Below are 72,089 nucleotides of genomic sequence, written 5' to 3'. Positions count from 1 at the left end.
GGGTGTGTTTATATGAAGTCATGGAGGAGAATTAATGAAGTGGATGGTCCCTCTTCTCTGTGCCAGACGGCTGGAACTTGAACTGGAGGAGTGAACCATGTGCCTGTGAGGCTCCTGGGAGGCTAGATGTGTGTCCCAAATAGCACCCTATTCCCTATATAGTGCACTACCACAATGGGCCATGGACAAAAATAGTTCATAATTATAGGGAATAGGGTGCCATTTGGGATACCTCCTGGGCCTTTGAGTCCCCAGTCTGGGGCTGTACTGCAGGCCGGGCACCAGCGCTGCTGCTGCATTGTTGGTATACCCTCATTTGAATAGGCTTTTAGTGTTTCTGTGTGAGCAAGTCAGCACCATTTGCATTTGTTCCAGTCACAAAGGTTTACAGGTCAATAGGGACTGCCTGGAAGAAAACTAACATGCCCAGGAACTCGTTGGGACTCTTTATATACTTTTTTACCCTCTGTGGTGTGGTGGTCAGGCATGGCTCTTCTGCTCTTATTTTGTGTGTGTATTATTTTTGGGTGTGTGAGAAAATGAACATATTTAGTGCCATTTGCGATACGGTAGTCGGAAGGGGGCCCTTATGAGGATATGGTAATCCCTAAGCAGTATTTACAAAAGTTGAATTAACATACATAAGAAACATAGGAGCAAAGGAATGGTCTCTGTGCATGGACATGTATGTGTTGTGTAGATAAGCATCTTAATACGATTACCTACCACCCCCACACCCCCCCCCCAGCAACTATTGATGCTGTAAACCTAATTTCCTGAACCTGCGATTATTGTTTTATTACAATTTATATAATAACAGCGAACAACGGTGGGCAATTTGAGGTTACTAATTCTCCAAAATGGATTTGCTACAAACATGATGAATGTTATTATGCTTATTAAAGACTAGGAGGAAATTATTGCAAAATTATTAGCTCAAATATCACCACTGACATTTAGACTTAGTATTTTATAGCAATATCCCAGCAAAATATGTAGTGAGTACCTTTTATTTCTTGTCAATACCTAGCCTATCGTTGGTTTTGGAAGCACTATCTGTGAAATAGACGTTTTATCGTCATGGATATATTTTCTTTTCGAATATACAAGCCTTATGAGGATATTTTACTAGTTTGAATTAGGGTTAGAGTTATTACATTTTGAACCAGGAATACATAGCTTAATCCATATCCGTGAAAGCATTTCCTATGTGTTGTATGAGTGGCCACAGTAAGGAAGTATATGTCTGTCCTGTCCTTTGTGTGTGTGTATGTGTGTGTGAATCTCTGTTTCTCCAGTCAGAGGGGTCGACAGACAGACCCAGACCTGGCATGCATCCTATGCCGGACCTGCGTTATGTGAAACACAGCACACAAAGGATGCTCCTTTATCTGTATGCACCCAACATAGGGGACCATTTGTTGCTGGGGGCGTGCACATGACTGTTAGCATCTTAACCCCTTTGAGCCACCCCACCTCTTTGAAAAGACAGTGTAGACTGTGATGTGTATTCATGGGTGACAAGGGAAGTCAGGTTTCTCAAAAAAAAAATACCCAGGAAAAAAAGAGAAAAAAACATAGAAAATAATGAATCTTTCATCTCTCTGTGTTTCATACATTTTCTTCAATTCGGAAGAGACTGCATGCCTCACCGGAGAAAGCATCCAAGCGAACGAAACAGTGCCCCTCTGTCTCAGTATGTGTAGCAGATCTATTCAATTTCAATTTAAGGGGCTTTATTGGCATGGGAAACATATGTTAACATTGCCAAAGCAAGTGAGGTAGATAATATACAAAAGTGAAATAAACAATAAAAATTAACAGTAAACATTACACATACAGAAGTTACAAACAAATAAAGACATTACAAATGTCATTATGTGTATATATACAGTGTTGTAACAATGTAGAAATGGTTAATGTACAAAAGGGAAAATAAATAAGCATAAATATGGGTTGTATTTACAATGGTGTTTGTTCTTCACTGGTTGACCTTTTCTTGTGGAAACAGGTCACAAATCTTGCTGCGGTGATGGCACACTGTGGTATTTCACCCAGTAGATATGGGACTTTATCATAATCGGGTTTGTTTTTGAATTCTTTGTGGATCTGTGTAATCTGAGGGAAATATGTGTCTCTAATATGGTCATACATTGGGCAGGAGGTTAGGAAGTGCAGCTCAGTTTCTACCTCATTTTGTGGGCAGTGTGCACATAGCCTGTCTTCTCTTGAGAGCCATGTCTGCCTACAGCGGCCTTTCTCAATAGCAAGGCTATGCTCACTGAGTCTGTACATAGTCAAAGCTTTCCTTAAGTTTGGGTCAGTCACAGTGGTCAGGTATTCTGCCACTGTGTACTCTCTGTTTGGGGCCAAATAGCATTCTAGTTTGATCTGTTTTTTTTGTTAATTCTTTCCAATGTGTCAAGTAATTATCTTTTTGTTTTCTCATGATTTGGTTGGGTCTAATTGTGTTGCTGTCCTGGGGCTCTGTGGGGTGTGTTTGTGTTTGTGAACAGAGCCGCAGAACCAGCTTGCTTAGGGGACTCTTCTCCAGGTTCATCTCTCTGTACGTTATGGCTTTGTTATGGAAGGTTTGGGAATCGCTTCCTTTTAGGTGGTTGTAGAATTTAACGGCTCTTTTCTGGGTTTTGATAATTAGCGGGTATCGGCCTAATTCTTCTCTGCATGCATTATTTGGTGTTCTATGTTGTACACGGAGGATATTTTTGCAGAATTCTGCATGCAGAGATCTATCTGATGCTGTCTGGTCAGAAAGAGTATGACATTGTTGCCGCCCATAACATTGAATGCAAGGGAAGCCAGCGAGCATTTGGCCTCCCTTGATAAAAAGTATAAAATAATAGCCAATCAGCTAAACTTTTATTTTTTATTTATTTAACCTTTATACAGATAGGGATTTGGACTTGTGGTTTTACTTAATAGTATGGAAATAGTATGCTAATATTAACTAATGTTATGCTAAGGTTAACTAGCTGGGCTGGCATATCGTTGACCATGAAAGGAAGTTAGGCTAGCGAGCAAGTATTTTAGCCAGGTAGTATAGGACAACAAAAACTAATAGCGTGTACTGTTACATAGTCATAGACCGTTTAGACATGAAAGAGTAGGATGGCATTGGCATTTCTCTACAAGTAGGGTGAGTCAACATGTTTTTTCTACTTGTATGCTCACATGCACACACACATAAATCATTCCCACGGGCAGCCACATCATATTTAGCTTATGTTGATTGGACTAAATAGTTTTTGGTATCGTTTAGTTGTCACTGTACTAGACTAAGCATAGGTGATTAGATGATGTTGAAATGTTGAAGTTGAAATGGTGCTGGAATAGTGGATCCAGCTCCTGTTTTCTTTGCGACTTGCGTTATCTCTCCATGGTGCTACATCAATAGTTGTTTAGTAGTCCGAAAATGTCGGCAACATTACTTTGCTTGATTATGCTGTAGGACATGTAACTGTTTGTTACATGCAATATGTTTTGTGGACTTCACAGGAAAGATGTTGCTCTCCGGTTTCGAAATGAAACAAATGTGTTGTTGAATTTATTTGGCCACTGTCTTCTTATTGTCTCAGTCTTAGGCCTATATATCACGGTGTCAAGACACTAACAGGTTATAGAGCAAACAATGCAATTATCACAACGCATAGGTTGTGATATGGCATTTTTTTCTGGATTGGCTTTCCGGGTGATTTTACCAACGCACCGCTACTGGGTATAGACTACAGTTACATCATCAAAACAAATAATTTATGTAGAAAGTTCGTTAGGATACTAATTAAAAGCAAAAAGCAAGACCTTTTATATATTTTTAAGACTACGTAAAAACATTCTGAGCTACAATCATGACTCGAACAATATATATTTTTCTCAACAACAACAAAACATGCTATATCATTATGCACCACTTCAATAAGAAAAATGTACATTTGAACATATTAGCAAATTAACAACAAAACTAAAAACTATTAAAGGTAGGCTCTTGACTGTTTAATTTGGGGTTAAATTGGATTCGTATTGATTATGTTTAATCAGAAGAAATTAAACAAATACATTCAAATATATTTTAAATGCATATGAACGTATATGCATGTGCATTGTACATTACACATATACTGTAGAATAGGTAGAGAGGACCAAGTGGAATAGAAATAAAATCAGTTAATCCCATGTTTTAAAGTTTTAGTCATTCTAATTACAGTGTTAATTTGCCTCAAGCTACAGTAAAAATATAAGATTTAGAATATCTTATAGGCATTCATGAGATGCTTGATTTCCATAGGGTGATCCCTCACTAAAATCCAATTAAAGACAAATAACTAATATACTACAGAAAGACTAGATGCTGTCTAGAGACACTTTGACCTATTTGCACTGTTTAATTTTTCAATTTTAGGATATGCCCTTGACCAGCTAGGTAAGTCCTGATAAGAAATGGTGATGCTATTATGAGCAACACATTCATTGTGTTTAGTTGTCTTTTTCTTGTTAAACACATATCATCAACCAATTATATAGAAAGTGACAATATGTTGTAACAAAATATATGATTTTGTTACAACATATTGCTCTCTCAAATATGGTTTACCACAATCCCGTTTATTTATAATCTGTACTGTGGAAGAATACTTAGCTGGCTCTTCAACCCCATTTTAACAACCACATTTACGTAGAGTGTGTACACACAGTAAGTGTAAGCGTTTTGTGCTAATAAAACACTAAGTGGAAAATAATGTAATATGGTAGTCGCATGGTTAAATTCAAAGTATAGGCCGATTATTTCGCATCTTCTTTTAATTAGAAGAGTTCTAAGAAAAGATCTGCGAGGAGGCCAATAATAATGTTGTTTGGATCAGTCTGTCTGGTTAAAGTGTGGCGGTCCTGTCCTGGACACTTCCTGTATTTCCAGCTCAGAGCAGTTCAATTCTGTCCCAGCCTCTACCTTGTTAACATTAGCTCTGTTTAGCAGCCAAGTGAGCTCTCACAGAAGTAAAACTTCTGTTTTTGAAGGTGAGTTGTTTGATTATCAAAGAGAACAGACTGAATCACAAAGTTATACCTTTCACGTTTTGTACTTACCTTTTTTAGTATGTGGTTTTAGTCTCAAGCTATTGTTTTCTTTCAAGATAATTTATTTCTTATTGCTAAACTCTCCTTTAAGTTATTCACCATTTATTTATTTCACCAACATTCATTGTTTGATCTTCAAAGTGCAAAAAAATTAAACAATAGAAAGACACAACATTATTTACTTGAATTTGTAGTGAACAAAACATAATACAACTATTTGATATTAGAATTGTGTTGTTTAAAAGTGATAAAATAGTTACAAGTATTATAGAATACACGTATATTGTATTCCGACACCAGCAAAACTATTTTGGTCAGATTTCACAGATTTTCAATTTACTATAGAAATGTTCAGTAAAAAAAGAAGAGCAGAAGTTGACTCCTACATGTTTTTGAAAGTGACATAAAAAAAATTAAACAGCAGTTTAGAAGATTTTGAAACCAAAATTGAAAAGAATGTAATTAATAACTCTATGTAAAAGGCTATACCATTTTTCATTTTAGTTAATTTTGTAAAAACGGTCAAATATACTTTTTTATTTATGCTGTTTATTCTTCTTCATTTTAAATAGTGATAACAATTTTTATGAATTATACATTTTATTAAAACCATTTACACACGAATGCCATTTTTTTGTCTCCAACTACTTCCAACTTCTTCATATCCAGTGTGTATATCACATGTATGTGTTATAAAATACATGTCTAATCCTGAATAATTAAATACATTAAAATAATAAAGATGTATAATATGGTATACATTTTTGTTCCTAAATGGTAGTTTACGTAAGCTAGTGTCGAAAATTAGCCATTTAAGGTAATATTTGCCTCCAACATATTTGTATCTTTTTAATATCATGATCAGACTTAGAATTTCGTTTTTCCAAAACCAACAAATGTAAGACTTTGTTTTCCCACTTAGGAAAAGCAACATTAGTTCATTAAAAGTTAGCACTTCACTTCTGCTACAACAAAGGTCTGACTCTGTAATAGACAGTTCACTTCATATTACAGAATGTGTTAAGGAAAAACTTTTACCATTCACATTTCATGAAGATTTTTCTGATCTTTGATTTTGCTATCTAAATTAAACCAAAACATCTTAGGTTGTATCAACCAACATTTGAGTAAATACTACAGCATTTTGGATATTTTTAAGTACACAAATTCATTATTGATAAAAGCTTTTGGCAAATGAATATAAATATAAATATAATTCATATAATATCTTATTTCTTTATTTTTTATTTTCTAATCAATTGAACAAATAATGTTATTTCATTTGATAATGTATTTCTGTAGAACAGCATCTCTTCTTAGGCTATATTTCATCATATTTTTCTCTCTACATTAGCTCTAGCTTATCAGCCATCTAAATCCATAGGTGCCTATTTACTTGTCCATTCTGAATGAGTTATACAGTATGTTTATCCGTGAAATACTCTTATGTTAATCATTATTTGTATTTGATATGATTCACCAACATTAGGAGTGAAAATTCTTTCAAGCCTTCCTTATCACTCTTGAGACATAATAAAATTAATAATTTGACCTTTAAATCAATACATGTCTTCATTCATCATTAGCCACTTGAAAAAGCAATACTAAAGGCAAAAAAAAATATATATATATATATATATTACCATGGTCATATTCTAGTTTATTTTCTTTCATATATTGATGTAAAATATTTCCATTCATCCCCAGCCAAATGTTTTAAATTGATTGCAAATAATATAATTAATGTGTTAGTTAGAACTATTTGCCTTTTCCATCTGAATGGACAGAGTTAACCTTATCCCTACTCAAACATGAATAAACTGTAGAAAACTGGTGGTCAGAAATTACTTAACTTCGGGACCATGTCTTTGGTACATTTATTAAAAAAAAATATATCAGGATATACTTCTTTAGATATCTTATCTGAATATGTTTAGGTGAATCAGCAATCTGCAGTGTATTGCTACTTCATTAGTATCCATGTTGTCTCTGTCCTCCATTTTGAGTTTTCAGTTCTATGTTGTACCTGTTGATATTGAGGCTCTTTATGTCAATGCCTGAACACTTCATAATCATAACATTTTGGTTTTTAATTCCGTTTAATCTAATGCATTTACTTTATAGCATAAGATTTTCCATAAGATTTAAAAAAAAAAAATATTTCACCTTTATTTAACCAGGTAGGCAAGTTGAGAACAAGTTCTTATTTACAATTGCGACCTGGCCAAGATAAAGCAAAGCAGTTTGACACATATAACAACACAGAGTTACACATGGAGTAAGACAAAGATACAGTCAATAATACAGTAGAAAAATAAGTCTATATACAATGTGAGCAAATGAGGTGAGATAAGGGAGGTAAAGGCAAAAAAAGGCCATGGTGGCAAAGTACATACAATATTGCAAGTAAAACACTGGAATGGTAGGTTTGCAGTGGAAGAAAGTGCAAAGTAGAAATATAAATAATGGGGTGCAAAGGAGTAAAATAAATAAGTAAATAAATACAGTTGGGGAAGAGGTAGTTGTTTGGCCTAAATTATAGAGGGCTATGTACAGGTGCAGTAATCTGTGAGCTGCTCTGACAGCTGGTGCTTAAAGCTAGTGAGGGAGATAAGTGTTTCCAGTTTCAGAGATTTTTGTAGTTCGTTCCAGTCATTGGCAGCAGAGAACTGGAAGGAGAGGCGACCGAAGGAGGAATTGGCTTTGGGGGTGACCAGTGAGATATACCTGCTGGAGTGCGTGCTACAGGTGTGTGCTGCTATGGTGACCAGCGAGCTGAGATAAGGGGGGACTTTACCTAGCAGGGTCTTGTAGATGACCTGGAGCCAGTGGGTTTGGCGGCGAGTATGAAGCGAGGGCCAGCCAACGAGAGCGTACAGGTCGCAGTGGTGGGTAGTATATGGGGCTTTGGTGACAAAACGGATGGCACTGTGATAGACTGCATCCAATTTATTGAGTAGGGTATTGGAGGCTATTTTGTAAATGACATCGCCGAAGTTGAGGATCGGTAGGATGGTCAGTTTTACGAGGGTATGTTTGGCAGCATGAGTGAAGGATGCTTTGTTGCGAAATAGGAAGCCAATTCTAGATTTAACTTTGGATTGGAGATGTTTGATGTGAGTCTGGAAGGAGAGTTTACAGTCTAACCAGACACCTAGGTATTTGTAGTTGTCCACATATTCTAAGTCAGAACCGTCCAGAGTAGTGATGCTGGACAGAGCATGCATTTAGTTTTACTTGTATTTAAGAGAAGTTGGAGGCCACGGAAGGAGAGTTGTATGGCATTGAAGCTCACCTCACAGTGTCCAAAGAAGGGCCAGAAGTATACAGAATGGTGTCGTCTGCGTAGAGGTGGATCAGAGACTCACCAACAGCAAGAGCGACATCATTGATGTATACAGAGAAGAGAGTCGGCCCAAGAATTGAACCCTGTGGCACCCCCATAGAGACTGCCAGAGGCCCGGACAACAGGCCCTCCGATTTGACACACTGAACTATCAGAGAAGTAGTTGGTGAACCAGGCGAGGCAATCATTTGAGAAACCAAGACTATTAAGTCTGCCGATGAGGATGTGGTGATTGACAGAGTCGAAATCCTTGGCCAGGTCAATGAATACGGCTGCACAGTATTGTTTCTTATTGATGGCGGTTAAAATATCGTTTAGGACCTTGAGAATACTGTTTAATAGTTGTATACCTGCCAATATCGAGGCTGTATTCTCTGATGGCTTTCTGTTCTCTGAGGTATAACATTTTGGCATCTAATAATGTAAACTGTCAATCTGTTTTGTAAATTCAGAGGTTTTCTATAGAAATACAATTTAATTGATAAGGGAAACATGGCAATACACAAAACAATGCAATTGTTTAATTCGTGTTTTACAAATCTTGAATTTGCAAACAGTTGATAATATCAACCATATAGGATCAGCAGTTGCACAGGCAAAGCTCCGCTCTAGCCCCTAAATGGCAGACGGAGGTCAGCGAGGTTAACAGAAACTGATGTTACTAGTCCCCTGAGTGACATCCCTGAGGAGATGGGCCCCTTACGGCCCCTTAATCCCTATTAGGCCCCTGTGTTTGTGATCTTTACCTTCTCTGAGCAAACACCATGCTACCTTGTCAATGGGGCCCGGCCGGCTCCCGGCTTAACACTTCTGACCTCAGGGGTCATGCCCTTTGTTTCCGTAGCAACAGAGGATGACCCCAGGGGTCAGGGGTGTAATCAAGAAGTTGTCTGGACACGTGCGCTTGAGAGGCCCCACCATAGACCACCAAGTAGAGGTGGTGGTTGGCGGTCGGTACTTCTGTCTGGGTAGCAAAGAGAAAGTCTCTCTACATTGTATGAGGTAAAAAAAGGGACAGCACTCTAAGAAATACTCTTCAATAATTTCTTTATTCTCTTATAGAATACGCCAGAAGGTGCTGACTGCAGGTACCTGATTACGTTTGGACCTGGCGAAATGTGGAAGCTATACCATCCACTAGGGTCTAGTAGACTTGCGGCTTGCTAGGGCGCTGTGGATGGGGATGGTGGATGGACGTTTAAACCACAGCCACCGGCTCCGAAGGTTGTGTGTTTGGAATGAATGCCTAAACTTAAGTTTAACCTTATCCCCAACCTTAACCCTAACCATAACCATTCGGAATTAATGCCTAAACTTATTTAGTTTAACTTTTGCGGAGTTTGAGTGACAGTTAAGATACGGCACCACATGGTGTAATTAAAACATCAAGCCATGGCGTAATTCTGTTACTGCAGTTACGCAACAGGTTGGCATTTTATTTGGAGATTGGATTGGCGATTCAGCCTCAGTCTTCTTCAGCGTGCAGTGTCAATGAGATGAATACATGACATTTGTCATGAAAACGTATACAACACAGGGTATGGTCTTCTTTACCTTACAAATGAATTTGATATATATTATTATGTGACACAAAGCAGTGTACTATTTATTGACACTATTATTATTATTATAGGTATTAGGTAGCTTACATACGGTACCCTGCAGCATAACTCTCCCATTCTCCAACTGTTTGTAATTACGCTGCTTCAGTGTATTTATTTCATTGTTAACCAGACGCTACAGCTAATAAAAAGACTAAATTACCTCTGGGACCCCCCCGCCCCCAAAAGGGTTTTAGTACTTTGATGTCATTTAAGCTTTACAGCTCTGTTTTGCTCTTTGAAAATAATATGCACATTCTAGCTGTCAAGTACAGTAGGATAAGCTAAGCCAGATATTTTTGTTCTGGTAAAGTCAGTCCCCAATCACCATAATGCCATAATCTTTGAATGAAAATGTTTCTTTATTTGTTTGTTTCAATGTCATAGTTTTTTTTGTGAACTTTGGATATGGTACCCAAAACTGCTGTATTTGTCACTAAAAGTTTTTGTTTGATATATCAGGTATGTATTACTTACTTGTTAAGTAAAAATTCCAAACAGTCTATTTTGCATTAAGTAATTATTATGTTTTGAATCATTTTTGTTTTGTTCTCTTATGAGTGTCTGTGGTGATTGAGGTGGTGATTGAAGAAGCAGCCATTTTGTTTTGTGATTAAATATTTTCCCTTACGAGTTGCCAAGTCATACTCTCTGGAAAGTTGGGCATTTGTAGATGTGTGGAAAAAGAAAATATAGCCTTACTTGATTTGCATTTTTTTTTATTAACATGGAACTTTGGCAGATTTTAAAGCTCATCCGATAACATGTAACTCCATCAGAATGCTGAATTACATTACTGCCTCATCTCAGGCTAGTGTTCAGTCTGGTCGAAATTTAACAAAAAAACATGCACTGTTTAAAAACAACAAATATCATTGTTATACTAAATTGCTTTGAAAGTATGTGCATGATGGAACACACAATACAGCTTTGATTTAGAAATCTACAGCTAGATGAAGTGCATCAATAAAGTTCCGTGCTTCAGCTGACAGTTGTTCAACTCCTAAAGAAGGTGTCATAAAGAGGTTGTTAATATTGGAGTTTGATCAATGGCAGACTTACGCAGGCAGCTCAGAGCTCTCTGAGAGGGGTGAGGCCTTAGAGAGGCTCACAGTGTCAGGACTTGGCAGCCTACCCAAAACTGAACTGTATCCTCGAATGAACTTTCCACAACAGCCCTGCCAAATTTTTTGAATTTCTGCTACATCTAAAATTGTAAACAACAGTGGTCTCTATTCAGACTACAATAGTGAAATGGGCCTGATAGTCCGAATGGAAGAAAACTAATAAGTGACAAAGAGTATACTTTTGCTTATCTTAGTATTTGATCTATGTACTTTATATTTTGTGTAATGCGTTTTTTTAGTCATGAGGAGTAGCGATTGGCTATGTATTACGTTTAACCTCATGTTTATACTGTAGATGCACCATCAGCTTTTTTGATAAGAAAATATGAGAGAAATATAGTTTAATTTAGCATTTTCAACTGTACCAACATCATCTTTAATGTTTCTCGACAACTCCTATGTAAACTGGATTACACGTGTGTTTCTGAATATGGCAGTATTAATAATTTATTATATACTGGGTCATTGCAGAGAGAGGACATTGCAGAATGGGCAGAGTTAATGCTGAGAGTAGCCCAGATATTAGTGTTGGGCTGGAGTGTGTTCTGTCTCCGTCCCACCTCCATGGCATTCGCACACGTATGTACGTACCCCCACACCCACCATTTTAATGCATGCAGTCCTTAGTCTCATGCAGCTAATGTACCAAAAAGAGGAGAAATTAAACTGCTTAGCGCTCCACTTTTTCTCTCTCATTTGTGCTCCTGCTACTTCAGGGAGAAGGGAGAGCTTCTGGGAGCTCTTAGTTTTGAGGGAGCGAAAGGGGGACGGTAGCCTAAAGAGACAGGAAGTTGTTCTAAAATAGCCTATCTGTCACAAACTTCCAAAGACCCTTGCTGTGGTCGCAGGCAGCCAGGCCAGAGAAAGTAGCTGGGAAAAAGTTACGTGGGGGTGTAGTAGTAGTGTGTGTGTGTCCTAGTAGAGTTTAGTAGGGTTTGGGGAAACTGGCAATAATGTTACATATTTAGATGATATGTTACATGAATGATAGGCCACATATTTGTGTGCGACAACAAGGATTATCTCTTTACAAAGGGATTGAGAGATGGTTTGTATGATAGATACTTATGGTTCAGTGAGATGAGATGTGTGTGTATGTGCAAGTGTGTGTAGGACGTGATCGTCAGGAGAGTCCATTTTATCATTCCCCCCTAAATTGAAGATACCTCTCCCCCTCTTACCCTCCTAGGTACTGTAGATCATATTTACTAGTGCACTAAGCTTTGTGTGTGTGTGTGTGTATAAAATCACAGCCAATGCTTTACTGCTTCTCCAGCCTGCAGCCTCGGCGAAGCAGTCTCAACCCAGAGGCTTATCTGAGTTTCGACTCCCTGCCTAAATAGTTGGAAGGGTCGAGAGTTTTTTTAACTCGAAAAAGTTCTCAAGGTGGGGTGCATAGGGAGTCGAAAATCACTGTCCATCTCAACACTGCTTCAGTCACAGTCTAAGTTTCCTGTAAAGGTGTTAATAAAGTTTTTTTAATTGTGATCAGCCTCAAACCTCCCCCTGTTTTTATAAGAATGGATTTGTCCGTCTCAGAAAAGGCTTCCAAATGTGCCCTTTGTCAGAACTGTAGCTGCATGGTTGTGGAACAGATTTAGTATGAAGTTAACCATCTGAGGTTAAAGTAGCATTGTGCAAATGTGTTTTAATCACGCACTAGATGTGTGTAGGGCCCTGGAATGATGATTGGCGAATGTGTGTGTGTGTGCTACAGGAGATCATTGGTCATACTATTGATCGTCTCTCTCGCTCTCTCACACACACACATCGTGTCGAACCTGTGATAAAAGTGTGTCTTCCTTACTTCGGTACGTCCCTATATCATCTCTCTCTCTCTCTCTCTCTCTCTCTCTCTCTCTCTCTCTCTCTCTCTCTCTCTCTCTCTCTCTCTCTCTCTCTCTCTCTCGCTGCTGCTATTTCTCTCGCTGCTGCTGCTATTTCTAAAGCTAGATCCTCCCCTTCAGAGCGACTGTGCCAGGAGGAGGAGGGCTTTTACTACTCTGGGGAGTTTAACCCTCTGCCTCTGTCTCTCAGCGCTGCAAGCAATTCCAGCTACTAAATACCCTGCAACAAGTAGCTTTTGGGCCTCCGCCGTTTGACTTTCGGTTTGGTAGCCCTTTTGGAAATGTTCGTGGACTTTTTTACTGCAGCAGATTCCATCATTTTGTATATTATTTGGAGTTATTGCGCATTGCGTTTGTATAAGTGTTTTGGTAGCTACTGTTTTTAGCGTACTCCACGGCATGTTGCATTGGCTCTTCGCCATGTCGTCCCTCTTTAGAAGATCAGGATGTGTTTCTTCATGCTGAAGATGAAGATGGCTGTGTTTTCGGTGACCGCTGTGCGTCTGTGGTGGCAATAGCTCGCTTAGTATCTCGTCACGTCGCTTTTCTTTTACTGCCTCTTTTCTTTCTTGCTAAGAGACACACACACAAATACTCCTAGACTTTTTCACTCCTCTTACCATTTATTTCCCCCTCTCCCTTTCTCTCCCAATCCCTCTTTCTTTCTTCCTTTCTAACTTTCTCTCTCTAGCTGTCCCGCTCTCTTTCTCTCTCCCTCTCTTCCTCTTTCCTTCCTGTGTTAGGAGAGTAGGAGGGCGGTGCAGCAGTGGCAGAGGGTTTTTTGGGACAGGTGCCAATTTCAAACAAAAGACACAACAACGCAATGAGTGAGAGGCCTCCAAACGAAATAAAAATATATGTTGCATGTTGAAACACAAGAAGAGATTTGTAGTGATCGTGTATTGTATGCTTGTGTGTGTGTGTGTGTGTGTGTACGTGCATGTGGGTGTGTATGTGTGCAAAAATGAACTCTTGCAGGATTCTGAGCATACGAGTGAGTGAGCGAGCAGAGATTTAGAATTCTCTCTCTCTCTTTCACTGTCTTTGAAGGCATTTGAGTTTCGTACCCTGAGGGAGGGGTGGTGGGTGAAAAGGGAAGAGGTCCTCCTTTTTGGTTGCTGTTAAATTATTCACATTCCCGGTCCAACCAACCCAAAGCAGAGACGAAACTGGCTGACTGGCTGTAGCTGCTACCATTAGCATTCATCCGATATGCAATTTGTCTGTTTGCTAACATTCCTCATTCAAATACTTTTTAACTGCCAGATGGGGATGACCATGCGCATCCCAGGCACGACCATGGCCTCTTATTGTGGCGGGGCCCAGCCCAGTGATAGACCCAGACCCAGACAGACTAGGGGGTGACAGACAGAAAGACAACCCAGACATGATTCACTGAGCTGGGGGAAGGCAGCTCTCATCCCTCTCTGATTCTCACCGGGAGTCTGGATCTAACTAACTGGCTGACTGACTGTGGCTGCCCTCTGTCCCTCTCTACAGGATAACTACACTATGTTCTGGATCTACTACCCTGGTGGATAATAAGGCCTGTCTGGATTTCAACACCCTGGATTTTGCATCCATAGTTGGTGTGTGATGCGACTGTCTACCCATGTCCGATTTGAGGTAAGTGGTACATTTCAAAGTGTGCTTCATTGCGTGAATGTGTGTCAACTAGTCCGATTAGATCAGCTATCTGAATACGTTATTTAGTGATTAAACTACACATAGAAGTGCACATTCTTTTAATATAGTTTGTTTTAGTTTAAGGATCTCAGACTCATGCAATGCAGAGATTGAATTCGCGATAATACACTATACAGCTAAACATCAGGAAATAACATACCACTTCCCCAAACAATGTTGTCAATTTCTACTTCGCTGAAGAAACTGCCAATGTAGTTTCCGATGTAGGTATAGTTCCTGCTTCCCTCATCGCTGTGTTTGCGATGGTCAGTGGTTGGGGTCAAAAGAGGGGGAGAGTTTTTGAGGGACCAGAGCTGTGTGGTTGATGTAGTTTTGGGAGAGATGCCAGAGCATGGTAGCAGGGCTGTGTCTCTCTCCCAGAGTAGCTTTTCTGTTAACCACTACAGTTAAGAGAAAGCCATCAGAACGTGTCAATTCTTAATTCAAGCGCTTACAGATATTAGTCGTTTTTATTTTGTTTTTCATCCGTAAATGTGGAAGATAATCAAACAGTCACATAATTGTTTAATTATTGTTATCAATGTCTTTTTATACTGTGCAAGTCAATTTACATTTTCCAACAACTGTTTAATTTAACTTTCAAATTATTATTTTTAATATGTAGGCAGAACATATCTCTTGTCTTATTTCATGATCCACCGGTTCAAAACATTTAATCGACAAACAATATATTATTTACTCAAGTGGTCTGTCACGTTACACATGTAATATAGCTACATTTGTATATGTACAATTTGGTTTATATAATTTCTTACAAAATACGGCCCTTTCAATGTTTTATTCTATTAAATGAACGAGCAAATTATGCTATATCCATATAGGCTTCAAAAAATAATAGGCCCAAAAATCCATTGATAGTAGTTGTGGCATGTCCAGTGTTGACGCAGATTCTGATAGACCTTCACCAATAGCAGGAGGGTATTTTGATTTAACCAATAGCAGTTGAGTTAGAGGTAGCTGATTCATCACCAATAAAACCCACGAGAACCAACGTACATTAGATGTCCAATACTCTATTCTTCACCACATAACACTGGAACACTATAAGACGTAGAGAACATCGAAATAGATTATGTTTAGGCCTATAACATTTAGCTTTCTTTAACAAATATAAATTATCCTTCATACGGTAAGATACTAACTCTTATTTTATTATTGTAATGTAAAGTGTTGTTTCAATGCCATTAAAGGCAATCATACATTGTCTCGGAATACCGTATTAATAACTTTATCATAGGTGGTAACTATGGTAAGATGAGGGACAGTGTGTTGGACTAGAGAAGGGTGATGAAGATATGCACATGTAGACACAGGGCGCATCCCCTCTGTCTCAGGCTTTTAGAGGCCTAGTGGAAAGGAACGAGCCGAAACGTAGGATCAGAATGTGTTTCCAGAATGTTCTAGAATTTGGCATTCTAGAAGGTGTTATAGTTGTCATTGTACCTTCACCATTACATCTCATCCAACACCTAAATACAGAAAGACGATAGGAAATATCGTAAAAGAGGACACAGTGGATCGGCCCTACAAAGTTAGTGTGTGTGGGTATTTATAGTGGTATTGAAGGACATGTAAACATAAGATACATTTCAGACATACTGAGCCCATTCCTGGGTATGCCAAAGGGACTGCTTGTGTAAGCACACACACACACACACACACACACACACACACACACACACACACACACACACACACACACACACACACACACACAGTCATGTAGAGGCAGCAAACACCCAAACACACTCGATGCCATGTGATCCCCAATGGACCCTGGGTTAAATGATGAATGGAGTTCCCACGCCTCTGTAAAGGAGAGGAGGGCACAAACCTCTCCTTTTAGCATTCACATACACACACACACACAAAGCAAAATAAATTACATATTTACACGCAAACATACACGCTATTTACACACACACTTATACACATACATGCAATCACACTCAAACATAAACACATTCCAAACACTCAGAATGTGAAAAATGTGTAAGAAGAGACACTTAATTACCATATTATGATTTTCGACCCATATGTTTGTTAATACTCATATTGACAGAGAGAAGTGCGACACCACTGCATTTGTGTGAAAATTGATTGATGAGACAAACAGAGAACAGAAAGAAATGCAGACCAGGCTAAATTGCATTCAGACAATTTTTTAAGATTTGATTGCGAGGTTGTGTAAGTGTTTGCGCGCACTTGTGTGTGAGAGAGAGATGGAAGGAGGGACAGATAGAGGGAGGGAGAGCCAGAGGGAGGTAGTGAGGGACAGGGGGAGGGGGAGAGGGACAAATAAATGGTAATAAAGCTGGTTTTGTGGAGGGAATCTAAATGAAGCATTGAAACAAAATAACTGTATACACTTGGGTTTGTGGGAAAATCTAACAGCTTATAGAAGTCCAAAGACTGTGTGTGGGTGGGTGGGTGGGTGGGTGGGTGTGTGTGTGTGTGTGTGTGTGTGTGTGTGTGTGTGTGTGAGAGGAAGGAGCCAATAATAATAGGTAAGTCAATTTATGCATTATTTACATCAATATTTACATTATTCACAGTTATTTAATGGGGGTTTGCATGATAAAATATCTTATCAATTATAACAAAAAGTATTGCACTTACTTGGCCATTATTACATTGGCATAAACATGTCCGAACTTCAATTAGTACCTTAAAACACATTTACTTTTGCATGAAATTCTGGAAGTAAATATATTTTCTTCAATTGAGCAATAAAATTATGTTATAATTTTGAAGTGATAGCCTTTGCACATTCTTTATGTTTACTTACTCTCACATACTGTTGAAGTCGGAAGTTTACATACACTTAGGTTGAGGTCATTAAAACTAGGTTTTCAACCACTCCACAAATTTCTTGTTAACAAACTATAATTTTGGCAAGTCGGTTAGGACATCTACTTTGTGCATGACTCAAGTAATTTTTCCAACAATTGTTTACGGACAAATTATGTCACTTATAATTCACTGTATCGCAATTCCAGTTGGTCAGAAGTTTACATACACTAAGTTGACTGTGCCTATAAACAGCTTGGAAAATTACAGAAAATTATGTCATGGGTTTAGAAGCTTCTGATAGTCTAAATGACATCATTTGAGTCAATTGGAGGTGTACCTGTGGATATATTTCAAGGCCTACCTTCAAACTCAGTGCCTCTTTGCTTGACATCATGGGAAAATCAAAAGAAATCAGCCAAGACCTCAGAAAATAAAGTGTAGACTGGTTCATCCTTGGGAGCAATTTCCAAATGCCTGAAGGTACCGTGTTCATCTGTACAAACAATAGTACGCAAGTATAAACACTATGGGACCACTCAGCCATCACCACTCAGGAAGGAGACGCATTCTGCCTCCTAGAGATGAACATACTTTGGCGCGAAAAGTGCAAATCAATCCCAGGACAACAGCAAAGGACCTTGTGAAGATGCTGGAGGAAACAGATACTAAAGTATCTATATCCACAGTAAAACGAGTCATATATCGACCTAACCTGAAAGGCCGCTCAGCAAGGAAGAAGCCACTCTTCCAAAACCGCCATAAAAAAGCCAGACTATGGTTTGCAGCTGCACATGGGGACAAAGATCGTACTTTTTGGAGAAATGCCCTCTGGTCTGATGAAACAAAAATAGAACTGTTTGGCCATAAATACCATTGTTATGTTTGGAAGAAAAAGGGGGAGGATTGCAAGCCAAAGAACACCATCCCAACCATGAAGCATGTGGGTGGCAGCATCATGTTGTGGGTGTGCTTTGCTGCAGGAGGGACTGGTGCACAAAATAGATGGCATCATGAGGTAGGAAAAGTATGTGGATATATTGAAGCAACATCTCAAGACATCAGTTAGGAAGTTAAAGCTTGGTCGCAAATGGGTCTTCCAAATGGACAATGACCCCAAGCATACTTCCAAAGTTGTGGCAAAATGGCTTAAGTACAACAAAGTCAAGGTATTGGAGTGGCCATCACAAAGCCCTGACCTCAAACGTATAGAACATTTGTGGGCAGAACTAAAAAAGCGTGTGTGAGCCTACAAACCTGACTCAGTTACACCAGCTCTGTCAGGAGGAATGATACCCATGGAGCTGGGAGGGGCAGTGCGCAGGGAGACCGGAGGGGGTTCCAGCTTGTGCACCATCTGTGGCCGCAGAGGTCACACTGCCGGTCGGTGCCGGGTTGGTTCCTCTGGGTATCGAGGCAGCAGGCAGGGCACTCTGGTGTCACCCCAGGTGAGCCGGCACCATTCTCACCCAGAGCCCTCTGTCGCACATATGTTTGTGTATGTAACTTTTTCTGAGTTTTCCCCGCATTCCCAGCATAAGGCGCTCGTCGATTCAGGCGCGGCTGGGAATTTTATAGATAGATCGTTCGCCCATAGTTTAGGGATCCCCATTGTTCCCGTGGCTGTGCCTTTCCCCGTTCACACCTTAGATAGTCGACCATTAGGGTCAGGGTTGATCAGGGAGGCCACCGCTCCTCTGGGCATGGTGACGCAGGGAGGTCACAAGGAGAGAATTAGTCTCTTCCTTATTGACTCTCCTGCGTTTCCCGTGGTGCTAGGCCTACCCTGGTTAGTTTGTCATGACCCCACTGTTTCTTGGCAACATAGGGCTCTCACGGGGTGGTCACGAGGTGTTTAGGGGTTTCCGTTGGTGCTACTATGGTGGAGAGTCCAGACCAGGTCTCCACCATGAGCATTCCCCCTGAATATGCGGATTTGGCTCTCGCCTTCTCCAAAAAGAAGGCGACTCAATTACCATCCCATCGACAGGGCGGTTGCGGGATAAATCTCCTGGTAGACGTTGCACTTCCCAGGAGTCACGTGTATCCTCTCTCACAGGTGGAGACGGAGGCTATGGAAACATATGTCTCCGAATCCCTGCGTCAGGGGTACATTCGGTCATCCACTTCACCCGCCTCCTCAAGTTTATTTTTTGTGAAGAAGAAGGAGGAAGGTCAGCGCCCGTGTATTGACTATCAAGCCCTAAACCAGATCACTGTGAAGTACAGCTACCCGCTACCTCTCATAGCCACAGCGATTGAGTCAATGCACGGGGCGCGCTTCTTCACCAAACTAGATCTCAGGAGCGCTTACAACCTGGTGCATATCCAGGAGGGAGACGAGTGGAAGACGGCTTTCAGTATCACCTCAGTGCACGATGAGTACCTCGTCATGCCGTACGGGTTGATGAATGCGCCATCAGTCTTCCAGGCCTTTGTAGAAGAGATTTTCAGGGACCTGCACGGGCAGGGTGTAGTGGTGTATATTGATGACATTCTGATATACTCCGCTACACGCGCCGAGCATGTGTCCCTGGTGCGCAGGGTGCTTGGTCGCCTGTTGGAGCATGACCTGTACGTCAAGGCTGAGAAGTGCCTGTTCTTCCAGCAGTCCGTCTCCTTCCTAGGGTACCGCATTTCCACCTCAGGGGCGGAGATGGAGAGTGACCGCATTTCAACGGTGCGTAATTGGCCAACTCCCACCACGGTAAAGGAGGTGCAGCGGTTCTTAGGGTTTGCCAACTACTACCGGAGGTTAATCCAGGGTTTTGGTCAGGTAGCGGCTCCCATTACCTCACTGCTGAAGGGGGGCCCGGTGCATTTGCAGTGGTCGGCTGAGGCGGACAGGGCTTTTGGTCACCTGAGGTCTCTGTTTACCTCGGCTCCCGTGCTGGCCCAACCGGATCCCTCTTTGGCATTCATAGGGGAGGTGGACGCGTCCGAGGCTGGGATAGGAGCTGTGCTCTCTCAGCGCTCGGGTACGCCACCGAAGCTCCGCCCCTGTGCCTTCTTCTTGAATAAGCTCAGCCCGGCGGAGCAAAACTATGATGTGGGGGTCCGGGAGCTGTTGGCTGTCATCAAGGCTTTGAAGGCATGGAGACATTGGCTTGAGGGGGCTGAACACCCTTTCCTCATCTGGACTGACCACCGCAATCTGGAGTACATCCGGGCAGCGAGGAGATTGAACCCTCGCAAGGCAAGGTGGGCCATATTTTTCACCCGTTTTGTGTTTACCCTTTCCTACAGACCAGGCTCCCAGAACGTGAAGGCAGACACATTGTCCCGGCTGTATGACACAGAGGAGCGGCCCATGGATCCCACTCCCATACTCCCGCCACCTGCCTGGTGGCACCGGTAGTGTGGGAGCTGGACGCGGACATTGAGCAGGCGTTACGTGCAGAGCCCGCTCCCGTCCAGTGTCCCGCTGGGCGTCTGTACGTCCCGTCTGCTGTTCGTGACCGGTTGATCTATTGGGCCCACACGTCACCCTCCTCTGGTCATCCTGGGATTGGTCGGACAGTGTGCTGTTTGAGCGGGATGTACTTGTGGCCTACCTTGGCTAAGGACGTGAGGGTTTATGTTTCCTCCTGCTCGGTGTGCGCCCAGTGTAAGGCTCTTAGTCACCTGCCCAGAGGGAAGCTACACCCCTTACCCATTCCACAACGGCCTTGGTCGCACCTGTCTGTGGATTTTCTAACTGATGTCCCCCCCTCACAGGGTAACACCGCGATCCTGGTCGTTGTGGATCAGTTCTCGAAGTCCTGTCGTCTCCTCCCTCTGCCCGGTCTCCCTACGGCCCTACAGACTGCAGAGGCCTTGTTTACGCACGTCTTCCGGCACTACGGGGTGCCTGAGGATATAGTATCTGATTGAGGTCCCCAATTCACGTCTAGGGTCTGGAAGGCATTCATGGAACGTCTGGGGGTCTCGCTCCGCCTTACTCTCTGGGTGAAACCCTGAAGTAATGGGCAGGTGGAGAGAGTAAACCAGGATGTGGGCAGGTTTCTGCGGTCCTATTGCCAGGACTGGCCGGGGGAGTGGGCGGCGTTCGTGCCCTGGGCCGAGATGGCACAAAACTCGCTTCGACACTCCTCCACTAACCTCTCTCCCTTCCAGTGCATACTGGGGTACCAGCCGGTTCTGGCACCTTGGCACCTTGGAGTCAGACCGAGGCTCTTGCGGTGGACGACTGGTTCAGGCACGCGGAGGAGACATGGGAAGCTGTCTGTGTTCACTTTCACCGGCCGTGCTGCGCCAAAACGAGAATGCAGATCGCCACCACAGTGAGACCGGGTCTGGCTCTCGACCCGAAACCTTCCCCTCAGCTTACGCTGCCGGAAGCTGGGTCCGCGGTTTGTGGGGCCATTTAAAGTCCTGAGGAGAGTGAATGAGGTTTGTTATAGGTTACAGCTTTCCCCCAATTACCGTATTAACCCCTCGTTCCATGTGTCTCTCCTCAGGCCGGTGGTGGCTGGCCCGCTCCAGGAGTCTGAGGTGCGGGAGGTTCCTCCGCCCCTTCTGGACATCGAGTGGGCCCCGGGGTACTCTGTTCGCTCCATACTGGATTCGAGATGTCGGGCGAGGGGCCTTCAGTATCTCGTGGAGTGTGAGGGGTATGGTCTGGAGGAAAGGTGCTGGGTTCCGGTCGAGGAAGTGTTGGACCCTTTAATGCTGCAGGAGTTCCCCCGTGTTCGTCCGGATCACCCTATGCCTCGTGTCAAGGGGGGGGGTACTGTCACGATGAAGTCGGTCCCTCTCCTTGTTCGGGTGACGTTCGGCGGTTGACGTCACCGGTTTTCTAACCATTGCCGATCCACCTTTCATTTTCCATTTGTTTTGTCTTGTCTTCCCACACACCTGGTTTCAATTCAATCAATTACATGTTGTGTATTTAACCCTCTGTTCCCCCCATGTCCTTGTTCGGTATTGTTTATTGTAAGTGCTTGTGCACGTTATGTCTGGTGTGCGTCGGGTTTTGTACCCATTTATTGATTGTTCTGTTTTCCTGTGGGTTTTATTATTAAACTGCGCCACTGGAAACACAGTTTTTGCTCTCCTGTGTCTGACTTCTGTGCTGCCAGTACGCACCCCTTACAGTTTCTGGTTTGTTTAAAGATATTATGTTGACTTCTATTCATCTATATAGATTTGTTTTGTGTTTTACTGCTATAGTGAATTAATAAAAGTTTTGCCCTGTTATTTCAGTCATAATACATGACTCTTTATGATTAGAAATAACTTTAGTTATGAAGGTCATAGATAAGAAAATGAGGACATAAATCAGGATACACCCAGAGGAAAGACAGAATAACAGACATATTTTTATTCAAGTTTTAAATAGACATTTATAGTAATAACCCACACGATCTGCGAACTTCAGTATGTGGGCCAAAATAGCAATGCTCAATACAGAACGTTTTTTTCTGGACAGAGAGACGAGAGAGAGCGAGCGTTTACTTTGTGCAGCCACTCGGGCCAGTAACTGTCTTGATATACTGTAGTCCATTTTGGTACAGTATTCTGAGGCCTGATCACTTCAGCATATGGGAATTCAGTCCTAATTATATATTTCAGCAGAGGTTTGGGGAAAGCATAGGCCTGGGAGTGCTCCTGTACCAGTCAACATAAAGTGAACTTGCACTCGGCAGACAAACTATATACAAACTATATGCCAGTTTTTACTAAATCAAACAGCAATACATTTTCTCTGTATTTGACCTATGTTGCTCTTATTTAATTGAATTTCTGTGCCAAGTTCTATTTGCTACATTGCTGAAAGCATTTGTTTCTGTGTTTGTGGTTTGCTTGACAAGTGTTATTGTACTTTCAGACTTTTAGAAGACTGTAAGTCGTTTAAAGTTGTTGTTTTATTTTTGCAGGTTGATTGGATCTGGGGGTGACGTGTAGAGACGGAACAGCAGACCCTGGATTAAAGGTGAAATTATGTTTAATTTAAATAGCATTTTCTTGGTTCTTAAGCTTATTAATGTACAGTTTATAATTTGGTTTAGCTTATTAATGTACAGTTTATCATTTGGTTTGGTATTTAGTTTGCTTTTCATTGTATGATTTTCATTGTACACTAAGTAAAATCAATGGCACTTATGTAGCTCCTTGGTTTAGCCTGAAAAGAAAAGCATCTCATCTCGTTTTATCCGTAGCCTGCAGTTACACAAAGTTAGTCAAATGTTTATGGTGCAGTTGTTTGTTTTGAATGCACCCTCGCATTCACAGTATGAGAGAAAAAATCTCAGCTAGTAGACAGTGGTTACAGTAATGTTAGTGATCTGTACAGTACAGTAGAAGCGGCTCATACCCTGAATCTGCCAAATAAATCAGTGAAAGAGGTAAAGTAAATCCAGTACCTCAAAGGTCAGATGAAGATGAAGAGACAGCGGACTGCGGTTGGCTCCCTGAGAAACAGTAGACAGTGCACCACAGTGGGTTGGCACCCTAAACTACACAAAGTCCCAATTGTCAGTGGGGTGCACTGCAGACAGCACTCAATAGACCCACAAGGCCTACGGCTCCAGTAAAAGTGCCACCTGTTGGCCGTTTTGTAATATACAGCAGATTGACTTTGCTAGTTCTAGAATCATGCTTTTGTGATGAGTAACCTTGCCTGAGAGCTGTAGACTTGTGTTAGCTCCCTTAGTGAATGCCCAGACTTTACCTCAGTGGGCTAACACAGTCTTTTGGCATGCTGGAGACCCAGGTTCGAACTACAGCCATTCAATATTAGTGTCACATGTTCAAAACATTTCCACTAAAATGGCCTGCCCTTCTTCACCCCGAAGAATGATGTCTGTAAATGGAAATTGATGATGTGACATTAGAAATGGTACAATATTTGGGCTGTGAGTTTTGTGAGAGTATCCTTACCCTCAGGACACTCTCACAAGTCGTGAAGTTCAGCTCTTCTTCTCTACAATGGAGAATGAATCCTCTCCATCAATATAAATCAAAATGAAAGCCACAGTCTGTGGAGTGGCGGCCTCGTCTCGAGCCAGAGTATTGAATGTGTCGTCTCGAGCCAGAGTATTGAAAGTGTGACACCTAAAGTTGCACCTCTACATATTAGTATAATACGCAGTTTCCTGCACACAGACCAGACCTAGTCCTGAACTAAAAAGCATTCTCAATGGAGAATCTCTATTGAAAGCTTTTTTTAGTCCAGGAAACCGAACCAATATAACCTAATACAAATACATATTATAACCTATTAGTATAATAGTATAACCCTATTAGTTAATATGGTCTCACCCATCCAGGTTGGAATAGGAGGAGTAGCAATGGACTGACAGTGGATTGCTACAGAGGGATACACTGTAACTGTGCCAAAAAATGTTAGAAACAGTGGTTCAGTCTATTTACTTCATTTGCCATAGGGCTGTGTGTGTCCAAACATTAGATTGATCTCAGCTAAAGAGGGCATTTCAGGACACTGGCTGAGTGTGACAATGTGATTTCTCTTCTCAGTCAAAGCCTAGTTGTCAGTTACATTGATAACATATACACTGAGTGTACAACACATTAGGAACACCTTCCTAATAGTGAGTTGAGTTACACCCACATCCCCCCTTTTGCCTTTAGAACAGCCTCAATTCGTCGGACATGGACACTACAAGGTGTCGTCAGTGTTCCACAGGGATGCTGGCCCATGTTGACTCCAATGCTTCCCACAGTTGTGTCAGGTTGGCTAGATCCAATCTTGATACACACAGGAAACTGTTGAGTGTGAAAAACTCAGCAGCACTGCAGTTCTTGACACAAACTGGTGCGCCTGGCACCTACTACCATACCCCATTCAAAGGCACTTAAATATTTTGCCTTGCCTAGTCACCCTCTGAATGGCAGATATATACAATCTATGTCTCAATTGTCTCAAGGCTTAAAAATTATTCTTTTACCTGACTCCTCCCCTTCATCTACACTGATTGAAGTGGATTTAACAAATTACATCAATAAGGGATCATAGCTTTCACCTGGATTCACCTAGTCAGTGCTAGTCATGGAAAGAGCAGGTGTTATTAATGTTTTGTACACTCAGTGTACATTGATACATATTGTTAAGATACATTGACACAAATAATTCAACTACAAGAAACACTGTTTCACCCCACCGCTGTGTAAAATGGGCCATGGTTTACTTGACAAAGAGACATAGATCCGCGACATTGGAATTGTTTCAGCAACACATCAATCACTTGTTCAAGTGATTCCATTTGTATTTAAAAAAAAATATCCTCAGAGACTGAAGGACAGGGAGTACTGGATTTGTGTGGCATTTATGTGATCCCTGTCCTCCTATAAAATAGCTACAAGCTGGTGTGTGTGTGTGTGTGTGTGTGTGTGTGTGTGTGTGTGTGTGTGTGTGTGTGTGTGTTTGTGTAAGTCACGACTATGCATCAATCTCACTCCTCCTGAGGCCTGTGACTCACCTTTGTGGTTGTGACCCCCCCGTCTCCCCCATTCTGAGGTAAACCACAGTGCTGCCCACAGCCTATGTCACAGAGAAAACTCCCAGCGTTAACCACAACATTTCACCTCTCGTCTCACCCTCTCCACATCTCCAACACTAAACCACCACCAGATTTAATACCGCCCTACTTGAGTCACTTGATAGTTTCCTAAAGTAACTCTCTAATATGGCCTTGATTTGTCACTGTTACATTTATAAACCTTTATAATATAGACAAAACTCTTGATTTGAGTCTTGGCAGTAACACACTTGCTTTTCGGCTTCACAGTGACATCAACAACATAAGAAAAACAGAGATCCTCATAGCTCTAATATGTAATTATATGTAATCCTATGAAAAAATCAACAACATTTAATGTTAACTGTATTAAATGTGCCAAAATGTGAGGCTTGAGTAACTAAGCTGTGTGGAACAGAGATATCTGACCCTGATCTGGTCGTCTGCCTGGCTAAACTATAATCAAGGGCCTAGTTAATAATGTTGCAAGACAACAACACAGCAGGTGAACGCCTAGCTGTCCACTCAAGTAGCTGTTGTTAACACACTCTCCTCTTTTGGGTCTTACAGATGGTGTGAACCTGAGATGGGTCAAGGAGGAACAGGAGGCAAAATATGATGTTGACACATTGCACGCATTGCACGTGTGTGCGTGCTAGTCACCATTTCATGTCTGAGCTCTCACATGAGGATCACTTTAAGGACCACTCGAACTGTTCGTTAGAGACAAACCAACTGTCCTTTGGTGTGAGGTAGTAGGTTGTATAGTTTTAGGGTCACTCCCAAGCTGTCAGATGACTATACAACATACTGTCTTTCCTGAAGTGGCTGTAATATCATCACAGACTCTTCACATGAAGAACCCTTGGCAAAAGCTGCAATGAAAATGTACCTTTCGTGCCTACATTATTACCATTCTTACAATATTATTACAATATTATTACATCATTTTATATTTGAACAGGAAATTACTTCAGGTTAATTCACATTTTCTGGTTGGACTCCATCTCTAACCAACTGGTCAACCGGACTGTGCCCGGTCGGTGGTTCATGGTGTTCGCACAGGTTGAGGTAGTAGGTTGTGTGGTTTCAGGGTTGTGATTTTGCCCCATCAGGAGTTAACTGTACAACCTACTGCCTTCCCTGAAGGGCAGCAACACAACATTACAAGCATGGCCACAATGGAGCTCACCGTCTACAGTGCTGTTTTTAAGTGGAGCGCAAAGTAAAGAAGGTAAGCTATCTCAAATCTTTGCCTTGGTACTACTGCACAACATCTGCTAAATAGAGTATTTTATGTCTTGGAATTTGGAAATAGGCTATTGTTTATCAATCTTCAATTTTGTAATAATGCATACTGTACTAAAAGTCATAATAAAAAGTGAGTAGTCTTAGTCACATATGTGTCGACTCCTTTTGGTTGTCAAGAATTGAAAGTTTATAGTTATGCATGTTCCTAGAAATACTGTATGTGGCCATTTTTTATTCTGGACATGAAGACTGAAACATCTGCTGGGATGATGGATCAATCAATACATAAAGAAGAATACATGTCAGGATTAAAATAATGTGTAACGAGACCAACATTTAGTAACGTTGTGTTTGAAAGTTGCAGGGACTTGAGTTAGGTGTTTGAAATCTACAGGGTTTGTGTCCTCACTCTCTTCTCAGCCAGATGCCATGGTATTTATAGCTTTTATGGTAAATACAATATACACACAGCCAGCCCAGAGAGCCATTAGCCAGTGTATAGGGCAGATGGGCCCTCAGTCACAGATGCCCATGTCACTACTCCAGAATTTACGACTGTCGGCTTGCACAGGCACACACAGTCCCAGACAGACAGAAGGTAACCTGGCCGCAGGGGGACATGAGGGTTTGAAGACTGCCTTTTCTGTGCAAAGACACATCTCCAACAACACCCAATAACTATTTTAACTATTTATTTATTAAATGTGAATGAAGTGAGTTCACAGGGCGATCAGTTAATTGCCAATGTCAATGACTTGCGAAGTTGCAAGGCTATTAATCAGGTAACAGCACTAGGTGGTGCTATAGATCATTGTATTTTCTGCAGCCAGGCAAGTTTTCCTTCCGTAATGATTTTAGAGACTGAATTAAAATACATTTGTAGAGATATATAGCAGCAAATATAAAAGTAAATTCAGCCATTGCAGCCCAAAAGAGCCATCCATAATGATATGGTCAGGAAGCAAACTGTGGGTGCATTTTTGGAATGACCAGACTAGACCAACAAACAATGGTTGAGAGAAAGTTCAAAAGTGGACAGTCACTTTAGCCTACTGTCTGCTTCTGTTCACTTATAGTACAGTAGATTTGCCATTGTGGAGATTATATATTTAGTTTATGTCCACATCTCAGTGGTTTTCTGTATTTTTTTCTTTAAAGCTTATTTCGAGATTGACTGCCAGAGTTGACAGTGAATGAATGACCCTAAAAACATGTTGGCCTATTCATGGAACATTTGTAAATGTCATACAGACACTTCACATTCATACATACACTGACTCCTCTTTCATTTGCTATCATGTGTTGTATGTGGCTTGATGGCTACTTGGCCTTCATCTGTCATTGTGCTTTTAAATTGAACAAGACAAATTCCCTATTGTATTATTTTCTATTCAATTGCATATTGGACAGTGTTTTGCAATGCAATTAGTAGTGGGTGAAGGATTCTTTCTGTGGTAAGTTAACTTGGGGTTGATGAAACTGTAGGATTAATGAAAAGCTTTGACATGTCTCTGTGGAGCTGGCCAGCGGGCATTCTCAAATCTCAATTATCATTGTGGTTTAACAACAGGCTTTTAATCGAATGGAAATCTCAACTGCGTGGAACGGGCATCTCTCACTGAGACCTCTGATTTCCTATTCGCTTAAACCTTAGGTGTGTCAGGAGGTGTGTGCTTCTCCGGAGCTGTTTTACTGCATCATTTTCGAAAGGGAGTGTGACGGTTTTGACAGAGTCAGTGGTGGACAGCACAGGCTTGTTTGTATCAAAGGGACTATTGGCACCTGCCCCCACCGATTTCACCTCTGACAGTTGTGTTCAGCATGCTTTGCAACCATATGGATTGGACAGTCATCGGTGAGGTATAAACTCTCTCTTACTAAACAATGTTGTTATGTAAAATTGTGATAATAGCCTACGCAGGATATACTGTTTGGATGAAGGAATTAAATACTGCATGCTTTTAACCTCATTCTGATCGATTTAGATCAATATTTGTCTTTAGTGTCATGTTGAATTATAAAACTCAACATTAGTTGAGTTCAATTCTGGAAAGTAGAGAAGGCAAAAATGAGAAACTTAATACAAACAATTTTCTTCCTTTTTAAAACGTATATTCCTGTGTTCTGCATTGTATAATTCCCCACCTAATAGGCTAAAAAGTATCAGTTGTGCTTAGCGTGTTTATATTGTCACATACACTGGATAGGTGCAGTGAAATGTGTTGTTTTACAGGGTCAGCCATAGTAGTACAGCGCCACTGGAGCAAATAAGGGTTAAGTGCCTTGCTCAAGGTCACCGACAGATTTTTCCTCTTGTCGGCTCAGTTAATTCAACCCAGCGACATTTTGGTTACTGGCCAAACACTCTAACCGCTAGACTACCTCCCACCCACTTAGAGTTGGGCATTGGGGTGGTTACAATAACCTACATACAGTACAGTAGCCTAGGTTAAGCTATATTCTTATACAAAGTTGGCCAATGGCAAATGGAATTTACTGCATAAAGCATGCATTCATCCATTGTTCTCAGAATGCCAGTGGTGTGACGGGAAACATTCCCAACCACTTACTTGCTTGTGTACACCTGTTTTTGTCATAGTCTTTGTAGCAGCCAGCATGTTTATGCTATGAGTGCTAGGCTACACATACTTTTTTCTTAGGTGGAGCTAAGAGATGAAGGGGGTAAGTAAGGTTACTGTATACAAGACTCTTGACCTAAATGAAATGTAACTGGTTTTAGCATACCAGATTCAGCTAATCTAGATCCTGATGACTATGTGCAGGTGTCTGGTTTACATTTTAGTAGACGCTCTTATCCAGAGCAACTTACAGTAGTGCATGCATTTACATACTTAAAAAAGAATTGTTCTGGTCACCCATGGGAATGGAACCCACAACTCAGGCTTTGCAAGCACCATGCTCTACCAACTGAGCCACACAGGACCATGGTTACTGCCTGTTAAAACAGGATAAGATAGTATTATGGCCCGGCTATACACAACAAAAATATACACGCAACATGCAACAATTTTAAAGATTTTACTGAGTTACTGCGCTATGAGGAAATCAGTAAATTGAACTAAATTCATTAGGCCCTAATCTATTGATTTCACATGACTGAGAATACATGTATCTGTTAGTCACATATACCTTGGATCAGAAAACCAGTCAGTATGTGGTGTGACCACTATTTGCCTCATGCAGTGGTGTGACACATCTCCTTTCACATAGAGTCTATCAGGCCGTTGGGTGACATGTCTGATGAGTATGCAGGCCATGGAAGAACAGGGACATTTTCAGCTTGCAGGAATTGTGTACAGATCCTGGCTACATGGGGCTGTGCATTATCATGCTGAAACATTAGGTGATGGCGGCAGATGGATGGCACGACAATGGTCCTCAGTAACTCATCACGGTATCCCTGTGCATTCAAATTGCCATCGATAAAATGCAATTTTCTTTATAGTGTTGAGTCACCCACATACAAAGACACACTGGCTTTACTCAAAGGCATGTCATTGGTGAAGATTGAAAAATGTAAGGGGCCTAGGCAGCTGCCCTGGGGAATTCCTGATTCTACCTGGATCATGTTGGAGAGGCTTCCATTAATGAACACCCTCTGTGTTCTGTTAGACAGGTAACTCTTCATCCACAATATAGCAGGGGGTGTAAAGCCATAACACATATGTTTTTCCACCAGCAGACTATGATCGATAATGTCAAAACCCACACTGAAGTCTAACAAAACAGTTACCACAATCTTTTATTATCAATTTCTCTCAGCCAATCATCAGACATTTGTGTAAGTGCCATGCTTGTTGAATGTCTTTCCCCATAAGTGTGCTGAAAGTCTGTTGTCAATTTGTTTACTTAAAATAGCATTACATCTGGTCAAACACAATTTTTTCCAAAAGTTTACAAAGAGTTGGTAACAGGCTGATTAGTCGGCTATTTGAGCCAGTAAAAGGAGCTTTCATATTCTTGGGTAGCGGAATGACTTTTGCTTCGCTCCAGGCCTTAGGGTACACACTTTCTAGTAGGTGTCACGGCTGTCTAGGACCAGTGGAGATGTGGAATCAGGAGCAGGAGACAGAGGGCTGGAGCAACAGTGTTTTAATAATAATTGCAAACGCAATAGCCGTAGGGCACAGGGCGCGTGGCGAAGTCCGCCAGGGGAAACACACGTTCCCAAAATAAACGCACTGGAAAAAGGCGCACGGGGCGCAGCCCGGCAATACAATAGACAATAACAGCCAAAAAAACAGCTTACACTCGCAACTGTCCTGAGTGGACAATAAACAATCCCGCACGAGAACCCCAACTGAAAATACACACTAAATAACCCCCCACTAATGACAGACACAAAACAGGTGCGGGATAGACAGACAAAACCAAAAGACACAGAAACAACGATCGGTGGCAGCTAATAGGCCGGCGACGACGACCGCCGAGCGCCGCCCGACCGAGGAGGGGCGCCACCTTCGTTAGATACTGTGACAGTATAGGCTTAGACACCGGTGGCTTGTCATTGTTGATCGACAACAATACTTTTTTCACCCCTCCCACACTCACTTTACGTAATTCAAAATTACAATGCTTATCTTTCATTTAACTAGGCAAGTCAAATAAGAACAAATTCTTTTGTTTTACATTGTGTTTCCCATGCCCCTGGGATAATGTACATTTTCTGCAGCATTATCATAACTTCGCGACACAATGGTATTGATTCATTGAGCTGGACTTGGATCATAATAAGTCATTGTCTCAATGCAGCCTTGATATGCGTGGACAAAGTCAGGAGCCAAGATGATTTGGGTGATCTCCGTCATTCCTGTAGAGCATTTTCTGTTTCAAGAAGGTGTCAACGTTATCTACTCTATAAAAGTGATTCCAACAGAGCGAGGATGACAAGAATGGAAATTTAACTTCCCTTAGGCGGTTTCTGCCAGTTTGGGCAGAAATGATTTGGTTGTGCAAACACACAGTTTCATCAGCTAGCCTCAGATGATCCCAATGGTGAAGATGTGGATGTCCTGGGCTTGCGTGGTTACACATGGTCTGTGGTTGTGAGGTCAGTTGGACCTAAAACGACATTAGAGGCAGCTTATGGTAGAGAAATTAACATTCTATTCTCTGGCAACAGCTCTGGTGGACATTCCTGCTGTCAACATGCCAATTGCATGCTCCCTCATCTGTGGCATTGTGTTGTGTGGCAAAACTGCACATTTTAGAGTGGCCTTATATTGTCCCGAGTACAAGGTACACCTGTGTAATGATCATGCTGTTTAATCAGCTTCTTGATATGCCACACCTGTCATATGGATGGATTATCTTGGCAAAGGATAAATGCTCGCTAGCAGGGATGAAACAAATTTGTGCCAAAAATAAGCTGAGCTTTTTGTGCGTATTGAACATTTCTGGGATCTTTTAATTCAGCTCATGAATCATGGGACCAAAACTTTACATGTTACGTTTATATTTTTGTTCAGTGTAAATACCCTGGTGGGGTTAGGGGTCAGAGTAGACAAGTTTAAACAGGAAAACACAAAATCAGTACAGTAACAGTTTGGAGAGTTACAGGGGGCCTCACAGGTGTGAAGTATCACAGATGCAAACAGCTCGTTTACTGTCACCTGAGGCCCAACCAAAGTTTATAATGTAACTTTTAGACAGTAAATATTGATTATTGGAGAGGTACAGTTGCCTTGACAATATCTCTGATAGCAAGCTATACTGTATAGTGCCATGATATCATCTGTCTGAAATCATCAGTCTATGATGTAACTGACCAACTTTGTAATTGACAGGATCTGTTTTGTACCTGCCAGTAGAATGTAAAGTCAGGTCCAACTTTATTGGCACCTTTGATAAAGATGCACAAAAAAACGTATTCAGACCCCTTGACTTTTTCCATATTTTGTCACATTACAGCCTTATTCTAAAATGTATTTAAAAAAAATATCCTCTTCAATCTACACACAATATCCCATAATGACAAAGCAAAAACAGGTTTTTAGAAATTTTTGCTAAAATGAAATATCACATTTATATAAGTATTCAGACCCTTTACTCAGTACTTTGTTGAAGCACCTTTGGCAGTGATTACAGCCTTGATGTATCTTGGGTATGAAGCTACAGTACAAGCTTGGCACACCTGTATTTGGGGAGTTTCTCCCATTCTTCTCTGCGTATCCTCTCTTGCTCTGTCAGGTTGGATGGGGAGCGTTGCTGCACAGCTATTTTCAGGTCTCTCTAGAGATGTTTGATCGGGTTCAAGTCCAGGCTCTGGCTGGGCCATTCAAGGACATTCAGAGACATGTCCCGAAGCCACTCCTGCATTGTTTTGGCTGTGTGCTTAGGGTCGTTGTCCTGTTGGAATGTGTACGTTCGCCCCAGTCTGAGGTCCTGAGCGCTCTGGAGCAGGTTTTCATCAAGGATCTCTCTGTACTTTGCTCCGTTCATCTTTCCCTCAATCCTGGCTAGTTCCCCAATCCCTGCCACTGAAAAACATCCCCAAATCATGATGCTGCCACCACCATGCTTCACCGTAGTGATGGTGCCAGGTTTCCTCCTTAAGCTTGGCATTCAGGCTAAAAAGTTCAATCTTGGTTTCATCAGACCAGAGAATCTTGTTTCTCATGGTCTGAGAGCCTTTAGGTGCCTTTTGGCAAACTCCAAGCGAGCTGTCATGTGCCCTTTACTGAGGAGTGGCTTCCGTCTGGCCAATCTACCATAAAGGCCTGATTGGTGGAGTGCTGCAGAGATTGTTGTCCTTCTGCTGGAAGGTTCTCCCATCTCCACAAAGGAACTCTGGTGCTCTTTCAGAGTGACCATTCCAAATCATGTCCAATTAATTGAATTTACCACAGGTGGACTCCAATCAAGTTGTAGAAATATCTCAAGGACAATTTCGAGTGTCATAGCAAAAGGCCTGAATGATTATGTAAAGAAGGTATTTCTGTTTTTTATTTTTAATACATTTGCTAAGGGGTCTGAATACTTCCCGAAGGTACTGTATATTGTATGCTCCAAAGAAATATACAATTATATTATTTTGTACTAATACAATTGCTCAAAGAAAGAAATGTTGTTTAACAAGTAATATAAAATAATTTCCTTTTTTTTGGAGCATACAATATAGCTCAGTATTTGTTTTATTTATTTAATTGTCTTTTTTGCTTATCTTCATCAAGGATGCCAATAATTTTTGACCTGACAGGTTATTTTTGCCAACAGCTGTAAATGCTAAATATTGATAGTTAGAGATACGGTTGAAATCGGAAGTTTACATACACTTAGGTTGGAGTCATTAAAACTTGTTTTTCAACCACTCCACACATTTCCAACAATTGTTTACAGATTATTTCACTTATAATTCACTGTATCACAATTCCAGTGGGTCAGAAGTTTACATACACTAAGTTGACTGTGCCTTTAAACAGCTTGGAAAATTCCAGAAAATTATGTCATGCTTTAGAAGCTTCTGATAGGCTAATTGACATCATTTGAGTCAATTGGAGGTGTACCTGTGGATGTATTTCAAGGCCTACCTTCAAACTCAGTGCCTCTTTGCTTGACATCATGGGAAAATCAAAATAATTAAGCCAAGACCTCAGAAAATAAAGTTTAGACCTCCACAAGTCTGGTTCATCCTTGGGAGCAATTTCCAAACGCCTGAAGGTACCACATTCATCTGTACAACAAGTCTCCTAGAGATGAACGTACTTTGGTGCGAAAAGTGCAAATCAATCTCAGGACAACAGCAAAGGACCTTGTGAAGATGCTGGAGGAAACAGGTACAGAGGTATCTATATCCACAGTAAAATGAGTCCTGTATTGACATAACCTGAAAGGCCACTCAGCAAGGAAGAAGCCACTGCTCCAAAACCGCCATAAAAAAGTCAGACTACGGTTTGCAACTGCACATGAAGACAAAGATCATACTTTTTGGAGAAATGTCCTCTGGTCTGATGAAATAAAAATAGAACTGTTTGGCCATAATAACCATTGTTATGTTTGGAGGAAAAAGGGGGAGGATTGCAAGTCGAAGAACACCATCCCAACCGTGAAGCACAGGGATGACAGCATCATGTTGTGGGTGTGCTTTGCCATAGGAGGGACTGGTGCACTTCACAAAATAGATGGCTTCATGAGGTATGAAAATTATGTGGATATATTGAAGCAACATCTCAAGACATCAGTCAGGAAGTTACAGTGGGGGAAAAAAGTATTTGATCCCCTGCTGATTTTGTACGTTTGCCCACTGACAAAGAAAGGATCAGTCTGTAATTTTAATGGTAGGTTTATTTGAACAGTGAGAGACAGAATAACAACATAAATATCCAGAAAAACGCATGTCAAAAATGTTTTAAATTTGCATTTTAATGAGGGAAATAAGTATTTGACCCCCTCTCAATCAGAAAGATTTCTGGCTCCCAGGTGTCTTTTATACAGGTAACGAGCTGAGATTAGGAGCACACTCTTAAAGGGAGTGCTCCTAACCGCAGCTTGTTACCTGTAAAAAAGACACCTGTCCACAGAAGCAATCAATCAGATTCCAAACTCTCCACCATGGCCAAGACCAAAGAGCTCTCCAAGGATGTCAGGGACAAGATTGTAGACCTACGCAAGGCTGGAATGGGCTACAAGACCATCGCCAAGCAGCTTGGTGAGAAGGTGACAACATTTGGTGTGATTATTCGCAAATGGAAGAAACACAAAAGAACTGTCAATATCCCTCGGCCTGGGGCTCCATGCAAGATCTCACCTCGTGGATTTGCAATGACCATGAGAACGGTGAGGATTCAGCCCAGAACTACACGTGAGGATCTTGTCAATGATCTCAAGGCAGCTGGGAACACAGTCACCAAGAAAACAATTGGTAACACACTACGCCATGAAGGACTGAAATCCTGCAGCGCCCGCAAGGTGACCCCTGCTCAAGAATACATATACATGCCCGTCTGAAGTTTGCCAATGAACATCTGAATGACTCAGAGGACAACTGGTGAAAGTGTTGTGGTCAGATGAGACCAAAATGGAGCTCTTTGACATTAACTCAACTCGCCGTGTTTGGAGGAGGAGCAATGCTGCCTATGACCCCAACAACACCATCTCCACCGTCAAATATGGAGGTGGAAACATTATGCTTTGGGGGTGTTTTTCTGCTAAGGGGACAGGACAACTTCACCACATCAAAGGGACAATGGACGGGGCCATGTACCGTCAAATCTTGGGTGAGAACCTCCTTCCCTCAGCCAGGGCATTGAAAATGGGTCGTGGATGGGTATTCCAGCATGACAATGACCCAAAACAAGGCAACAAAGGAGTGGCTCAAGAAGAAGCACATTAAGGTCCTGGAGTGGCCTAGCCAGTCTCCAGACATTAATCCCATTGAAAATCTGGGAAGGGAGCTGAAGGTTCGAGTTGCCAAACGTCAGCCTCGAAACCTTAATGACTTGGAGAAGATCTGCAAAGAGGAGTGGGACAAAATCCCTCCTGAGATGTGTGCAAACCTGGTGGCCAACTTTAAGAAACGTCTGACCTCTGTGATTGCCACCAAGTACTAAGTCATGTTTTGCAGAGGGGTCAAATACTTATTTCCCTCATTAAAATGTAAATCAATTTCTAACATTTTTGACATGCGTTTTTCTAGATTTTTTTGTTGTTATTCTGTCTCACAATGTTCAAATAAACCTACTATTAAAATTATAGACTGATCATTTATTTGTAAGTGGGCAAACGTACAAAATCAGCAGGGGATCAAATACTTTTTTCCCCCACTGTAAGTTCCAAATGGGTCTTCCAAATGGACAATGACCCCAAGCAGACTTCCAAAGTTGTGGCAAAACGGCTTAAGGACAACAAAGTCAAGGTATTGGAGTGGCCATCACAAAGACCTGACCTCAATCCTATAGAAAATTTGTGGGCAGAACTGAAAAAGCGTGTGCGAGCTGGGAGGCCTACAAACCTGACTCAGTTACACCAGCTCTGTCAGGAGGAATGGGCCAAAATTCACCCAACTTATTGTGGGAAGCTGGTGGAAGCCTTCCTGAAACGTTTGACCCAAGATAAACAATTTAAAGGCAATGCTACCAAATACTAATTCAGTGTATGTAAACTTCTGACCCACTGGGAATGTGATGAAAGAAATAAAAGCTGAAATAAATAATTCTCTATTCTGACATTCCACATTATTAATATAAAGTGGTGATCCTAACTGAACTAAAAGAACTGAGATTCAATGTACTTGGCTAAAATGTATGTAAACTTCCGACATCAACTGTACATATTTTTTACTTACCCCTTTTTCTCCCCAATTTCATGGTATCCAATTGGTAGTTAGTCTTGTCTCATCGCTGCAACTCCCGTACAGACTCAGGAAAGGCGATGGTCGAGAGCAATGCTTCCTCTGAAACACGACCCAACCAAGCCGCACTGCTTCTTGACACAATGTCCGCTTAACCCAGGAAGCCAGCCACACCAATGTGTCGGAGGAAACACCGTACATCGGGCGACCATGTCAGCGTGCATGCGCCAAGGCCCGCCACAGGAGCCGCTCGAGTGTGATGGGACAAGGACATCCCTGCCGGCCAAACCCTCCCCTAACCCGGACGACGCTGGGCCAATTTTGCGCCACCCCATGTGTCTCCCGGTCGCGGCCAGCTGCGACAGAGCCTGGACTCGAACCAGGATCTCTAGTGGCACAGCTAGCAACTGCGATGCAGTGCCTTAGACCACTGCCCCACTCAGGAGATTGTAAAATATACCGTCTGGAAAATGTATATAGTTTGTACAGTGCATTCGGAAAGTATTCAGACCCATTTACTTTTTCCACATTTTTGTTAAGGTACAGCCTTATTCTAAAATCGATTAAATCATTCTTTTTTTTATCGATCTGCACACAATACCCCATAATCACAAAGCAAAGATGCTACAAGGTTCGCACACCTGTATTTGGGGAATTTCTCCCATTCTTTTCTGCAGAACCTCTAAAGCTCTGTCAGGTTGGATGGGGAATATCGCTGCACAGGTATTTTCAGGTCTCTCCGGAGAGTTTGTTCGGGTTCAAGTCCGGGCTCTGGCTGGGCCACTCCAGGACGTTCAGAAACTTGTCCCGAAGCCACTCCTGCATTGTCTTGGCTGTGTGCTTAGGGTTGTTGTCCTGTTGGAAGGTGAACCTTACCCCCAGTCTGGGGTCCTGAGGGCTCTGGAGCAGGTTTTCATTGGATTTACCACAGGTGGACTCCAATCAAGTTGTAGAAACATCTCAAAGACGAACAATGGAAACAGGATGCACCTGAGCTCACTTTCGAGTCTCATAGCAAATGGTCTGAATATTTATGTAAATATGGTATTTCAGTTTTTTTATTTATTTATATAAAATAGCAAAAATGTCATTATGGGGTATTGTGTGTAAATTGATGAGGAAAGAAATGTGTATCCTTTTGAAAATGTAATTTAATCAATTTTTGAATAAGACTGTAATGTAACAAAATGTTAAAAAAGGGAAGGGGTCTGAATACTTTATGAATGCACTGTTTAAACTGTAAGTAGAAGCCTAAGTGGAGGTTGTACATTTTTGGTTAGGGGAAAATAATAAAGGAAAATATATTCAAGAAATATATATATTTTTATATATTTACAAAAAATATATATGGGGGATTGGAAAGGATGCAGACAATTACAGTGACGGCAGCCACTATCTATCAGCAATATTATAGCTGATCTACCCCCCTCCCCCCAACAAAAAGCAGTAAAGTAAATTGTGAATAGGGTAGCCCAGTGCCTGTGTTTTTAATGGAAATTAGTAAAAAGAGCTGTTCAAGCTCTAACAATTGGAATTCATAGATATACATGTTTGCTTCTGCTTCTGTGGTAGCGTCAAAAGAAAACACTAGACAAATCAAATCAAACTTTGTCACATGCGCTGAATACAAGAAGTGTAGACCTTACCTTAAAATGCTTACTTACAAGCCCTTAACCAACGGTGCAGTTCAAGAAGAGTTAACCTGTTGGGGATAGAGGGCAGTATTTGCACGGCCGGATAAAAAACGTACCTGATTTAATCTGGTTACTACTCCTGCCCAGTAACTAGAATATGCATATAATTATTGGCTTTGGATAGAAAACACCCTAAAGTTTCTAAAACTGTTTGAATGGTGTCTGTGAGTATAACAGAACTCATATGGCAGGCAAAAACCTGAGAAGATTCCTTACAGGAAGTGGCCTGTCTGACCATTCCTTGAGCTTCTTGACTCTGTTTATTGAAGACTGAGGATCTTTGCTGTAACGTGACACTTCAGAGGATATTTGGATATAACTATGGATTATTTGGGACCAAACCAACATTTGTTATTGAAGTAGAAGTCCTGGGAGTGCATTCTGACGAAGAACACCAAAGGTAATAACATTTTTCTTATAGTAAATCTGACTTTGGTGAGTGCTAAACTTGCTGGGTGTCTAAATAGCTAGCCTTGTGATGCCGGGCTATCTACTCAGAATATTGCAAAATGTGCTTTCACCGAAAAGCTATTTTAAAATCGGACATATCGAGTGCATAGAGGAGTTCTGTATCTATAATTCTTAAAATAATTGTTATGCTTTTTGTGAACGTTTATCGTGAGTAATTTAGTAAATTTTTTGTAAATTCACCGGAAGTTTGCGGGGGGTATGCTAGTTCTGAACGTCACATGGTAATGTAAAAAGCTGGTTTTTGATATAAATATGAACTTGATTGAACAGACATGCATGTATTGTATAACATAATGTCCTAAGATTGTCATCTGATGAAGATCATCAAAGGTTAGTGCTGCATTTAGCTGTGGTTTGGGTTTATGTGACATTATATGCTAGCTTGAAAAATGGGTGTCTGATTATTTCTGGCTGGGTACTCTGCTGACATAATCTAATGTTTTGCTTTCGTTGTAAAGCCTTTTTGAAATCGGACAGTGTGGTTAGATTAACGAGAGTCTTGTCTTTAAAATGGTGTAAAATAGTCATATGTTTGAGAAATTGAAGTAATAGCATTTCTAAGGTATTTGAATAACGCGCCACAGGATTCCACTGGCTGTTACGTAGGTGGGACGATTTCGTCCCGCCGACCCTAGAGAGGTTAAAAAAAATATTTACCAAATAAACTAAGGTAAAAAGTAACACAATAACAATAACGAGGCTATATGCAGGGGGTACTGGTACCGAGTCAATGTGTGGGGGTACAGGTTAGTCAAGGTCATTTGTACATGTAGGTAGGGGTGAAGTGACTATGCATAGATAATAATCAGAGTACAAAACACAAAACAAATGGGTGGGGGGTGTCAATGTAAATAGTCCGGTGGCCATTTGATGAATTGTTCAGCAGTCTTATGGCTTGGGGGTAGAAGCTGTTAAGGAGCCTTTTGGTCCTAGACTTGGCGCTCCGGTACTGCTTGCCGTGCGGTAGCAGAGAACAGTCTATGACTTGGGTGACTGGAATCTCTGACAATTTTTGGGACTTTCCTTTGACACCGCCTATTATATAGGTCATGGAATGCAGGAAGCTTGACCCCAATGATGTACTGGGCCGTACACACTACCCTTTATAGCGCCTTACGGTCAGATGCCGAACAGTTGCCATACCAGGCGGTGATGCAACCGGTCAGGATGCTCTCGATGGTGCAGCTGTAGAACTTTTTAAGGATCTGAGGCCCCATGCCAAATCTTTTCAGTCTCCTGAGGGGGAAAAGGTGTTGTCATGCCCTCTTCACGACTGTCTTGGTGTGTTTGGACCATGATAGTTCACTGGTGATGTGGACACCAAGGAACTTGAAACTCTCGACCCGCTCCACTACAGCCCCGTCGATGTTAATGGGGGCCTGTTCGGCCCGCCTTTTCCTGTAGTCCACGATCAGCTCCTTTGCCTTGCTCACGTTGAGGGAGAGGTTGTTGTCCTGTCACCACATTGCCAGGTCTCTGACCTCCTCCCTATTGGCTGGCAAGTATCAGACATGTAGCTAGCTAGCTAGTATTTGTAAGCAAAATGGCATATAACACCAGATCTAGAATTTCAAATGTTGTTGCTAGCTACAGTCAGAGTGCCTCGGACCCTCTCGCTTGGTAAGCTATTCTGGCTGCCCAAGACCCTTGGACTTCCTCTCTGGGTGGAAAGCAACAATGATCTGGACAAAAGTGAGCGCTGCCCCCCTCCCCAGAAAAATACTCCGCCCTTGCACATGCATGCATGGTGATCGACAGAGTAAAGCTTGTAGTAACCTACTCCAAACAGAAAACATTTTGCAACGAAAATGAGTTTCTTTTGGATAAATTCAGGTAGGTCCCTCCCCATTTTGTTCCGTTTGCTCCATTTGATTCTTAAACGGTAAACAGTTTCCATTGCAAGATGTAATGAATACACCTCTGGGGTGTAATCATTAGTCCAAATCGTTGCAAACGGAAAACGTTTTGCAACAAAAACAAGAGTTTATTTTGGACAAGTTCAGGGATGTCCCACCCCATTTTTTTCTGTTTGCTTGGTTCCTAGTGAATACACCCCAGGTTCTACATGCCATAACTTCATGGCAGGGATAGTGTCCTTGCTTAATGTGTTTGTTACTATTTTTGTTTTTCTTCTTCCAGGGCTGCAGCCTTTTCTACACCAAGCGATTCTGCATGCAGTGTGTGAACAAACACTTGGACTAGATCCCCCCTCACATTCAAGCTGAACTTGACAAAAAGAAGCAGCCATCACAGACAGGTGTTTCATGATTTCTGCAAGAGACAAATTAAAGAGACTGGAGGTACTTCAGGAAGGAAAATCTCTAGCATTTCATTTAGGAGATATCTCTCGGGGTTGTGGCTAGCGTTCTTGCCTTGGGGTCAGGTGACCTGGGTAGTATTCCCACTTAGGGCGATACTCTCTCCTGTCGGTCACTTGTCATATATGCATCTGGGATAGACACGTTTCTGTTTTGGGAGAAATGGTTGGAACTGAACATAACTTCTGGGCCACATAAGGGATTCTAGTTGGTGTCATATACAGTTTTACCAATTTCCATAATGTGGAAATTGAGCAAGTTGAGTTGACTAAACTGCTTGGAGTAACCCTAGATTGTATACTGTCATGGTCAAAACATATTGATACAAAAGTAGCTAAGATGGAGAGAAGTATATCCATAATAAAGCACTGCTCTGCCTTCTTAACAACATTATCAACAAGGCATGTCCTACAGGCCCTAGTTTTGTTGCACCTTGTCTACCGTTCAGTCATGTGGTCAGGTGCCACAAACAAGGACTTAGGAAAATTGCAATTGGCTCAGAACAGGGCAGCACAGCTGGCCCTTGGATGTACACAGAGCTGATATGAATAATATGCATGTCAATCTCTCCTTCTCCTGGCTGAAAGTGGAGGAGAGATTGACTTCATCACTACTTGTATTTATGAGAAGTATTGACATGAATGTGCCTGTCTGTCTAAACCCCTGGCACACAGCTCGGACACCCATGCATATCCCACAAGACATGCCACAAGAGATCTCTTCACAGTCCCCAAGTCCAGAACAGACTATGGGAGGTGCACAGTACTACAAAGTACTGGTCTACCGATTAGTTGGCATGGCCGATTAATTAGAGCCAATTTCAAGTTTTCATAACGATCAGTAATCGCCCTTTTTGGACGTCGATTATGGCCAATTACATTGCAATCCACGAGGAAACTGCGTGGCAGGCTGACCACCTGTTACGCGAGTGCAGCGTCAATTGGACCTTGTGGCTGCAAGGAGCCACGGTAAGTTGCTAGCTAGAATTAAACTTATCTTATAAAAAACAATCAATCTTCACATAATCACTAGTTAACTACACATGGTTGATGATACTACTAGGTTAACCAGCTTGGCCTGCATTGCATATAATCAATGCAGTGCCTGTTAATTTATCATCGAATCACAGCCTACTTCAACTTTGCAAAACGGGTGATGATTTAACAAAAGCGCATTTGCAAAAAAAGCACAATCGTTTCACAAATGTACCTAACCATAAACATCAATGCCTTTCTTAAAATCAATACACAGAAGTATATTTTTTTAAACCTGCATATTTAGTTAAAAGAAATTCATGTTAGCAGGCAATTATAACTAGGGAAATTGTGTCACTTCTCTTGCGTTCAGTGCAAACAGAGTCAGGGTATATGCAACAATTTGGGCCGCCTGGCTCGTTGCGAAGACCGTAATTAATTTGCCAGAATATTACATAATTATGACATAACATTGAAGGTTGTGCAATGTAACAGCAATATTTAGACTTAGGGTTGCCACCTGTTCGATAAAATACGGAACGGTTCCGTATTTCACTGAAAGAATAAACGTTTTGTTTTCTAAATGATCGTTTCCGGATTTGACCATATTAATGACCAAAGGCTCGTATTTCTGTGTTTATTATATTATAATTAAGTCTATGATTTGATATTTGATAGAGCAGGCTGACTGAGCGGTGGTAGGCAGCAGCACGCTCGTAAGCATTCATTCAAACAGCGCTTTACTGCGTTTTTCCAGCAGCTCTTAGCAATGCTTGAAGCACAGCGCTGTTTAAGACTATCAACTCCCGAGATTAGCCTGGCAATACTAAAGTGCCTATATGAACATCCAATAGTCAAAGGTACAGTGGGGAGAACAAGTATTTGATACACTGCAGATTTTGCAGGTTTTCCTACTTACAAAGCATGTAGAGGCCTGTCATTTTTATCATAGGTACACTTCAACTGTGAGAGACGGAATCTAAAACAAAAATCCAGAAAATCACATTGTATGATTTTTAAGTAATTAATTTGCATTTATTGCATGACATAAGTATTTGATACATCAGAAAAGCAGAACTTAATATTTGGTACAGAAACCTTTGTTTGCAATTACAGAGATCATACGTTTCCTGTAGTTCTTGACCAGGTTTGCACACACTGCAGGAGGGATTTTGGCCCACTCCTCCATACAGACCTTCTCCAGATCCTTCAGGTTTCGTGGCTGTCGCTGGGCAATACGGACTTTCAGCTCCCTCCAAAGATTTTCTATTGGGTTCAGGTCTGGAGACTGGCTAGGCCACTCCAGGACCTTGAGATGCTTCTTACGGAGCCACTCCTTAGTTGCCCTGGCTGTGTGTTTCAGGTCATTGTCATGCTGGAAGACCCAGCCACGACCCATCTTCAATGCTCTTACTGAGGGAAGGAGGTTGTTGGCCAAGATCTTGTGATACATGGCGCCATCCATCCTCCCTCAATACGGTGCAGTTGTCCTGTCCCCTTTGCAGAAAAACATCCCCGAAGAATGATGTTTCCACCTCCATGCTTCACGGTTGGGATGGTGTTCTTGGGGTTGTACTCATCCTTCTTCTTCCTCCAAACACGGAGAGTGGAGTTTAGACCAAAAAGCTCTATTTTTGTCTCATCAGACCACATGACCTTCTCCCATTCCTCCTCTGGATCATCCAGATGGTCATTGGCAAACTTCAGACGGGCCTGGACATGCTCTGGCTTGAGCAGGGGGACCTTGCGTGCGCTGCAGGATTTTAATCCATGACGGCGTAGTGTGTTACTAATGGTTTTCTTTGAGACTGTGGTCCCAGCTCTCTTCAGGTCATTGACCAGGTCCTGCCGTGTAGTTCTGGGCTGATCCCTCACCTTCCTCATGATCATTGATGCTCCACGAGGTGAGATCTTGCATGGAGCTCCAGACCGAGGGTGATTGACCGTCAACTTGAACTTCTTCCATTTTCTAATAATTGCGCCAACAGTTGTTGCCTTCTCACCAAGCTGCTTGCCTATTGACCTGTAGCCCATCCCAGCCTTGTGCAGGTCTACAATTTTATCCCTGATGTCCTCACACAGCTCTCTGGTCTTGGCCATTGTGGAGAGGTTGGAGTCTGTTTGATTGAGTGTGTGGACAGGTGTCTTTTATACAGGTAACGAGTTCAAACAGGTGCAGTTAATACAGGTAATGAGTGGAGAACAAGAGGGCTTCTTAAAGAAAAACTAACAGGTCTGTGAGAGACGGAATTCTTACTGGTTGGTAGGTGATCAAATACTTATGTCATGCAATAAAATGCTAATGAATTACTTAAAAATCATACAATGTGATTTTCTGGATTTTTGATTCCGTCTCTCACAGTTGAAGTGTAACTATGCTAAAAATTACAGACCTCTACATGCTTTGTAAGTAGGAAAACCTGCAAAATCTGCAGTGTATCAAATACTTGTTCTCCCCACTGTATATGAAATACAAATGGTATAGAGAGAAATAGTCGACGCATCATAATTCCTATAGTAACTACAACCTAAAACTTGTTAACTGGAAATATTGAAGAACTGGGAATATTGAACCACCAGCTTTCATATGTTCTCATGTTCTGAGCAAGGAACGTAAACATTCGCTTTTTTACAGGCACATATTGCAGTTTTACTTTCTACTCCAACACTTGTGTTTTTGCATTATTTAAACCAAATTGAACATGTTCATAATTTTTTTGAGACTAAATAGATTTTATTTATGTATTATATTATGTTCAAATAAAGTGTTGTTGTAATTGTCATTATTACAAATATATATAAAAATTGGACGATTGTTTATATTTTTTATCGAGATCAGCTTTTTTTTGGTTCTCCAATAATCGGTATCGGTATCGGCATTGAAAAATCATAATCGGACGATCTCTACTACATAGAACCATGACTACATGGAACTCTGTTCCACATCAAGTAACTGATGCAAGCAGAAAAATGTAATTTAAACAACAGATAAAAAAAACACCTTATGGAATAGCAGGGACTGTGAAGCAACACAAACAGACACATGCATACACACACACACGATAACATATGCACTATACACACACATACACATGGATTTAGTACTGTAGATATGTGGTGGTGGTGTAGGGGCCTGAGGGCACACAGTGTGTTGTGAATGTATTGTAATGTTTAAAAGATTGTATAAACTGCCTTAATTTTCCTGGGCCACAGGAATGCTTGACCCCAGCCTTGGCAGCAGCTAATGGGGATCCATTATGAATTATGCTTCGCCCAAGCAGTGATACAAACACTATTTTTCTATGGATGACCTCAATGTTTATAAACAAGATCCGTTGACCTTGCAGAGTAAATGAAACCTCTCTGATCCATAGGAGCATTCTGTGTATGCCCCTCAAATGGCACCCTATTCCCTATTTAGACTAGTGCACTACTTTTGACCAAAGCTGCATGGGCCCTGGTCGGAAGTTGTGCACTAAATAGGGAGCCATTTTGGAGAAAAGCTCAATTGCATATGTCCCAGTGAGGGAACTCCAAGTACATAAGTAATTGTAACCACTAAACTGCAGTGATAGTCAGATTGTGTCAAAGTCAGTTGGCGATAGGCGAGCTGCCAACAATGACGGACGGCATTTAACACTGAGGAGATGTCACTCTGGACTGGAGGCAGTTTTAAAAAGCCCAAACAAAATGGGGATATTAGAGCTAATGAACCCTGAACCCAACATTGCCAAATGCAGGACATGTATAATTCCACAGAACCTTTCCCTATCTCTCCTCACTTTTTAGGGAGACAATTCCAAACAAAAATCTCCTACTCTGGCTCCAAAACCTGTCACAAAGTGTCATTCTATGACCATTCATAAGAGACTGCCATCCACTTTCTTTTGTCATAAACCAATAAAATATAGGTGCATAAAGAATAATACAAATATTACTTTATTCAAGTACTGAGACTACCAGGTTATTACTTTAGACATGGTCACTTATTAATAACTTACTAGTAGTTCCTCTCTAATGCTCCGTGTACACTAGTGGGCGGTGAAACGCCGCTTCCTATTCATTTGCAATGGTAGGGAAGCGGAGAGGGCAGGGGACCGTTTGGCGGTGCGAACGTGTTGTGGGAGGCGGTGAAAAAGTTCAGCATTTCCCAACTTTACAGCTTGTGTACACTAGCATGCGATAAATTGCCACGTGCCACTTAGGTCGCCCAGAGTGGCTCGCTTATGGGCGTGCTGGCAGCATATGGCAGCACATTTGATTGTGTGTCAAGAATTTAGCATAGCAAGTTTGTATGAAGGTCTGGTTATTAAATGGGTAAATAGTATAACACATTCTCTATTTCAATAATTTATTCACAGCTAAATAGTAATGTGCTCTAAAACGCTCTAGTGACGAACAAACTTTACTGCCCTGTTTCCAATTGTCCACATGGCTGGGAGAACCTATTCAAGTAAGTAAATACATTTGGAAAAAATGAGTATTTTTTTTTATTATTAGCTATCTACTTACAGTGCAGGCTAACTCAAATGAGCTGCTAACGTAGCTAGCTATCTAGCCAACTTTGCATACTGTATAGATGGCTAGTGTCGTGGAAATTCTTACACAGGGACACTCAAAGACAATCTTAAATTAATCATTGTTTCTTGTCAGCGTGCTGTAGAGGTTCCAACCAACTCAATGCACCTTAGTACACATCAGGAGCTCTCCCTGGCCAGACCCAGCAGTTCTCTTATATACGGCTATGCACAGAAACGTTATTTGCATGATTTGGCATAATTAATTAATAATTACCGTTTTGTTTCATTCATGTGACCGACCAAACTGTTTCAGAACATGTGACAGACCAACACCTCACAAGGCTTCTCTTTATGCTGAGACCTTGAAACTGAGAGAGCTTTCGTTTGTTCACAAAACACGGTCTCGGCGTACTGCCAAATTGCAGCTACTGATAAGTGAGGATTTGTACAGTCAGCCACTTGCATGAACACAGAAATTGGTTTATAGAACAGCACATGAATAGAACACATAAATTAGTTATAAGAAAACCACAAACATTAAAATTCCCATTACACTAGCTAAGTGAATGAAATATCACCAGCTACCTAACTTCATATTAGCTCATAAACTAACTAAAAAACGAACTCCAAATGCATTTGTAGGTAGCTAGCTAACATCCATGGAGGAGGGTCAAAGGATAGCAGCCCCAACTGTCAAAGTGAGAGAATAGGCTATTCTAGATAGGGCAGGCACTTTTGTGTAGTTCCAGTCCCTAGAAGTGAGGACGGAGATAACAGTAAAATAATATTCAGTGCGGTCTAATTTGAGTATAATGAAGTCTGTTTCTTGTGAGGTTTTCTGTCTTTAGATACAGAGAGCTGTGAAAGCCTGTCTGCAGATGAAGTCCCAATGAAGAGCAATGGTTCTCAGTCCTGGTCCTGGGGACTCAAAGGGGTGCACATTTTTGTTTTTGCCTTAGCACTACACAGCTGATTCAAATGATCAAGCTTTAAGTGGTATTTATGTATTCATTTGTGATGCTATCCTTGATATGATCCTGCTATTGTCACATGCTACACATGCACATGTGTGTGCACATGCATCTGCCTATCCAATGTTATCATGATTTGTTATAAGGGATATTATACTTTAGTAATCCACAATGATCTGGTGATGTAAAACTCTAAAAATGACATTGTCTTCCATATTCCTATAGATACCTTGTAACTGGAGATACCTTCAAAACATTTGCCTACAGTTACCATGTAGGGCACTGAAAGGTTGGGTGACCATGGCCATCTGGGACTGCCTCCAAGGGGAATTCAGGCATGTGAATGCTACCTGTGTCCTGCATAACTTCATGAGTATGGACACGAGGACCATGAGGGGATCTGCAGCTCACCACCGTGTGCCAGAGGAGAGGTCTGCTGCTCTGCATGACCTTTCAAGGATGGGGGCCAACAACACAGCACTGGAGGCAATCCGTGTGGGGTAGATCTTCACCTCCTACTTCTTCAAAGAGGGTGCTGTTCCCTGGAAACATCATAGACTACACTATGCACAACTAAATGCTCTTTTAAGAGCCATACACATTGCAATAAGAGTATTACCTATGTCAACTGCAGTTATTAAAGTTCCAGTTTCTCTCCTTTTGATTTCTACTTCTCAGGTGAGGGTGCTGTTCTGGTAAAGGTGATGTTTGTACAAAAAAAACTGGGTCTTTTAAGAGTCACCCATATTGAAAACATTTAGAACAGTTAGACACCCTATAACCCACACCTACACACTTGTGTATAAATCTTATTAATGGATTGTGCAGTAAGCAGGCTCAGGTGCATAACTGTGGCTCCTTCCACCTTCAAAGGATAGGCAAGAGGACCAACCATGGAGAATAGTAAGACACTTCATTTTTTATATTTATATAACTATGCTATATTGTTTGTCCTTGTGTCTGTGCATGTTTTTCAGTATAAAGTACTCTGCAGCCACTTATCGTGGACACCAGGTGAGACCACACACACAGATTCCTGTTGAACACTATATTTTTAACTACCTTATTTTGTCAATAACAGTCTCTCTCCTTCACTTCATCCCTCTCCTCCCTTCTCTCTAAATCCTCTAGGTTATATCAGCTATGTTGGTGAACCCCACCCGCATCTGAACTGGTTACATAGAGGGCACAGCATGATCAGAGGTGAGAGGTCACTTGGTCGGGTCAACAGGAAGTATTATTAAAGAGATGTTTACATTGAAATACAGAGAGATGTACTAGTCCCAGAGTTAATCATCCAAGGTCAGTTTTGCATTTCACCTCCTGATGATTATGATGACTGTTAGCATGATTAAGCCTTGTTTTTTAAAATTATATCTCTCCATCTGTCTCTCATCTGCTGGTATGTTTTGATGTGGGAGAAGAAGCCAACTCCCAGTCCCGTCATCGCCATCTCACCTGCTCTTAAGATAACCTTCGGGCCAACTGGGGCCCAAGGCTGTTTGGAGACACTGCTTGAGACACTATTACAGTATGTAATTGTGATGAACTCAGAGAACATTAGGGTATCACTAATTCATCAATCATATGCTGTCTTCCCTGTTCCTTTTGACTCCTCTGCTCTTACCTCTTTCCCTTTCTTTCTTTTACACTCTCACACTTCCTCTTTCTTCCTCTGTTTTTATAATGAACAGCAGATGTGTATTGAAGTACAGATTGAACTTGTAATTGTAATATCATATTACAATTATAATATTGATAATGCATGTATTATGTATTTAGAACACTTGGATAATGAACTTCTTTCAATTAAGTGTTTCACATTCTCTACTGGTTGAAATTAAGTCTCTCATTTGATATACTACTACACCTATTCTGTGTCCTCAGATCAATGCAGATGAAGGGAGTTAGATATTGAGATGAACCGGTTTTAGAATATTTACATGATGCATAGGTAGTGTAGTGTAGTTTTTTTCTGTATATTTGAATTACAAATCAGCCTTTACTTAAATCATGTTTCTAGTCTATTGCATAGTTACAATGTGTAACCATTGATGTCCCAGGACCAGGATTGGTAAACACTGTTTAAGTGTATAATTGTAATACATACATGCAGACACAGCATCATTCAAAGAATGGAGTTTGATACTCCTGGTATTAGATATGATGGAAAAAGAATTTCTCACAGACATTAATACCTGAACCGCAACTTTATTTGCCAAGGTAGAATACATGATCAGTGAATATACTTAATGTACAGGCTGCAATGTAGGGATCTCATGCTTGTTAATAACTATATGTATATAGGATTTGCAGCCTTGGCACAAAGATATATTATATTCTACTCAATTCATAGGCTTTATTAATGTCGTTCAGACTGTTCTGAAGTCGATACAACAGGCTATCATAGCTGAGGTACATAGCTAGGTTACCAAACGTTTTACGGTCCATACACAGATCGGCTATCTAGCTACACATCCATAGGCATACAGGTATTTTTATCCTCCACTTCACAATAAGCAAGAAACAATTTAGCTAGCTACCTTACTTCAGCTGCATTGCATGGGAAATATCAGTAAGGCAAGCTTACAAAATTCTACATTCAATTTGCAGTAAATGCTTTAGCTAGATAGATTCTTCACATCCACTAATTCACAAGACGACAGCCTGGTTTGCTGGTTTTCTCAGGAGTCCCTAAAACATTAAACAACACAAATTACAATTTCAGGGTGGGTATAATTTGTGGAACATTCCAACAGGAATCTGTCCAAAAAGATTGTAAATAAGGTTGCCAACAAACAATGCTTACAAAGTTGTATAGCCGCAGAATACGATACCGGGTAGAGTGGGCTATGTCATTATGTTTTTCACTCACCACCTTTATTCCGGAAAATGTCTGTCCTCACTCTGATAGCCTATGGACAAACATTAAGAATAAGCTTTGGGGTGAGTTGATGCCTATTCGGCAGCTAATGTTAGTTAGCTAGGTGAATTGATCATGCTAAATTGTATGCGTTGTTTGTTGGCAACCTTGTACTTTAAGAAGTTTTTGGAACAGATTCCTGTTGGAAAGTTCCACAAATTATACCCACCCTCAATTTCATACTCATGACGTCACAACACCCATAAAGCTATCTAGTTAGCTGGTTAATGTTAGCTAGTCCGTTAGCTTGCTAAATAGCGATTTTCGTCAATTAACTTTATGACAAAACAATATGCATCATCGTTTGTCTCTACATTAACTAACATATTCCTTTCAACTGTACATTTTTTGCGTGACTCGTTATGACATAATTACTTACATTTGCTTCCATCTTAGTATTTTTGTCAGCCATCTTTGCTGAAGAAGGTCTCCAACCTTGGGTTGCATAGCGTCAAATTCGTCATGGGAACCACTCGATATGACTGGTCATCGCCCAGCAGTCGCCGCTGGTGATTTCCATAACAGCCAGTGAAAGGAAGAGGCCCAACTCCGCAAAAAAACTTGTCTCCTTTCAGCAGGGGACGTTTTTCGTTGTTTCGCCCACCAAGCAAGGCGATTTTTATGGAGGTCAATAAAAATGTCGAATTTGGTCAACAAAAAAATTTATGGATTATTTTCTAAGTGAGGTTTATTTGATTGAATATAAGTTTATAAGAAAGACATGACATACCAGCAACTTTAAGGAAAAACACTTTATATTGGAGTTGTCTTCAGTTGGCTATGCATATTAATGAAATGAGGCTCGAATCATAACATCTCTCTCCATTCAGTACAGGCGGTTGACGACAACAACCCTCACCGAATATTTAAAAATATATTACAATAATGAGATGTATTCACCAATCCAAAGAAAGGGTAGGCGGGAGCTAGACAGCCTGCCGTGCCGCTTTGTGGACAACGACTCCCATTGTGGCGGAGAAACATGTATCTTGCCAGTATATCCATCATCTTTGGTACAGCACAGAAGATTTAGCTCCGTAGTCAAACGGCAGAAAACAACCAACAGAACTAAGCTTTCACTATTCGGGCAGATTGTTTTTTGCTTGGAGGGGGAATCACGTTGGCTGTTTTACGGATGCTATGCTTGCGTCTCTAACTTGTGTTTCAGGTCGCTTATTTAAAAGGAATACTTGTTTTTTTTCTGGTAAACCGTCGCGATTTATGGTCGTTTTCATATGTGCAACAACATGTCAAATGTTAGTCTTTCGAATGTGAGTCCGACGTTGGAAAGGGTGGATCCGCGTCCGACGGATCACACGAAGCCCCCGATTCGCAGAAATCTTTTCGGATCGGTAGATCACGACGAATTTAGGAGGGAGTGTTTGGTTCAAATGAAAGAGATGGAGAAGGCTTCTATTGACAAATGGAATTATGATTTCCTGAACGACAAGCCCCTTTCCCAGGGAGATTATAAATGGGAACCCATGAAAAGCAGTGACCTGCCTGACTTTTACAGCAGACCGCCTCACAAGCGAGTCTGGTCCTCTGGAAATGTGGGCCATAACGGGAATCATGATTACCGAGTCCGACCGAGCTGTCCTACGAACGGGGCTGAGCTATCCGAGGAGACTGAGAAGAGCGAGAGGCAGACGCATTGTCACCACTCTCACAACTGGGCAAGGAAAAGACCTGCAAATCCAGGTAAATGATGCAGTTTTGAAAATTGACTTGATTTTAGAGTTAACCAATCGAAAACAATTCAGCCAGCCTCCATCGCACAATATGCCACAGTCGAGTTAAATCGTTACAATCTGCGAAATTGTATAACAATTCTGCTTCACTGCACTGATACAATGTCGCAGAAAGCCTATACTTTGTACCCCTCATCTCTAGATTCCGTCGATACTTACTTTCTTTCCAGAACGACACGCTTTGTGTGTCAAGCTATTTTACACTGATTTCTTCCTCGTCTTGTGTTTTGAATGTTGGTTCTGATCTGACCTAATGAATAGCCTGATTACATAACCACTTGGCTGTTTAGCTTGATGATAAACTTAATTTCTGAACTATTCAACAGGGCGGGAAATTAGCTTTTTGGCGATAAACTGTTTACTGACATGTCTTTAAATTGTGTTTCAGAACCCCAAAGTACTGGTAAAAAGTCACATTCCAGTGAAGAGGATGAAGTTGTGTCAGAGTCAGTAGAGCAGACACCCAGCAAAAACGATTCCAGGACACATGAACACTAATACCAAGGTAAGAACTTCATCGTCATGCATTTCCAATGTATACTGTCAGGTGAGTGTGAAATGATGTGTGCATTTTATTTGTTCATGTGGAATTAGAATGTCCTGGAGCATAACCCGGTTGTTCTAATAACCTTATTATAAACATTAGCATTTCAGTTGTGAAGCCTTAGTGAGATGTTAAAAAGTGTAGATGACACACTTTGGTAAACGCCCCAGCTATCTGGTCTAATATTAACTTAAGCAAGCCTAGTTCAAGTGCAGAACAGTAGTAACACGTCATCAGCAGGCTTTGCATGAGGAAGGGTTGTTTTCAAGAGAATGAGCTCTTCAAGATGCTGCTCTCTCTCTGCAGAAGTCTGTCTTGAGTGACATGTTGACATTTAATGTACACTTTTGCACTGTTTTCTTGCTTCAGCAGAATACACAATGCATGATACTGGACAACTAAACTGTCTTTACTATGCATGTGTTATAACCTTCAGGCTATGTACCCATAACCCCTTCTGTGAACAGAGCTAATATGAATTTGTTTTCCCCACAGGGCTGAGAAGTCCTCCTTTTTCATTGAATACTGTACTTCAGGACCTGAAGAAGAGAAGAGGGATAGAAGAGAAGACAGGATACAAAATGGCCTGCCTTTAGGAGGGAGGGAGGCTGTGCAAGCACTGAATATTTACACTAAAGTTTTGGCGCTCAATTTAATCCAATCGCCTCAAAAGCAGAAAATGTAGCAGTGTGCAAAATTGGATGTTTTTCCCTTTTTGCTCACTTTTATTTTAACTACCTATGTTTCATATGTAGCACATAAAACATAATATTAGTATGTTGATAAAATAAGTGTCTTGAAGAATTGCTGTGCAGTTTTCAAAAAAACATTGTTTGTTTGTAAAAGTGGTCATATGATATCCTTGTTCAGGTATAATTGATAGTTATAAATGCAGATTATTTCTAAGTCAGGGTTTTTGAGAGTATCTCATCAAAGAATCAGTTGTTTCTATTTTGTGGCTTTATTCAGTGTTCAGTGGTAGTACATAGTTTGAAGGCATATTATTCAAAAGCTGGTCATTAGGGTTGGGGTCAATTCTATTTCAATTGATGAAGTAAACTGAAAGTCATTCCAATTTTCCTCAATGTTTTTCAATGAGAGAAAATATTTGGAATTTTTGTTTACTTCCTGAGTTGACTGAATTTGAATGTAATTGACCCAACGCTACACTAAGTTCATACTGTCAATCAGAAGGACTTCTATGTTACATGACCTAACTAGATACAAGACCTAACTAGATACAAGTTTACATGCAAATAATAAATTATTATTATTTTTATTAAGTTTTCCTACTGCGAAAGGGAAAGATCCTGCCAAAGTTTCAACATTTGTCTTATTTTTATGGAAAAATTATTAAATGATTAGGCCTTATTCATTGCATAGTTAGAAATTATTGGTAAAAGTTTGAAAATATGAGTTCCCATTTTGAAGTATTAATTATTATTATTATGCCACCCTAGAATCAGTTGGTTTACTTTAACTTATTCATAATGTGGTCCAGTTTGACCAGAGTAGCCTACACTCTCAGATGTGTTGTAACCACTGGGCACTTTTCAAACATAAATATGTGAATCAACAATTTGCCTCTTATTGTGTGTTGACTTCATGTTGAGCATGACATGGCACTTTATAGACCACACAAAGGAAATAATTATCATCTTTGAGGAGGACAGACAGATAAAAGACAAAACTACACTGCATGTACAGTATGTCTGTATAAAACTTTGAAGTGTACCTGTGTATTTTTCCTTGTAAAAATTATAGTAACTTATTTTTGTTCAGGTTTTTGTGGTTGTATTGATATCCAAAGTGACATTTTTTGAGCATTGTTATGTAAATACTTTAAAAAATGTTTTTGGATACAAAAGGTTGCAAAACTGAGCCTGATTAAAAATATACCTGTATATTTTGTATTGTGTCTCTGAAACCGGCAATCATTTGATAAAAAAAACTATATTGGGTTAAATAAAAAGTGACTGATTTATTATTTTCATTATTCTGAATTATGTGCACATTCATTTTCCTCCATATGTCAACATTGTCACATTATGCTATACATTTAGGCTATAGTGTGCCAGGGCCAACCTCGGCAGTAGGCTAGTAAAGGTATTAGTTATGAGATATGGTTGATAATGTGTAAAAACACACGTATAGACAAGTCACCCAGAAATTATTGTTTCTTTTTTATCTATGCATAATGCTACAGTTGAAAAAATGCATGATGTTACTGTTTATTGAGTGAAGAGATTCTTTAGAATTGAAATCACCATAGATTCCACGAGACATGCTCAGAGAATGTGCAAAAAAAGAAATAATCGTACTTCGATTACACGTAACTCGCGCTGCAGAGAAAAGGTAACCAACCTAATTTGTAATGTGCAAACCAAACTAGTGTGTCTAGGATATTTTACAACCATCGCAATATATACATTTATCATGTGGTATCAAAACAATTACGCACAACTCTCACTATTACACATCTTGAGCTGATTTACGCCCCATTCTCTCTTTTGGAGTTTGCACCGACTCTGGACTTAAATACAACACGCAAATTCTCTCTTTTGGAGTTTGCATCGACTCTCGACTTAAAAACAACACGCATAGTCAGGGCACATCCTGTTCTACAGTAGGGTGGAAAAAGTATGTTATTGACACTCGCTTTCTCCAATCAGGCACGCATTAAGAAAAGCACACCACTTCTGACAGCCACTTAGGTTGGCTTTCACTGCAGCCAGGTTTGAACGGAGTTAATTTAGGTCAGGACAGCATGTTCTTTTCGAGGAGCACACCCCTAAGTACTTTCATTGGCTGCCCGACTGGAGTGCCTCTTGCTCGTATGAGCAGGAGTAGTACAGTGTAAATGTGAATAGAACTGTCCCTGTAATGACCTCCTTTCACAGTGAAAGTAAGTGAAAGATATGTGGAAGAAAATAAACAACAGTGATGTGTGCATAGAGAGAATTATTATTATTATTAACCCTTATTTTACCAGGTAATCACTGCCCTGGGGCATTGGGATATTTTTTTAGACCAGAGGAAAGGGGGCCTCCTACTGGCCTTCCAAAACCACTTACAGAAGAGGAGAGGAAAAACAACTTCAGGTTGGCAGTCACATGGAGGAATAGAATAGATTAGTTTACAGCACAGTTATAACACCTGTGTGTGTCGTGTACATACATGTAATGCCCGGATCATATTCTGCAATTGCTAGTTAGTTGTTATTCTGCATTGGTACGTTTATCCAATTTTTAGTGGTACTGTCAATTGTTTATGGAGTGAAAATGGTCTAAATAGGAATGGCAAACATTGCATACAGTAGGGTACTGTAGTAATGAGTTTACACTGTCAGACCTTGTAGTAAAAAGACGACCACATCCCTGTTGTTATTGTTGTTGATGCCGAATTTCTAGGAAGTCAGTGTGGTGGAGGCCGTTCACATATTTCTGGTTAATCTGAATTTGATATTCAAGCTAAAAACAAGCACTTATTTAAAGAAGTACTGTGTATTGTATATCTCTCTCAGAAGAAAGAAACACAATTTATTGGTATTATGACTCTCTCTTCACTACAATGTTGCTACTATGCCAGATTGGACCACATAACTATTGGCACAAACAAGACTGTAAAATGCCTCACTATTCATATGGGTAACTGGGAGCTGTCAGTTTTTTCTGTTGAATTGGAAAAAATATTTTGAAAACATCATTGACTGAAAGCCCTAACTCAGTCTCACCCTACTATACAATACTGTATCCCATGGAGCACTCTGCTACAATCAATACAGTACCAGTCAAAAGTTTGGACATACCAAGGGATTTTCTTTATTTTGACTATTTTCTAGATTTTCTAGATTGTAGACAATAAACTATAAAATAACACATATGGAATCATGTAGTAACCAAAAAAGTGTTGAACAAATCAAAATAGATTTTATATTTGCGATTCTTCAAAGTAGCCACCCTTTGCCTTGATGAAAGCTTTGCACACTCTTGGCATTATCTCAACCAGCTTCATGAGGTAGTCACCTGGAATGCATTTCAATTAACAGGTGTGCCTTGTTAAAAGTACATTTGTGGAATTTCTTTATTTCTTAATGCATTTGAGCCAATCAGTTGTGTTATGACAAGGTAGGGGTGGTATACAGAAGATAGCCCTATTTGGTATCACACCCTGATCTGTTTCATCTGTCTTTGTGATGGTCTCTATCCCCCTCCAGGTGTCGCCCAGCTTCTCCATTATCCCCTGTGTATTTATACCTGTGTACTCTGTTTGTCTGTTGCCAATTCGTTTTGTTTCGTTAAGCCTACCAGCATTTCTCCCTTTGCTCCTGCCTCTCGGTTGTTCCTGTTATCTTGTTTTACCGGTGTTGACCATTCTGCCTGCGCTGACCCTGAGCCTGCCTGCCGTCCTGTACCTTTGCCGCACCTATCTTGATTACTGACCTTTGCCTAACCTGACCCTGAGCCTGCCCCGGTTGGATTAATAAACTGTTGTTATTCCGACGTTGTCTGCATCTGTCATGACTTCCGCCGAAGTTGGTCCCTCTCCTTGTTCGGGCGGCGTTCGGCGGTCGAAGTCACCGACCTTCTAGCCATCGCTGATCCTCTTTTCATTTTCCTTTGGTTTTGTCTTGTCTTCCATCACACCTGGTTCCAATCCCATCAATTACATGTTGTGTATTTAACCCTCTGTTCCCCCTCATGTCCTTGTCGGTGATTGTTTATCGTAAGTGCTTGTGCACGTCTGTCCTGGTGTGTGTTGGGTTATGTACCCATTATTTGATTGTTCTGTTTTCCGGTGGGGATTTTTGTTATTAAACTACGCTGTTTGGAAACACAGTTTTTGTTCTCCTGCGTCTGACTTCTCTGCCGCCAGTACGCACTCCTTACAGCATCTGGGTTTTACATGAAACATTACATTTACATTTACATTTACATTTAAGTCATTTAGCAGACGCTCTTATCCAGAGCGACTTACAAATTGGTGCATTCACCTTATGATATCCAGTGGAACAACCACTTTACAATAGTGCATCTAAATCTTTTAAGGGGGGGGGTTAGAAGGATTACTTTATCCTATCCCAGGTATTCCTTAAAGAGGTGGGGTTTCAGGTGTCTCCGGAAGGTGGTTATTGACTCCGCTGTCCTGGCGTCGTGAGGGAGCTTGTTCCACCATTGGGGTGCCAGAGCAGCGAACAGTTTGGACTGGGCTGAGCGGGAACCGTGCTTCCTCAGAGGTAGCGGGGCCAGCAGGCCAGAGGTGGATGAACGCAGTGCCCTTGTTTGGGTGTAGGGCCTGATCAGAGCCTGAAGGGATGGAGGTGCCGTTCCCCTCACAGCTCCGTAGGCAAGCACCATGGTCTTGTAGCGGATGCAAGCTTCAACTGGAAGCCAGTGGAGAGAGCGGAGGAGCGGGAACATGAAACATGATGATTTGGTAAAAGACCAGCAACAATCTGTGACTGAACTGTGATTTTAGATAATAAAACAAATGAGAGCTACTAGAGTTTTCCTCAGTGACAATACTCCAGTTCATCTGAAATACTAATTTCCTCAACATTTTCTCAATTAACCACAACCTCTTGTTGTTTTTACTGTAGGTTTTTGGCCTACAGTAAGTGAGAAGCAAACCATTTAATGGTAAAGGGAATTACTACACATTTGTTGTGTAATTAACAAGTATCACATCTGTTCGTCATCTACTGGATAAGACATCTTATAGATGGACAAATGAATATGGAGCACATAGGCAGGAACAATGCAGCCACATTATTAAACCCCACCGTGTGTTACTCCTTTGATGACTGTCAGTTGTCAGAAAACAAGCCCATTACTCTTATTGAAATTACATTTTGTTTTGATGGTCTCTTTTGAGAACCTCTACTGACTAGAGGTAGATTAGCTCGGCCAAATCAATCTTTGAAGTGATTCAGCATTTCATAGAGTAGACAACCAGAGTCGTGCACATTCAGGTGGATACAATTATGTTTGCCCTGTGTGCACATAAAGGCAAAGTAGCTAATAATCCCAGCACCAGATGTTTGAGTTCATATCAGATCGAACTGAATGGCACTCAGAGCTCAATAACAACAGACAGAGCTCATTAGAAATGGAAGGTCAGCTATTGTTGGGATTATCCTTGATGGAGAGGGAAACTACTGTGCAGCAGCCACAATATGTAGGTTGTGTGCAAGTGTGTGTGGGTGCGTGCGTACATGTGTTTGACTCAACTCAACTGGCAGAAAGGCAAGATAATGAGGCACACACACTAGATGAGATGATATCATCATTTGCAAAGGACCCAGCGTGTACTGCCAGGTATGACCTCACACGCAGAGTAGTTAGGTAGTGTGTGTGTGAGTGAGGGAATGTGTGTTTTTTCCACACGTGTGTGTGCAAAGTTGACAATTCTCCTCATACTGACCCCTTCATTGATATGGCTATGTTAGCACACACCACCCCATAATCTCCCCTCAGTGACCCTATGTCCATTACCTAGTAATAAGCGGTGTAGGGTTTTAATCAATCTCAGCTCTCAGAGGTGTGCGTGTGCGCACGTTTGTATGAGTTGTCTGAGCCCATTCCAAACTCATTCAAAGTCGAACGCCAACCACATTTCCATGGTTCGTGAATTAGCAGAGGTCTAATTTCTACAACAGATAATGAGAAGAGAAAAGGACAGTAAAAATCACAAATGTTGGAGTTGGAACTGTTAATATATGATTAGCAGAGGCCCAAAAAACATGAGCTCATATTCTGGCATCTCCACTGGGAAAAAAGGAACAAGCTTAGCTTATGAATGTTCTTATTTTATTTTGGAAATGCAACTCGCCCATCTGTTTTGTGTTGTTATTAATTCAACAGATTTTTTTTATGAGGGTGAATTACCTATTTTATTTTACATCTCTCTCTCTGCCCAACAGTCATGTGCCCTGGCACTACACCCCTTGCCCATTATGGACCTATGTCAGAGAGCAGGCCTGGGTTCAAATACTATTTGAAATCTTTCAAATACTTTCAGCATTTGCCTGGAAGTACCGGTTGGGTGCAGTGTGCACATCTGGGACTTTTCTATTGGTTCCATTGCAACAGGTAGGCTCAGTCAAGCACCAATAACATATCTGAAATGATTTGAAATAGTATTTGAACCCAGGTCTGTCAGTGAGTGAGTGAGTGGGAGTCAGTTGGAGGGAAATTGAGGCCCTGGCTAAGACTCCCTCAGCCCAGGTTGGGCCAAGACGTGTCCAGCTTCAGTGCAGGATGTAAACAAGGGGACGTGCCAACGTGGAATTTTTATACACATTGGCTCCTCGACACATGGTGTCTTGCTGTGTGAACTCAGAGACACACTAGATGGAGTGCAGCATGTGTGTTTTTGATTTGCTCAGAGCGAGTGAGCATGCTGCGCTGTGCTCGTATGTTCAACCCCACTCTGTTACTCCCCACCATTGTCTCTCCCTTCCTCCCCTCTGTCTCTCCCTTCCTCACCCCCTAGTGTATCACATCTTTGATTTCTTTCACCTGGCCCTGAGGGGGTAGATGACATACTTGTGTTCGGCAGGGAAAGAGAAAAAGAGAGAGAGAGAGAGAAAAGAAAACCAACATGGTTTGAAAAATCCATCAACTGCTGAGGTGACCCATGCGCCTGCTAATAACTAGGGGGGTATGTCTGTTTGCCTCATACATCAGTGCACAGCCAGCTGGAGGATGGCAAGCACTTCCAGAGAGAGGCAGCACAGTAACTCAATATCACTTACTGTGTGCCTGCCTTTCACAATTCAGAGAAAACACTTTGACTGGCTATGATATTATTACCCAAGGCACATAGAGCATAGAGACATATGGGATTAGTAAACATGGTATTGGTATGGTATTGCAGCAGCACACACATATAGTATTTAGTCATGGAATCGTACTGTATGGGTTTTCTTTCAGTGTCACTCCTCACTTCACAGTCACCATTACTCTCCTGATTCCAACATATACTTACTTACCTCTCTGATCTAAAACCATACATCATAATTTAGTCTAGTGTTTGTTAATCCTGGTTCTGGGGACCCAAAGTGGTGCACCTTTTAGTTTTTGCTCTAGCATTATACACCTGATACCACTAATCAACTCATCATCAAACATTTGCTTAGAGGAATCAGGTGTGTAGTGCTAAGGAAAAAACTAAAAGTGCACCCCTTTGGGCCCCTCAAAGAGGATTAAGAAGCACTGCCTTTTTTTTATGAAAGAAGCATTGAGTCTAATTTTCTGTATTTCTGCACATTCTTTGTGTGGTTCTGGAATGTAATATAAGCCATTTAGCAGATGATTTTATCCAAAGCAACTTACAGTCATGCGTTCATACATTTTACATATGGGTGACCCCGGGAATTGAAACACAGTGTAGCTGGATTAAAATGAAGGGGGATAGAATATTTTAATTGTTTAACTGATCATTGAACAGTTGTAAATCTTACAGACTGCACCTTTACATTTCTTTCAGCATCAACAGTCTGTTAGCTCCTCCACACACAAGGCAAGACACATGCCTCTGTTTGCATCTTCCACATCAGATGGAGCACCAGTCACACATCAGACCTCACCTTTGTGTGTGTGTGTGAGAGAAAAGAAAACACCTACATCTAACAGAAAATAACTGTCTGTCTCATTTCAACCACAAGACAAATGTCACATTCAGCAGCACACTTTAAAAGTTTAAATTGAAAAATAAGTTCAAACATGGAGCAAACCAACCATTTACCTTGCATAACGTTTGTCATAAAAACCTCTATCTAATGTATAAATAGCGATTATAGAATAACATAACTTTCTGATAGCTTTGAAATGTTTTGTTGAGATGATAAATTGCATAAAGAAATGGAAACCCTACCCCCAACCCATGTCCAAAAACCATAACCATTGCAGTGCAATCAGTAGCTAGGGAAAACACACTTACTACAACTCGGTCAACATGGCTATCTCCTGTGAGCATTAACCATCCATTCCCTGGACAAGCACACATTCAGCTCAATTATCAGTCAGCTCTAGACACCAGGGCCTTTGGTCTACATTCAAACCTATGACAGCGTCCCAAATGACACCCTCTTTCCTATATACAGTAGTGCACTACTTTTGACCAGGGCCCATAGGGCACTATATAAGGAATAGGGTGCCGTTTGGGACGCATTCCATGGGTCAGTTTTATGACCCATCATAAGGCATGCCACATACGATAAGATAGAGGTTGCAGTTGATGATTAAACGCAATGTTATGATGTGATAACAGAATGACAAAGAGTACCCTAGCCCTACACACAAAACAAGCTGATTGATGGAAAGGAGATATAGCTAGAGGTTGTTTTCAGAACTGAGTAGAAATAAATAGACAGATTCCAGAGGATTCAATTAGTTCTAGAATGCAGTCACCTTTTTTTTGTAGATCGGCATACAGAGTCAGTCATATCAGAAGCAAGACTTTTTAAATTAAGCTAGTAAGGTTTTAGGGAGAGTAAGATGACCCTACATCTGTGCGTACAGTATGTGAGCAACTTCAAACTGGAGGAAAATCAGAACTCTAGTTTGCAGGCCTTGTGCATGTCTCTGTTGCTGATCCTTTCATTCACATTGCCCTCTCTTGGAGCCCAAAGGAGAGTGTGGTACAACATAATACCACAATTCTCCAAATACCACACGACACATGAATGATATATCATTATTACATAGATGAATTATGAGGGCTTTCTTTGGTATAAATACCTTATCTGTGGGCTGGGCTCATAATGGGGCATAATTATGATAGGTTTGAGATTGTATACTCATATCATCATCCCATTCATATGGCTTCACTGTTGAATTCACTGTGCGAACAAGGGTGGTGGTTTCGTCTGTACTGGGATAGGGAGATGACTGGCTAAATAGAAAGTAGAAGATACAGTGCATTCGGAAAGTATTCAGACCCCTTCCCTTTTTCCACATTTTGTTATGTTATAGCCGTATTCTAAAATGTATTAAATAAAAACATTTCATCATCAATCTTCACACAATACACCATAATGACAAAGCCAGAAGTTTTTTTTCCATTTTTGCAAATGTATATATACTGCTCAAAAAAATAAAGGTAACACTTAAACAACACATCCTAGATCTGAATGAAATAAATAATCTTATTAAATACTTTTTTCTTTACATAGTTGAATGTGCTGACAACAAAATCACACAAAAATGATCAATGGAAATCCAATTTATCAACCCATGGAGATCTGGATTTGGAGTCACACTCAAAATTAAAGTGGAAAACCACACTACAGGCTGATCCAACTTTGATGTAATGTCATTAAAACAAGTCAAAATGAGGCTCGGTAGTGTGTGTGGCCTCCACGTGCCTGTGTGACCTCCCTACAACGCCTGGGCATGCTCCTGATGAGGTGGCGGATGGTCTCCTGAGGGATCTCCTCCCAGACCTGGACTAAAGCATCCGCCAACTCCTGGACAGTCTGTGGTGCAATGTGGCGTTGGTGGATGGAGTGAGACATGATGTCCCAGATGTGCACGATTGGATTCAGGTCTGGGGAACGGGCGGGCCAGTCCATAGCATCAATGCCTTCCTCTTGCAGGAACTGCTGACACACTCCAGCCACATGAGGTGTAGCATTGTCTTGCATTAGGAGAAACCCAGGGCCAACCGCACCAGCATATGGTCTCACAAGGGGTCTGAGGATCTCATCTCGGTACCTAATGGCAGTCAGGCTACCTCTGGCGAGCACATGGAGGGCTGTGCGGCCCCCCAAAGAAATGCCACCCCACACCATGACTGACCCACCGCCAAACCGGTCATGCTGGAGGATGTTGCAGGCAGCAGAACGTTCTCCACGGCGTCTCCAGACTCTGTCACGTCTGTCACGTGCTCAGTGTGAACCTGCTTTCATCTGTGAAGAGCACAGGGCACCAGTGGCGAATTTGCCAATCTTGGTGTTCTCTGGCAAATGCCAAACATCCTGCATGGTGTTGGGCTGTAAGCACAACCCCCACCTGTGGACGTCGGGCCCTCATACCACCCTCATGGAGTCTGTTGCTGACCGTTTGAGCAGACACATGCACATTTGTGGCCTGCTGGAGGTCATTTTGCAGGGCTCTGGCAGTGCTTCTCCTGCCCCTCCTTGCACAAAGGCGGAGGTAGCGGTCCTGCTGCTGGGTTGTTGCCCTCCTATGGCCTCCTCCACGCCTCCTGATGTACTGGCCTGTCTCCTGGTAGCGCCTCCATGCTCTGGACACTACGCTGACAGACACAGCAAACCTTCTTGCCACAGCTCGCATTGATGTGCCATCCTGGATGAGCTGCACTACCTGAGCCACTTGTGTGGGTTGTAGACTCCGTCTCATGCTACCACTAGAGTGAAAGCACCACCAGCATTCAAAAGTGACCAAAACATCAGCCAGGAAGCATAGGAACTGAGAAGTGGTCTGTGGTCCCCACCTGCAGAACCCCTCCTTTATTGGGGGTGTCTTGCTAATTGCCTATAATTTCCACCTGTTGTCAATTCCATTTGCACAACAGCATGTGAAATTTATTGTCAATCAGTGTTGCTTTCTAAGTGGACAGTTTGATTTCACAGAAGTGTGACTGACTTGGAGTTACATTGTGTTGTTTAAGTGTTCCCTTTATTTTTTTGAGCAGTGTATATATAAAAACAGAAATACCTTATTTACATAAGTATTTGCCTTTGCTATGAGACTTGAAATTGAGCTCAGGCGCATCCTGTTTGTCACGCCCTGACCATAGAGAGCCCTCGGTTCTCTATGCTGTTTAGGTCAGAGCGTGACTAGGGGGATGTTCTAGTCATTTATTTTCTATGTGGCTGGTTTGTATGGTTCCCAATTAGAGGCAGCTGGTAATCGTTGCCTCTAATTGGGGATCATATTTAGGAAGCCCTTTCTCCCACCTGCTTTGTGGGATATTGTTTTTGTGTGAGTGCATGTTGCACCTCAGTACTGCACGGTCGTTGTTTGTTTCTTGGTTTGTTTTAAGTTTCACTAAAAATAAAGATGTGGAACTCCAATCACGCTGCGCTTTGGTCCGTCTCTCCACACGATTGTGACACTGTTTCCATTGTCATCCTTGAGATGTTTCTACAGCTTGACTGGAGTACACCTGTGGTAAATTCAATTGATTGAACGTGATTTGGAAAGGCACACACCTGTCTATATAAGGTCCCACAGTTGACAGTGCATGTCAGAGCAAAAACCAAGCCATGAGGTCGAAAGAATTGTCCGTAGAGCCCCGAGACAGGATTTTGTCAAGTCACAGATCTGGGTAATGGTACCCCAGAATTTCTGCAGCATTGAAGGTCCCCAAGAACACAGTGGCCTCCATTATTCTTAAACGGAAGAAGCTTGGAACCACCAAGACTCTTCCTAGAGCTGGCCACCCAACCAAACTGAGCAGTCAGGGGAGAAGGGCCTTGGTCAGGGAGGTGACCAAGAACCCAATGGTCACTCTGACAGAGCTCCAGAGTTCCTCTGTACAAAATCTCTCGCTCCGTACTCAAGACCTCTATCTGCAAACCATGACAGATAAGTTTGAGACCGAAAGGAGCAAGTGCGACACTCATGAGTCCAAAATCAGTACTCTAAGCGCTCAAGTAGACTCTGCAATGCAACATAACTTCTCTAGGGTAGGGGGCAGTATTTTGACGTCCGGATGAAAGGCGTAGTAAACTGCCTGCTACTCAGGCTCAGAAGGTAGGATACGCATATTATTAGTAGAGTTGGATGGAAAACACTCTGAAGTTTCTAAAACTGTTTGAATGATGTCTGTGAGTATAACAGAACTCATATGGCAGGAAAAAACCTGAGAAAAATCCAACCAGGAAGTGTGGAAATCTGAGGTTTGTAGTTTTTCAAGTGATTGCCAATACAGTATACAGTGACTTAGGGTTAATTTTGCACTTCCTAAGGCTTCCACTAGATGTCAACAGTCTTTAGAACGTTGTTTCATGCTTCTACTGTGACTGGGGAGATAATAAGAGCTGACTCAACAAGTGGACTGCCTGAGGCCAATGAGTTGTTTACTGCACGGTCATGCAGGCGCGCCATTCCTTCTTTTTCCTCTGTAATGAATACGCTATTGTCCGGTTGGAATATTGTTTAATATTTATGATAAAAAGACCCTAAGGATTGATTGTAAACATCGTTTGACATGTTTCTAAGAACGTAAATATAACTTTTTTTTACTTTTCGTCGTGACATTTTGCGCGCGCTTACTGCATTTGGAGTAGTGGACTAAACGCGTGAACAAAAGGAGGTATTTGGACATAAATTATGGACTTTATTGAAGAAAACATACATTTATTGTGGAACTGGGATTCCTGGGAGTGCATTCTGATGAAGATCATCAAAGGTAAGTGATAATGCTATTTTATAATTTTATAAATGCTATTTCTGACTTTAGTTGACTCCAAAATGGCGGGTATCTGTATTAATTGCTGTTGTTGTCTGAACACTGTACTCAGATTATTGCAAAATTAGCTTTCGCCATAAAGCTTTTTTGAAATCTGACACAGCAGTTGCATTAACGAGAAGTGAATTGATAATTCTTTGAATAACAGTTTAATATTTTATCAACGTTTATGATGAGTATTTCTGTAAATTGATATGCTCATTCACCGGAAGTTTTGGGAGGCAAAACATTTCTGAACATTACACGCCAATGTAAAATGGGGTTTTGGATATAAATATGAACTTTATCGAGCAAAACATACATGTATTGTGTAACATGAAGTCCTATGAGTGCCATCTCATGAAGATCATCAAATGTTAGTGATTCATTTTAGCTGTATTTCTGGTTTTTGTGACGCCTCTCCTTGCTTGGAAAATGGCTGTGTGATTTTTCTTGTCTCGGTGCTGTCCTAACATAATCTAATGTTATGCTTTCGCCGTAAAGCCTTTTCGAAATCGGACAATGTGGTTGGATTAACGAGAAGTGTATCTTTAAAATGGAATATAATAGTTGTATGTTTGAGAAATTTGAATTATGAGATTTTTGTTGTTTTGAATTTGCCGCCCTGCTATTTCACTGGCTGTTGAACAGTGCGTCCCACATAACCCAGAGAGGATAATAACACCCTTAGGTACAATCTGGTGGAATTCCAGAACGGTCACACGCTACAGCGTGACTACCCAACCAAGCAACAGGAGTCTGGTACTCAAAGGAGTGAAGACGATAGAAGGTTTCAGACTTTTCCTCCCTCACCAGTCCCTCAGTCTTCTCCTCTTGGCCATTCGGCACTGAGTAATATGGCACCTCTTTGCTAACAAAGCCAAAGCTTGGCTAACAAAGCTATTGAGCTTTGTTAGCCAAAGCTCAATATCCCCACAGGATGAGCCAACCCTCTTGGCACGGAATGCCTTGACAAACTCGTCAAGAATTTCCCCACCTTTGACCCAGTTCCAGGTCAGACAAACAATACTGAGACGTTCCTAGCTGACATAGAGGATGCGTTAGATGGCTACCCAAACACTACGGGTACTGACAGGGTTTACCTGTTGAAGCGAATGTCGAAAAGACACCTGACGAGGTTAATTCGTCTACAACAGCAACACTTGCTAAACGACTACGCTAAACTTGCCACAGCTTTGAGGTGTACCCCACCTTCCTTACCTACTTGGGCCCTACAGCCCACGTTGGCTTGCCTATTATACAACTCAGAGAGCTTGCAAGCACAGCTTTTGAGGCATCAAAAGCTCGCAACGCTAAGAGCCCTGACCACTCGGTTTTGAAGTTTGACCAGGAGCACTATCTCCAGTTTGAGGGTGCATTATCAGGTATTGGAGTGTTGAGAGATGACACACAACAGCGGTTTTTACCACGAATCCAATAACCTCCACGGTCGAAATAACTGTAAAGTACGTCGCCATGGAAACGACTATCGCTACAATCGACCTGTTCGCTACGTTCCTGCACCCATCCCACAAATAGTGTCAGAGCACAAGGGTAACAAAGGGTTGAAGGACAATCAAAATGTAGACCAATGTTCTCCAGAAGTTCCACTACGTCAAGAACTAAAGCGAGAAAATTTTGAGAAAATGGTAAATGATAATTCACAAGGACTAGATGTGGAATTGCTGGAGACCAGGTCCGCAGGAATTAACATCCTTAGCAAGGATGTTGAAAATCTAATTTCTCCTGCTCTCACTCGTGACTCTATCCAGGGCCCGCTCGATCAAGAAACAAGTCCACAGGCTTTGTCTATTGGCTCTGATACAAAGGTTGCGGAGAAAAATGTCAAAAGCTTTGCTAAGCCCACTCAAATCAGAAAAGTCGATCTGTTTTCACCTTGAACAGAAATGGCACATCACGTTGTTGCAAATGACCACTCCACTTTGTGGGGAATATGTCCACTAAACGCGAATCCAGACGGCCATACCTGGAAACAGTCCTGGAGGACGGCTTAACTTGTCATGCGCTAATTGATTCGGGCGCGACAATATCACTCATCTCTCATCATTGTTCGAAGATCTCAAAAGGGCTTTGAAGCAATCTAAACGTTGGTTAAAAGTGGAACGATGCGACACTACACTTCGAGGACAACCACGCCTCTCACATTGAGAGTCATGCTGAAACTACACTTCCAGGACGTATCGCTCGTTCACCCTGTGTATATTACCAGCTTCGAATCTGAACCCCTGCTACTCAGAGCAGACTTGATGGATCGGTTACTCCCACTGATGGATTGGAAAACCAACCATGTATGGTCACAGGTCACAGTGCCTTCTCCACTGACCACACTGTCTTCCCCTAACGCTAGCTGCAACGCATTCATCCACGAGGGGTATCTGTCAAAAGCACCCCTTCGGAAAAATGAAATAGACTTCTTCATACCTATCACCGCTACAATGGTGTAAGACACAGTGACGTGTAGTTAACCTCTCTAGGGTAGGGGGCAGTATTTGCACAGCCGGATAAAAAACGTACCCGATTTAATCTGGTTATTACTACTGCCCAGAAACTAGAATATGCCTATAATTGTTTGATTTGGATAGAAAACACCATAAAGTTTCTAAAACTGTTTGAATGGTGTCTGTGAGTTAAACTGAACTCAAATGGCAGGCAAAAACCTGAGAAGATTCCTGACAGGAAGTGTCCTCTCTGACCATTTCTTGGCCTTCTACACTCTCTTTATTGAAAACTGAGGATCTCTGCTGTAACGTGACACTTCCTACGGCTCCCATAGGCTCTCAGAAGGCGGCAGAACGTTGAATGATGACTTTTCAGCCCATTGCTGAAAAACAGCAGCGCATTTGGATAGTGGTCGATCAGAGAACAATGAGACTGGTGCGCGCGTGCACGAGAAGAGTCCATTTTAGATTTTTTGTCTTTGAACGAAAACAGGGTTTCCCGGTCGGAATATTATCGCTTTTTTACGAGAAAAATCGCATAAAAATTGATTTTAAACAGCGGTTGACATGCTTCGAAGTACGGTAATGGAATATTTAGAATTTTTTTGTCACGAAACGCATCGGGCGCGTCACCCTTCGTCACCCTTCGGATAGTGTCTTGAACGCACGAACAAAACAGAGGATATTTGAACATAACTATGGATTATTTTGAACCAAACCAACATTTGTTATTGAAGTAGAAGTTCTGGGAGTGCATTCTGACGAAGAACAGCAAAGGTAATCCAATTTTTCTTATAGTAAATCTGAGTTTGGTGAGTGCCAAACTTGGTGGGTGTCAAAATAGCTAGCTCGTGATGGCGAGCTATCTACTCAGAATATTGCAAAATGTGCTTTTGCCGAAAAGCTAATTTAAAATCGGACATAGCGATTGCATTAAGGAGTTCTGTATCTATAATTCTTAAAATAATTGTTATGTTTTTTTGTGAACGTTTATCGTGAGTAATTTAGTAAATTCACCGGAAGTTTGCGGTGGGTATGCTGGTTCTGAACGTCACATGCTAATGTAAAAAGCTGTTTTTTTATATAAATATGAACTTGATTGAACAAAACATGCATGTATTGTATAACATAATGTCCTAGGATTGTCATCTGATGAAGATCATCAAAGGTTAGTGCTGCATTTAGCTGTGGTTTGGGTTTATGTGACATTATATGCTAGCTTGAAAAATGGGTGTCTGATTATTTCTGGCTGGGTACTCTGCTGACATAATCTAATGTTTTGCTTTCATTGCAAAGCCTTTTTGAAATCGGACAGTGTGGTTAGATTAACGAGAGTCTTGTCTTTAAAATTGTGTAAAATAGTCATATGTTTGAGAAATTGAAGTAATAGCATTTCTAAGGTATTTGAATAACGCGCCACGGGATTCCACTGGCTGTTGAGTAGGTGGGACGATTTCGTCCCACGTACCCTAGAGAGGTTAAGGGGGAGATCAAGCTCATCCGAACTGTTATAGGCCTATTTCTATTTTGCCCTGTTTATCAAAAGTGTTGGAAAAACTTGGCAATAATCAACTGACTGGCTTTCACTGTCACTGAAAACTTAAAGGTGATGTCACCTTCTTCTGTTTTGTATAGTGTACCTGACGGAACTGTTTGATAAATAAAATCATGAACATGTACCACGCTGCGCGTCCCCTTCTTCCGACAAACGCCGTTACACAAATGAACCTTTCAGCAGGACAATAACCTAAAACACAAGGCCAAATATACACTGGACTTGCTTACCAAGACAACATTGCATTTTCCTGAGTGACCTAGTTACAGTTTTTACATTAATCGGCTTGAAAATCTATGGCAAAACTTGAAAATGGCTGTCTAGCAACTTGACAGAGCTTGAAGATTTTTTAAAGAATAATGTGCAAATATTGTGCAATCCAGATGTGCAAAGCTGTTAGAGAATTACATAGAAAGACGCACAGCTGCTGAAGGTGATTCTAACATGTATTGACTCAGGGGTGTGAATAAAAATAAAAAATAACATGTTTTCACTTTGTCATTATGGGGTATTGTGTGTAGATGCGTGAACCAAAAATCTAAATTTTATATATTTTTAATTCAGGCTGTAACACAACAAAATGGGGAATAAGTCAAGGGGTGTGAATACTTTCTGAAGGCACTGTAAGGGAGCCCTCTCTCTCTCTCTCTCTCGCTCTCGCTTTCTCTAAAATTCAGATGAGCCCACTCTGTGCAGTATCAATGAGTACATCATTCAAAATGACTTATTACCTCAGCAGACACATAGGCCAGGGAACAATGCTTAGGATCACTCACAAACTCACATCATAAATCTATTTCTGAATTGGAATATTACTAGGTGCTTCACATGGCTGAGCCCTGAGCAACTGGAGTTTCTGAGATTCTGGAAAGTCTCTTCAACATCTTACAGGTGTCACATCCTGACCATAGTAAGATGTTATTTTCTATGGTAGAGTA

At 41.4% G+C, this 72,089-nt stretch overlaps 1 protein-coding gene and 2 long non-coding RNA genes across 3 annotated transcripts; all 3 read left to right on the top strand.

The window, feature by feature from the left end:
- The first annotated feature begins 28,742 nt into the window (after window positions 1-28,742).
- On the top strand, window positions 28,743-42,323 carry LOC115198637 (uncharacterized). Its single transcript, XR_003879270.1, has 2 exons — window positions 28,743-29,100; window positions 41,854-42,323. It is a non-coding gene; the product is annotated as an uncharacterized LOC115198637 (long non-coding RNA).
- A 3,821-nt stretch (window positions 42,324-46,144) lies between these two features.
- On the top strand, window positions 46,145-49,154 carry LOC115198636 (uncharacterized). The gene is made up of 2 exons (XR_003879269.1): window positions 46,145-48,460; window positions 48,723-49,154. It is a non-coding gene; the product is annotated as an uncharacterized LOC115198636 (long non-coding RNA).
- A 3,257-nt stretch (window positions 49,155-52,411) lies between these two features.
- On the top strand, window positions 52,412-55,711 carry LOC115198635 (cyclin-dependent kinase inhibitor 1B). Its single transcript, XM_029760717.1, has 3 exons — window positions 52,412-53,121; window positions 53,560-53,676; window positions 54,211-55,711. Exons 1-2 carry the CDS (start codon window positions 52,656-52,658, stop codon window positions 53,667-53,669), a joined length of 576 nt encoding a protein of 191 aa, XP_029616577.1. The 5' UTR covers window positions 52,412-52,655; the 3' UTR covers window positions 53,670-53,676; window positions 54,211-55,711.
- The last annotated feature ends 16,378 nt before the right edge of the window (window positions 55,712-72,089 follow it).

This window comes from Salmo trutta, chromosome 8 (assembly GCF_901001165.1).
Source record: "Salmo trutta chromosome 8, fSalTru1.1, whole genome shotgun sequence".
Classification (NCBI taxonomy): domain Eukaryota; kingdom Metazoa; phylum Chordata; class Actinopteri; order Salmoniformes; family Salmonidae; genus Salmo; species Salmo trutta.
Note: the sequence above shows the minus strand (reverse complement) of the source record. Positions and strands in the feature narration are given on the sequence as shown.

Excerpts from the sequence above, each read along its gene's own strand:
- LOC115198635 (XM_029760717.1), top strand. The coding sequence starts at position 52,656 with ATGTGCAACAACATGTCAAATGTTAGTCTTTCGAATGTGAGTCCGACG. Across the intron at positions 53,122-53,559 it reads GAAAAGACCTGCAAATCCAG|AACCCCAAAGTACTGGTAAA; the intron begins GTAAATGATGCA and ends ATTGTGTTTCAG.